This window comes from Henckelia pumila, chromosome 1 (genome assembly GCF_033568475.1).
Source record: "Henckelia pumila isolate YLH828 chromosome 1, ASM3356847v2, whole genome shotgun sequence".
NCBI lineage: Eukaryota > Viridiplantae > Streptophyta > Magnoliopsida > Lamiales > Gesneriaceae > Henckelia > Henckelia pumila.
Genome location: NC_133120.1, coordinates 45,924,762 through 45,996,850, shown reverse-complemented (window position 1 = coordinate 45,996,850; position 72,089 = coordinate 45,924,762). Strand labels below are relative to the sequence as shown.

At 40.9% G+C, this 72,089-nt stretch overlaps 3 protein-coding genes across 3 annotated transcripts; all 3 read left to right on the top strand.

The window, feature by feature from the left end:
- The first annotated feature begins 37,621 nt into the window (after nt 1-37,621).
- On the top strand, nt 37,622-38,989 carry LOC140861976 (uncharacterized). The gene is made up of 3 exons (XM_073264979.1): nt 37,622-37,778; nt 38,346-38,425; nt 38,495-38,989. Exons 1-3 carry the CDS (start codon nt 37,622-37,624, stop codon nt 38,987-38,989), a joined length of 732 nt encoding a protein of 243 aa, XP_073121080.1.
- A 998-nt stretch (nt 38,990-39,987) lies between these two features.
- LOC140861969 (uncharacterized) lies at nt 39,988-40,604 on the top strand. The gene is made up of 2 exons (XM_073264971.1): nt 39,988-40,419; nt 40,530-40,604. The coding sequence occupies exons 1-2, from the start codon at nt 39,988-39,990 to the stop codon at nt 40,602-40,604; spliced, it is 507 nt and encodes a 168-aa protein (XP_073121072.1).
- Nucleotides 40,605-41,052: 448 nt separating this feature from the next.
- On the top strand, nt 41,053-41,685 carry LOC140861962 (uncharacterized). Its single transcript, XM_073264964.1, has one exon. The coding sequence runs from the start codon at nt 41,053-41,055 to the stop codon at nt 41,683-41,685; it is 633 nt and encodes a 210-aa protein (XP_073121065.1).
- The last annotated feature ends 30,404 nt before the right edge of the window (nt 41,686-72,089 follow it).

Below are 72,089 nucleotides of genomic sequence, written 5' to 3'. Positions count from 1 at the left end.
AGAAAAACCAGCTATCACTCCCCTCCGGATGAAAGCGTACTAATCTTTGATAGCAGTCCACTGAAGCTCGATAGGTAGTCAACATGTCTATTCCAAGAATGCAATCAAAGTCGTCCATCGCAAGAACCATGATATTCGCTAACAGAATGTTCCCCTCGAACTCTAAAGGGCAACCCATCACTAGACGCTTAGCCAAAGCAGATTGGCCCGTCGGAGTAGAAACAGACATCACTACGTCTAGTGCAATGCATGGTAACTTATGCCTCTTAACAAAACGTGCAGAAATGAAGGAATGAGATGCACCAGTGTCAATAAGTACAAGAGCATGTATACCATAAAGCAAAAATGTACCTGCGATGACTTTCTCATTCTCCTCCACTGCCTGATCATGTCTCAGGGCAAATACCTGGCCAGAAGCTCGTGGCTTCAACTGAGAACTCCCAGCAGGCTGTCCCTGCGACCTCTGCTGAACGGTGGCCTGAGAACCAGATCCTGAACCAGAACCAGAACCGCCTCCCCCAGATAGTGGACAATCCCTCCGGATATGACCAGTCTCTCCACAATGGAAACAAGCTCTCGAAGCTCTATGGCAACGGTCGGATGGATGGTTCTTCTCACAGTGATCACACTTGTCCTTCCTTCCGAAACGGACAACACCAGCAGAGCCAGAGGAAGAAGAAGTAGATCCAGACTTCTTGAAAGATTGGGCACGTGGACCCAAAGAACTAGCAGGTCTCGACTGAGAGAAAGACCTGTTCCGCCGAATGCTGTACTCCGCCTGGTGACAACGGCTCACCAAACCCTCGTAGAACATGTCGTCACCAACCGCCACACGATCATGGATCTCAGGGTTAAGGCCCTGAAGGAACATATTATACTTCATCCCATAGCTGTCAGCAATCTCGGGGCAATAGGATAGCAGATCAAAGAACTTCTGCTGATACTCATCAACAGACATGGCTCCCTGTCGCAGACTCAGTAGCTTGCCCGCCTTCGACTGACGGAGTGCAGGAGGAAAATACAGCTTCTGAAAAGCTGTGCGGAACTCGGCCCAGGTGGCCACTCCTCTCGCTGCAACAAAAGGTGCAGAAGTAAACCTCCACCACCTGCGCGCACGTCCATCCAGAAGATAACCAAGGGTCTCCATCTTCTGCTCCTCGGTGCATTGGAAAGTCTGAAAAGTCGTCTCCATACGATCTAACCAGTTCTCCGCATCCTCCGGAGACTCACCTCCAACCAAGGGCTTAGGCCCTGTCTGCAAGAATTGATGTACACTGAAACGGTCCTCATCTCGATGACGATGGCGGCGTTCCCGACGAGGCTCCCGGTCGGCATCACGCCAACGCCAACCAATACTGCCATGAGAACTCTGGTCGTCACGATCTGCCATCTACAAAATTAACCTAACGGTTATCTTATGTAGAATCTAAATCCCAAGAATACTTTTGCATGCTCTGATACCATAAATGTAGTGACCCTTACACGGATCACCTACTAAATAGAACTTAGGCATGTAATTAACTTAATAAACAAATATCAGAATAAACTGCGGAAACATTACTAAAATTACAATCCCAAGGCAAGGAATCTGTAAATATCCAAAATAGATTATACAATCAAATCGAAATCTGTATCAACCCAAAACAACATAAATAAACCTAGACGAAGCTCCAGCTGGCCAACCACTGCCTAGCCCCTCTTGGAACCACCCGCCTCGTCCAATCGCAAACCTAACCCATGGAATAGGGTGTCCAGAAACACAGAGTACGAGACATGAGCATAAAACGCTCAGCACGAGAGTATGATTATACATGCATGCAAAGTAAACTCTCTATAAACTCGAGGTCAAGGATCAGATAACAGAGACAAACAGGGCCCTGGTATGTAGCACGTTGTGCCGTCGCTTTAGGAGGTGGCTCCCATACCATAATACAAGTGGATATGCTGGACCCAAATCGATGGAAGTCCAACCACTAACAGGATAGGGAAAAACCCTACTAACAGACATCTCGAAGGAGATAGCTCAGTATGCAAATGAATGCAGCATAAATCAATGACATATAAACCATGCAGTCACATAATACATGCATACTCAGTCAGGATATCTCGAACAGTACTTCCGTACCTCAAATCAGTGCAAGCTCTACCAACTCTAGGTCCACGCCTATAGTCTGCTCTACACTACCAAATGATACTACTATCATTAAAGTGCTCTAAAAGCCTTAACTAAGCTATTGCATACTCCTAAATATTTATAGGAAGCAAAAGCTATACCTTTGTCCGTCGTTAGCCCTTTGATGTCGATACCTCCAAAACTTGGGCACAACTCCGCTACGACTATCGAACGCCTTGATGACTCCCGGGTCAAGCCTAGGAAGGCTAGAACAACTCGAATACAACTAGAGTAGAGAGAAAATCCGGAATTGGCAATTGAAAGTGAATTCTCGGCCTTCTATTTATAGACAACGATCGGAATGTCCGAACCTCGATCGGAACGTCCGATCCTACCATCGGAGCTTCCAAAGATCCTGATCTGCCACGTGTCAAAATATCACTTGTTGACTTCGGATAGGGGTGATCGGAGCTTCCGATCCTGATCGGAGCTTCCGATCCAACCACACGTCATGGATGACGTAATTCCATCGGAGCTTCCGATCGCTCCTTCGGAGCTTTCGATCCTGTTCGGAGCTTCCGAACTCACCTTCGGAGCTTTCGTTCCTGTTCGGAGCTTCCGAACTCACCTTCGGAGCTTTCGATCTCTTCTCAAGAAATTATGATTAATTCCTTAATCACTGATTTTGGTTATGGGCTACTACACTACGTCCATTAGGAATGAGCAGTGTACGCAGGGTTTGCTCCCCGGGTTGTACCACTCATGTCCTAGGTGCCATTACTGAGCAGTTGTATATAGTTATCCCAGATATGGATAACCTGTCATTTGCATGCATCATATTTGTATGTTTTACCCGTGCTTTCGTATTGAGCTTAGAGCTCACATCCAATCTTTTCTGTGTATCTAGACACCCCATTTGACGGGACAGGTGTAGGTGCAGGATTGAGCACCAGGAGCATGGTGTACCCACTGACCAGTGAAGATAACAGGATTAGCTGTAGGTTTTTGCCTTTAGGCTTATTTATTCGATTGGGTTGTATAATTGAATTTGTTTAACAGGTTGTATTCTGCTGGTCTGTTTTTATTTAAGTCTTCCACAGCGATTTATTTAATGCATGCTTAATTATGCTCTTAACTCTGATTAGGTAGTGGATTCGGGTTGGGTCGCTACAATTATTGGTATCAGAGCGCATGCATGCAAGAGACTTGGGATTTAGTAATGAGACTTTGAGTTATCCTTATAGGATTGATGAGACCTTGGAAGAGGTGATGATGCGGTGATTAGGTTACCCGAAGGCTATCATCATCGGCAGGATTTCTAAAGATTTGGCTTATGGGATTCCAGCAAGTGTGGACAGGAGCGATGGATCGTGTCCGAGATTTCAAGATTTCTACTCATGTGGATCCTAGTTTTGGATCGAGTACCGGATGCCAGAGGCAGTGGCAGAGGATTGGTGGGGACTTAATTGATGTTTGCATCTATACAGTCCGTACCATGATGACACTACTCTGAAGATTCTTCAGTCGTAGTTGGAGAGATTGTCAGATAGACCTTTACCAGGGAATGCCTCGAGTGCCTAAGGCATGACAGGTTTCGAGCGTAAGGTCATTAAACTCATGCAGAACGTGGTTTTGCCGGTACGCCTGTAAAAATGCTTTCGGTAGGCATACGGGAAACTTCATGTTCAAAAGCATGATTTGGTTACAAGAAGAAAGCTGACGGTAGATCGTGAGCAAAATAGGTCGACTGACATGCACTGACGCAGAGCATAGCTGGTTAGCTATCATGTTCCATTTCTCCGGAGTTTTTCGCGAGAGGACATGTAGAGAGACTTGGTCGGGAGTATGCTTGTATCGATGCGTGTGTCGATTAGAAGCTTCATGCTCAAGAAATGAAGACTAGTGTGATGATTTAAATACTTTATTGTTGTAATTTTAAACAGTATTTCAATTGTAATGAATCATCATACTTTGGTTGTATCATTTCAAGTTCGTTTGTAAATTTCATAGTATTTTCGGAATACTGTAATTATATTACATGGGATTGTAATAAAGAGAATTGTACATAACTTGAAGCAATGATACATGTTTTATTTATCCAGCAAATCATGAATGATTGCATGATTGTGCGAAAGGATGGCTTGGTTCTAGTTGATTCGTGTTCAACTATTTTAGCTCATGGGATTTGAGTGGGTCGACTGTGACTGTTTGACTTGCTGTTAGTCTAGTCGTTTTCCTAGGATTGGCCTAGTTAGTCAGTGGACTAAGTTAGTGCCAGTGATGAGGTGATTCATCTGGAGGCATGGAAATATTGTTCGGTTTAGAACATTGTGCTTTGTTCTAGGTTGTTTCCTTAGAACAGTAGGCTGTCTGACCTTTGATAGGTTTAGACTTGTGATGATGGGTTTTCATCGTGATACCAGGTCCAGTATATGCCGAGAGTTGTGGACTATGACCATGACTAGACGTGATGGGGCGCGACCCTATGCAAGTGTTACTCTGGGAGTCCTTGTACTTCAGAGGTTACATGGGAGCCTTTGTGCTTCAGGAGATGGCGGTGGGAAGACTACTCAGTCTAGGGATTTGGTGGCAGTCACAACAGGGTATGAACTTGGATTAGATATCAGGTTTGATATCGATGCTTCGATATCGTCTGGTGTGCTAGAGATATAGGTGGAGTATTCTGCTGTGGAAACCAGTTTTGGAGGAATTTTCTTGACGAGTGTGTATTCTGAGCAGATAGGTTTTAACCTTTGTGTTACTGCTAGACGTGTGGATCTAGTAGGTGGATGGATTTCTATCAGCGATGACTAGGGGTTGTCATCAGAGTGCGGTTAGATTTTTCCTGTGATAGAAGTTATCCAAGAACTTGGATGGGATGTTGTTTCGAGACTTCAACTCGAATGCGAGGACTAATCCATGATGATTGATTTCATCTGTTATGGATTATATCAGATGTTAAGGATTGTACATGACTAATTGAGATGAGGGGGAAGCATGGCCTATGCTCATGAAACCTTGGTGATTGTCCAGGTGGGTTATCATGGTAAGCTACCTCAATCTTGAATTGTTGCACAGTCTTAACGAGGGATAAAATCAGGAGCGTGTCCGAAGATTGTGAAAATCTTTGGGATTCGTTAGTTATGATTTCTGAACTTGACGAGCCGTGATGTTCATCCTGAATGAACGAGGCAAGGATAGTGAGTCCAGTGTTTGCGCTACAGTACTGTCTGATATTTTCAGAGGTTGAGCGTAGAATTTTCCATGAGATGAGAATGGTCTAGGTTGATAGATCGCGAGCGAATCTTGGGCTTAGTTCATCTTGATGTTTGCCTTTGGTGAACAAGACAACGATTGGTAATGCTAAGGTGGCACAGAAATTGTGCTAATGACTACTAGTGGCATTTGGCTAACTCTGTCAGAGTTAGGTTGATTAAGTTCAGTATACGAGGCATCTGTCAGTAGTAAGGCACGAGATTGTTTCGATAGGCTACTAATAGCCATTTTCTGGTTATCAATTATGGGTGTGTTGAAATCAGAGCGATTTGGGTATTCCAAGTGTTTGGAAATAGTTCTTCGTGGCAGCTGAGTCTTGGTTATTGATTGAGCCACGTATGATGGATGATCAGTGGTGGTCTGATCGGATGAGTGCAAGCATCAGTAGTTCGACGAGATCGATAGGGTAAATCCAATCAGTGATGATTTGGATATAGAAATCAAGAAATACTTGGGATAGTATTTTGTCGCTTAGTGCTTAGGAGATGAGTACTTGGTACAGTCTCGGAGCAGGTGATGCTTTGAAGTCTCTAGGTCTGCCAGAGACAAATCTACTGAAAGATTACAATTGACTTGTATGGTCAAGTTAGGTATTAACTTAAGAGGGGAAACAAGCGAAGGAATTGGTAGCTCACCGGATAGTGTTCTTGTGATGATGTCTTAGTATACCATTGGGTTTGAGATTCAATGAGAATTATGTACTCATATGAACATCAGTTGTCTGATCGTGAGGTGTGACATTAGCTGAGATCTAGTTCTCGAGATCCAGTAGAGTGTGTCACTAATTTCCAACGTGTAGTGCATGAGGTCATTGAGATGATCGAGGCAGTCATTGATCGACTTAGTGGCCAACAAGATTGTTGTGGGAATTGAAGACTTCGCAAGGTAGCGATGAAGAAAATTAGTTCTTTCCAATCAGTGAGTCACATCCGTGCATACTATTTGTCAAGGATATTGCGTTTTAGCAATGGACAATGGTCGGATGCGTGATAGGTAGCTAATGATGATGGTGTCATCAGAGACTCTGAGGTGAGTTATACCAGGTGCAATGACTGTCGAGTTTCGAGACAGAATAGGAAGCGTTTCCATATGTCTGTGCATTGTGGAATGTCCCAGTCGAGCATATTAATGGGAGTTTGCCTTAGTCTTGCGAGTATGTATAACTATCAGGAGGATGTCAACGATCGAATTCATGGGTAATAACCTATGGTCGAGACGATGTAGATCAGCAGAGGAGTGATGATTTCCATTGAGTATATGCGTTGCTTTGCAGGCCAATGGCTAGGAGATGACTTAGCGTCATTATTGACGAGCGATGATAGTTTTCATCAGGGCACAGTGCTGAGTTATACTAAGAAACATGAACTGTGATTGGTACTAGACTGGATGGTTTGAGTTCCCAGTGATTTCTTGGGAAGCTCGTTTGCTTCGGAAGGGCATGGGAAGGATGAAAAGTCTGGGAATTGTGAAAAGCAGTTATGTTGAAGTATGACTTTGTGGCAACTAGATTCTCTTGGGGAGAAATTCGGGCTTTGTTGTGTAGTGTTGGGAATGGTGTTTCCTGACTAGAGGTGTTAAGCACAGAGAACTTTTGGAACCATTAGATGGTTAGATTCGATTAGTGATTCGACGAATGTCGTAAGCTAGTCAGGTTTAGACTTGGTCTTCATCAATCTAAGATTTCCTTTGGGACGATGATCTCGATCAAGTGGGTGTGTGTATCCTTCGTGATAAGGGAGATCGTGGTCAGAATAGAAGATGTACTAGTGTTGTGATACGCTAGTGCCAGAGAAGTTTGAATGTCAACCAGTAGCCCAGTAATATTCAGCTGGGATAAGGTTAATGCTGTTCAGCATTAATTGATCTTGCAAGGAATTCGACAAGAGACTGAGTGTGTCGGAAGCTATTTCGACCAGACACTCGAGCAAGGGTTTTTAGTATGTTCTCGAGGCCCCCAAGATTTTGAGGACAACATATTTTAAGGGGGGGGGGGGAGAATGTAGTGACCCGTATCCGTAATTGACTTCAGGAATGGATTCAGAATGATCGGAAATGGCCCGAAGGGTGACCAGGAACGGAAGCAACGTTCATGATCGGAAGAAATGTTCTGGCCTACTGATGTCATCCGTGATGTCATCAAGATGATGTCATTGCTTATGCACGGGATGGGACATCGGAAGCAACAAAGAGGAACTGACGCAACGTTCGGCAGAACGGACGCAATGATGGAGAACGGACGTTCCGTGTCTATAAATATAGGGTCCGAGAACTCATTTCTCGCACCTCTTTCCTCTCTTATCTCTCGATTCCTAGGACTTCTAACTCAGATGAGTTCTAGCCATCCTATGGGGAATCCGAAAGTGGCATAGCGATCCACGCGTCGTAGCAGAGCTGTGGCCTAGTTTTGAGGCAATTGCCATCAGCGGGCTGACGACGGACGCAGGTATAGCTATGCTCTCCTTAATTTATTTAGGAGTATGCAATATCTTAGTTAAGGCTTTTAGAGCTTAATTAATGATGCATGGGTGATTTCATTGTAGAGTTGATGATAGGCTTGGAACCTAGAGTGGGACTGCTAGGAACTACCTGTAGAAAGGTACGTAAGTACTGACTGAGATAGACAGCGGGTTTTGCATGATTATATGTTGTATTTGTGTGTCATATTATTATGCAGCATGTGCATATCATATTGTGCCTTTCCATCTTTTGAGATGAGCCATGTAGGGCCGCTCAGCCCTGTTCGGACGGTTGATGTCGAGCGCCCCACGATCGACGGGTTAGCCGGCACTGGCATCTGGAAGACACGGTCTACGTTCATTAGGAATGAGCAATGTACGCAGGGTTTGCTCCCCGAGTTGTACCACTCATGTCCTAGGTGCCATTACTGAGCAGTTGTATACAATTATCCCAGATATGGATACCCTGTCATTTGCATGCATCATATTTGTATGTTTTACCCGTGCTTTCGTATTGAGCTTAGAGCTCACGTCCAGTCTTTTTTGTGTATCTGGACATCCCATACGACGGGGAACGTGTAGGTGCAGGATTGAGCACCAGGAGCATGGAGTAGCCAGTGACCAGTGAAGACAGCAAGATTAGCTGTAGGTTTTTGCCTTTAGGCTTATTTATTCGATTGATTTGTATAATCGAATTTGTTTAACCGGTTGTATTATGCCGATCTGCTTTTATTTAAGTCTTCCGCAGCGATTTATTTAATGCATGCTTAATTATGCTCTTAACTCTGATTAGGTAGTGGATCCGGGTTGGGTCGCTACAAGAGTCCACAGGCATCCTCGTAGGCGCATTCATTCCATTGTAAAACCACTCAATTTGCTCCCAATCTGCAAAATTATGGTTAAAAAAAAGTCTAAGTAAATCCTTTTACCTTTCCCACGCCTCGTATAGCTGTTCAAAGTCCATCTGCCGGAAGATACTGATCTCGATCTTTAGTTGGGTGGATTTGGCAGGTGGAAGATACTGTTCTAAGTAAATCCTTTGAGATCTTCGCATGAATTGCAAGTAAGAAGAATTAAAATTAATTAGCACTTAAAAATAAAATAAAGAAAAACTCTAAATTAAAATTTAGACTAATTGGTAACAAGACTAAAATAATGTAGTGATCCGTATCCAGAATTAGCGATTAATGAGTATATTAATCATGTAATCATGTTTAAATTAAGTAAAAACATGATTAAGGAAATTCGAAATAGGTTAACGGGGTTCATAAATGGATCCAGGACACTCGAAAATGGCTTAAAAGGCCCCAAGACTAGAGTGGGTTCATAAATGGATCCAGTATCGGAGCTTCCGATCTTGGTGACATCGGAACCAAATCGGAACCACATCGGAAGCAGGGAGATCGGAACGTCCGATCAGCAATCGGAGCTTCCGATGGTTGTCGGTGACAGGTGTGTGGTTGCATGTGGTTAGGTTTGACATGTGGCATTGGAGCTTCCGATCGGAGGAACGGAGCTTCCGATCTACACGTTCGGAGCTTCCGATCAGGAACGGAGCTTCCGATCGTTGTCTATAAATATAGGTGCGAGGGCTTCATTTCAAAGCGCACCGAATTCCTCTCCTTCGACCTCGTGGCTCTATTTTAGGGCTTTGGGTACTCTTATTTTAGAGTTGGAGTAAGGAACATATTTTAGTATAGTCGGACAGTGTCTGACATAGTAACGGAGCAGTGCTCGTGTAGCGGAGCAGTGCTCGAGGCTGTGGAGCTGCAGCAGGGGTTACCCCTAGTTGCAAGGTAGTCGCCATCAGCGGGCTGACGACGGACGCAGGTATAGCTATGGTCTCCTTAAATTATTTAGGAGTATGCAATAGCTTAGTTAAGGCTTTTAGAGCTTAATTATTGATGCATGGGTATTTGCATTGTAGAGCTGATATAGGCTTGGAACCTAGAGTGGGACTGCTAGGAACTGCCTGTAGTAAGGTACGCAAGTACAGACTGAGATTGACAGCGGGTTTGCATGCTTATATGTGCATTTTGTATGTCATTTATTATGCAGCATGTGCATATCATATTGTGCCTGTCTATCTTGTGAGATGAGCCACGTAGGGCCGCTCAGCCCTGTCTGGACGGTTGATGTCTAGGGCCCATTGACTGACGGGTCACGGGTGGCTAGCATCGGGGGACACGGTCCACGTCCTGTAGGAATGAGCAGTGTACGCAGGGTTTGCTCCCCGGGTTGTACCACTCATGTCCTAGGCGCCATTACTGAGCAGTTATATACAGTTATCCCAGATATGGATACCCTATCATTTGCATGCATCATATTTGTATATTTTACCCAGAGATTTCGTATTGAGCTTAGAGCTCACGTCCAGTCTTTTTTTGTGTATCTGGACACCCCATTCGATGGGGCAGGTGTAGGTGCAGGATTGAGCACCAGGAGCTTGGAGTAGCCAGTGACCAAGTGAAGACAGCAGGATTAGCTGTAGGTTTTGCCTTTAGGCTATTTATTCGATTTGGTTGTATAAATCGAATTTATTTAACCGGTTGTATTCTGCTGATCTGTTTTTATTTAAGTCTTCCGCAGCGATTTATTTAATGCATGTTTAATTATGCTCTTAACTCTGATTAGGTAGCGGATCCGGGTAGGGTCGCTACATTTATTGGTATCAGAGCATATGCATGCAAGAGACTTGAGATATAGTATTAAGACTTTGGGTTATCCTTATAGGATTGATGAGACCTTGAAGGAGGTGATGATGCGGCAATTAGTTTGCCCAGAGACTATCATCATCGGCAGGATTTCTAAAGATTTGGCTTATGGGATTCCAGCAAGTGCGGACAGGAGTGATGGATCATGTCCAAGTTTTCAATACTTCTACTCATGTGGATCTTAGCTTTGGATCGAGTACCGGATGCCAGAGGATTGGTGGGGACTTACTTGATGCTTGCATCTGTACAGTCATTACCATGATGACACTACTCTGAAGATTCTCCAGTCATAGTTGGAGAGATTGTCAGATAGACCTTCACCAAATAATGCCTCGAGTGCCTAAAGCATGACAGGTTTTGAGAGTGAGGTCTTTAACCTCATGTAGAACATGGTTTTGCCGGTATGCTAATATCGATACGTTCGGTAGGCACACGGAAAACTTCATGTTCAAAAGCATGATATGAATACAAGAAGAACGCTGATGGTAGATCGTGAGCAGGAGGGGTTGACTGACATGCACTGACGCAGGGAATAGCTGATTAGCTATCACGAGCCATTTCTCCGGAGTTCTTTGTAGGAGGACGTGTAAAGAGACTTGGTCGGGAGTATGCTTGTATCGATGCGTGTGTCGATTAGAAGCTTCATGCTCAAGAAATGAAGACGTGTACGATGATTTAAATACTGTATTGATGTAGTTGTAAACAGTATTTCAGTTGTAACGAATCATCATACTTTGGTTGTACATTTCATTGTATTTTGAATACTGTATGTATTACAAGGGATTGTAATTGAGAAATTGTACATAAATGGAAGCAATGATACATGTTTTATTTATCCAGCAATTCGTGAATGATTGCAAGTGATTTTGCTAGGATTGGCATTGTTTTAGTTGATTAGCGTTCAACTATTGCAGCTCATGGGATTTGAGTGGGCCGACTGCGATAGTTTGACTTGTGGTTAGTCTAGGCGTTTTCCTTGGATTGACCTAGTTAGTCGGTGGACTAAGTTAGTGCCAGTGATGAGTGGACTCATCTGGAGGCATTAAGGGTATTGTTCGATTTAGAACGTTGGGCTTCATTCTAAGTTGTTTCCTTAGAATAGTAGGCTGTCTGACCTTCGTTAGGTTGAGACTTGTGATGATGGGTTTTCATCAGGGATACCAGGTCCAGTATATGCCAAGAGTTGTGGACTATGACCAGGACTAGACGTGATGGGGCGCGACCCTATGCCAGTATTACTCTGGGAGTCTTTGTACTTCAGAGGTTACCTGGGAGCCTTTGTGCTTCAGGAGATGGCGGTGGGAAGGCTACACAGTCTAGGGATTTGGTAGCAGTCACGACGAGGTATGACCTTGGATTAGATATCAGGTTTGACATCAATGGTTCGATATCGTCTGGTGTGCCAGAGATATTGTTTATGTTCTGCTGTGGGAACCAGTCATGGAGGGATTTTCTTGACAAGTGTGTACTCTGAGCAGATAGGTCTTAACCTTTGGGTTACTGCTAGACGTGTGGATCTAGTAGGTGGACGGATTTTTACCAACGATGACTAGGGGTTGTCATCAGAGTTGTGGTTAGAATTTCCTTGTGATAGGAATTATCCAAGATAATGGATGGAATGTTGTTTTAAAACTTCGAATTGAATACGAGGACTACTCCTTGATGATTGACTTCATCTGTGATAGATTATGTCAGATGTTGAGGATTGTACATGACTATTTAAGATGTGAGGGAAGCATGGCCTATGACCGTGAAACCTTGGTGATTGTCCAGGTGGGTTATCGTGATAAGCTACCTCAGTCTTAATTTGTTACACAATCCTAGCGAGGGATATAATCAGGAGCATGTCCGGGAATGTTGGGAATCTTTGGGATTCTTTAGTTATTCTTCTTGGACTTGACGAGCCATGATGTTCATTCTGAATGAACGAGGTAAGGACAGTGAGTCCAGTGGTTGCGCTAAGTACTGCCTGATATTTTCAGAGATTGAGCGTAGGATTTTCCATGGGATGGAAATGGGCTTAGTTTATCTTGATGTTTGACTTGGGTGAACAAGACAACGATTAGTAGTGCTAAGGTGGCACGGGATCTGTGCTAGTGACTACTAGTGGTTATTGGGTAACTCTGTCAGAGTTAGGATGATTAAGTTCAGAATACAAAGCAGCGGTTAGTAGTGCTGAAAAGGCGCAGGACTTGTGTCAAGTAGACTACTTATGTACTGTGATCTGACACTGTTTGGAAATGGTTCCTTGTGGCAGCTAAGCCATGGTTATTGACCGAGCCATGTAGGTTGGATGATTAGTGGTGGTCTGATCTGATAAGTGCGAGCTTAAGTAGATCGAAAAATTCGATTGGTTGAGCCAATCAGGGTTGATCAGGATGTAGCAATTAAGAAATACTTGGGATAGTATTTTATTGCTTAGTGCTTATGAGATGAGTACTGGATACCATCTCAGAGCGTTTGACAATTCGGATGATTTATGATCTCTAGGTTTTCCAGAGACGAATCTATCGAAAGATTGCAATTGACTTGTATGGTCAAGTTAGGTGCTAACTTGACAGTGGAGGCAAGCAAAGGAGTTGGTAGTTTCCAAGGATTATGCATTCTTGTTAAGAAGGAAGCTGATATTGATCAAATCAATTGCTTAGTGATAGCAATAGGTCAGGAATGGATCATGTTGTTATTTCATGTGAGAGTTTTCCATTAAACAACAATAGTGAAGATTGTTGACCGGACATTTCGGTTAAGTGAGGGCATCTATGTGTACCATTGTGGTTGGATCCGACGAGTAGTTGGAAATGCTAATGGACATTAGCAAGGGAACTTAGTTGTCTAATCGTGTGGTATGACATTAGCTGAGATCTAATTCTCGAGATCTAGCAGGATGTGTCACTAATCTTTTAGCGTGTGATGAACGATGTCTCTGAAATGACAGAGATAGTCAAGGGTCGACTTAGTAGCCAACGAGGTTTGACTTTGGGGTCGAAGATTTTGCAAGATCGTGACGGATCGAAATTTTTCTTTCGAGTTAGTGAGTCACATCTATACAGACTGTTGGTCAAAGAATATTGCGTTGTGTCAATAAACGACAATCAGAGACGCATTGTGTGGAAAGTTACTTTGAGCACAAGTGTTTCCCAGGATTAACTAGGGAATCGACGAGTTAGATCGTTCAGTGCTGAGACTGATGCGTTCGGCAAAGGAGCGATTTGACTATTGAGAATCCGTTGGGATTTAGTTCCAGGATCAGTATGTTCAACCTTGGGAGGTTGGTATGAGCTGATGGTATTATCAGAGACTCTGAGTTAAGTTATACCAGGCGCAATGACTGTCGAGTTTCGAGATGGAATAGGAAGCGTTTCCATATGTCTATGCACCGTGGAGTGTCCCAGTCAAACATATTGGTGGGAGCTTGCCTTAGTCTTGATGAGCGCACGGTGATTGCGGGTATGTATAACTATCAGGAGGATGTTTATCGATCAAAAATTCATGACGTGAATAATCTATGATCGAGATGATGTAGATCATCATAGGTGTAATAACTTCTATTGCAATGTATGCGTGACTTCGCAGGCCAATGGCTAGGAGATGACGTAGCGTCATAAATTGCAAGTGATGATAGTTATCATCAGGGCACAATGTTGAATGTTATATTAAGAAACGTGGACAGCAGAATGTACTAGACATGATGGTTTAAGTTCCCAGTATTCCTTGGGAAGCCGGTTATGCTTCAGGGAGAGTGGGAAGAATAACCAGTCTAGGGAACATTAAGAGCAGTTACGTTGGAGTATAGACTTGAGCAACTAGATTCTCTTGAGGGGAATTTGGGCTTTGTTGTGTCGGCACAGTGTTGGGAAAAGTGTTTTCTAACTAGAGGTGTTGAGCACCGAGAACTTTTGGAACCATTAGGTGGTTAGTCTTGATTAGTGATTCGACAAATGCAGTAAAACCAGTCAGGTTATGACTTGGTCTTCGTCAGTATAAGATTTCCTTTGAGACGATAATCTTGATCAAGCGGGTATTGTATCCCAGTATTGTATCCTTCGTGGTCAGGAAGATCGTGGTCCGAGCGAAGAATGTATCAGTGTTACGATACGCCATCGCTAAGGAAATTCGATTGTCGACCAGTAGAGCAGTAATTTTCAGCTGGGAAAATGTTAATGCGGTTCAGCATTAATAGAGCTTATATGGAAATTCAACGAGAGTCTGAGAGTGTCGGAGGATATTTCGATCAGACACTCGAGCAAAGGTTTCTTGTACGTTCTCGAGGTTCTACCTTAGATTTCGAGGATGAAATATTTTAAGGGGGGGAGAATGTAGTGATCCGTATCCAGAATTAGCGATTAATGAGTATGTTAATCATGTAATCATGTTTAAATTAAGTAAAAACATGATTAAGAAAATTCCAAATAGGTTAACGGGGTTCATAAATGGATCCAGGACACTCGAAAATGGCTTAAAAGGTCCCAAGACTAGAGTGGGATCGGAACCACCGATCCAGGATCGGAGCTTCCGATCTTGGTGACATCGGAACCAAATCGGAACCACATCGGAAGCAGGGAGATTGGAACGTCAGATCAGCAATCGGAGCTTCCGATGGTTGTCGGTGACAGGTGTGTGGTTGCATGTGGTTGGGTTTGACATGTGGCATCGGAGCTTCCGATCGGAGGAACGGAGCTTTCGATCTACACGTTCGGAGCTTCCGATCATTGTCTATAAATATAGGTGCAAGGGCTTCATTTCAAAGCGCACCGAATTCCTCTCCTTCGCCCTCGTGGCTCTATTTTAGGGCTTTGGGTACTCTTATTTTAGAGTTGGAGTAAGGAACATATTTTAGTATAGTCGGACAATGTCTGACATAGTAGCGGAGCAGTGCTCGAGGCTGTGGAGCTGCAGCAGGGGTGTACCCCTAGTTGCAAGGTAGTCGCCATCAGCGGGCTGACGACGGACGCAGGTATAGCTATGGTCTCCTTAAATTATTTAGGAGTATGCAATAGCTTAGTTAAGGCTTTTAGAGCTTAATTATTGATGCATGGGTATTTGCATTGTAGAGCTGATATAGGCTTGGAACCTAGAGTGGGACTGCTAGGAACTGCCTGTAGTAAGGTACGCAAGTACAGACTGAGATTGCCAGCGGGTTTGCATGCTTATATGTGCATTTTGTATGTCATTTATTATGCAGCATGTGAATATCATATTGTGTCTGTCCATCTTGTGAGATGAGCCACGTAGGGCCGCTCAGCCCTGTCTGGACGGTTGATGTCTAGGGCCCATTGACTGACGGGTCACGGGTGGCTAGCATCGGGGGACACGGTCCACGTCCTGTAGGAATGAGCAGTGTACGCAGGATTTGCTCCCCGGGTTGTACCACTCATGTCCTAGGCGCCATTACTGAGCAGCTATATACAGTTATCCCAGATATGGATACCCTATCATTTGCATGCATCATATTTGTATGTTTTACCCAGTGCTTTCTTATTGAGCTTAGAGCTCACGTCCAGTCTTTTTTTGTGTATCTGGACACCCCATTCGACGGGGCAGGTGTAGGTGCAGGATTGAGCACCAGGAGCTTGGAGTAGCCAGTGACCAAGTGAAGACAGCAGGATTAGCTGTAGGTTTTGCCTTTAGGCTATTTATTCGATTTGGTTGTATAAATCGAATTTATTTAACCGGTTGTATTCTGTCGGTCTATTTTTATTTAAGTCTTTCGCAGCGAGTTATTTAATGCATGTTTAATTATACTCTTAACTCTGATTAGGTAGCGGATCTGGGTAGGGTCGCTACAAATAAAATCAAAATTTACTCCCCGGAAACGGCGCCAAAAACATGTTGCAAAATTTATGCTCGCACGCACGATTGTCAAGTTTTAATATAGTGATAAATAGAGTTTCGATCCCATGAGGAGTAAAGTGAAAATATTCAGTACTTGTAATTAAAATAGTCCTAATTTTATCTAAAAAAATTAATCTTCAGAAGATTTGCAGAAAAATAAAAATAAGCAATGGATTTTTATTTCACGCACACAATTTTCAGAGAAATATCAATCAGATGAAAAATAGTCTAGATGTTTAGATTTCAAATTATGTCTAAGCAAGAATCCCACTTCTCAGATCATACCTATCACACTAGCATGCATCTCAAGCACTAGGTCAAGTCTCGGGTGACACTACTAATCCAAAATATATAGTCCAGAAACAACATGACAACCAGGGAAAAAAATAAAAATGGTACCACAACTTGCTTAATCTAATTGCTTGTTTATCTCGACTTTTAGAATCCTCTCTACTCAAACCAATGCTTCTCTAACATTCTAGCTTATATCCTAATTCACCACACTTAATTATTTTCTTCTCATACTATACAAACAATCTTAACAACGCCAGAACACAGTCACCATTTACAACCAAAGACCTGAATCCTCGGTCGACTCAACTTATTGACAAAATAACTCACTCCAAACAACCCATACATAACTTGTAATATTCTCAACACAGCAGAAACAACCATCAAAACAAGATCAAGAAAAATAAACAATTTCCATCAACGTCAAACAATGCAAAAATGGGAATAAAAAATATAAAAAAATGTTTAAAAATTATTTAAAACTTGATTTTTCCATACACGCAAATCATCAATACCAAAGCTACGACCTCCAGATGTAGTACAAAAAGGTAGAAACATGCATTTTTAAATAGGTATGAAGCTATCAATTAGAGCTATAATTGTATTCTAAACCCTTCACTTTAATTCTAGCGCGCAACATTCCTCAATTCGATGTTCACACAAAAATTGCAATGATACTTTAAGTTTATCCCAAGTCCTCGCACGAGTTTCGATTCATTAATTTAATTAACAAAACTTATATCTTTCAATATCTAAACAATATATTCACTTAGTTGTATATGACCAAAATCCATTATAAGGAAATAACTTACAATAGTAACACCACAATTCATATCTCATCGTGCCCAAGTTAACATTCTTCGACAAACTCCTACTTCCTCATCAAGATCGATAACACCACTAATCAATGCAAATAAAATCTACGTCCTGACTACAACTGGAAGGAATATATTTGTATACCAATTCCACTTAATATTTAAATAGTACACTTTAAACTACTAAAAAAATATTGTTTTTAAAACAAAAACAAACACTAACTACACATTTAAATAATTTAAACATCTAACTTTGAAAAAAAAATATATATTTTAAATGGGTGACATAAAAATATTTAAAGTAGTAATTCAAATACGTCTAACATATAAAATTCATTAAAACTTACAGACTTTGAGGCGAAACTTCTCGAGCTTCTTGCAACTGACAGTAGGCACAAACCCAAACCAAGACCATGCTCTGATACCAACTGAAACGCCCCTCTAACTTAACCTCTAATATTTAAATAGATATTAAAATAATGCAAAATTTTTAAAAAAATTTTGGCATGACCTTTTTAAAACATTAACGAACAACCTGTCTCAAACAACACACAAAATTTTTAACTTAACAAGTCAACAATGAAACCAAAGAACGATCAAGGAATTGAAAGGAAAAAATTCAAATTTGCTAACAAACCAAAGGTTTGACGATTAATTATTTAACATGCCACAAAAATGAGCTAGATCTAACCGATATACAAAATAAAATACATCAAAACTATACATTTAAATAACATCTATGCAAGACTAGCATAGGTCGGATGGATGTGCCAAGCCCGCATCACATTCCACTCAAGATTCATGCCCCTCGATCTCAATGTAAGTCTAACATGCACCAAGCAAAGTAGTGAGTCTAAAGACTCAACAAGTATAAAACATGTAATATCGAGGGATACATAATACATGCACACGTCCTTTAAAATAACTATACCCAAAATACTTTGAAACTTTCCTCGGAAAATTCTTAAAGTTAAAATTAAACAAGACTTAGAACTTTAAAAAAATCGCATACAATGAACTCACCCAACTTTAAATCAAACTCACACTTGAACTTTTAACTTTACTCATGCCTGTAAGCATAAACTTTCATAAACTTTAAATTTAAACTTTCTTCTGTGAATCTAGAACCTCGATTGTGACCCTCTTTTGTTTGATCGATCATTGGCTACAGTACTATGCCGGCAAGGAAGCCAAGATTTCTCTCGGCCCCACATTTCCCCTCTGTTAGTAAGGTAAGCCAAGATTTCTCCCAACCCGTCCATAACCGTCTGTTGGTAAGGGAATCTAAGATTACTCCCGGCCCGTCCATACCCATCTATTGGTAAGGAAAGCCAAGATTTATCCCGGCCCGTCCATACCCGTCTATTGGTAAGAGAAACCAAGATTTCTCCCGGCCCTTCCATACCCGTATATTGGTAAGGGAAGCCATGATTTCTCCCAGCTCGTCCATATCCGTTTATTTTTCACAATCAACTTTTCTCATTCAAAACTTTTTTTTTCTTTCTCATCTTGCGTAAAATTTAACTCTTCTTGAAAAAAAAGTCTTCTTTGAAAATGACTCACTTAAATACTCAACTTTAGAGGATGAAAACATGATTTAAATCAAGGAAAAATAATGGTTAAGTGGTTGCCCCTAGGCTAAGTTAATCAACTAAAACTCCCCTTTCACCTCAACCAAGGCTTACCACGAGCGTTCAAGCCGAAAAACCCATAACTCGACCATTCCTTAACCGAATGGGCTTCCGCTTGAACCGAAATCTTCTACACACCCTAAACTAACCCAAGAACCAGATTCTAACCTCTGGAGTAAATCCGAGAAGCCTGTTCCAATAGGCTTCCCGGACAGCTCTTAAACTCCACCGAAAATCTGCACTGACCACCTTAACTTAATTCACCCTTAACCTATCAAAAACTTAACCGAATGGCTCCCAAATTGAACCAAAATGACCATCACATCCTAGGCTCAACCTAGGACAAGCCCACAGCAATTTCATGCAGCCCGTACCACTCTCTTGAAACGTGCAACTAAAGGCCCTGCGCGAGGGCACTAAAATTCTGCACAAGTCCTCAACTATCTTAGCCACTTACGAACGCTTTACCGAACTAATTTCCAAAATTCCAGCCTACCTTCTAACCTCATCACCAACCCTTAGATCTCGCCAAACTCCAAAATCAAGTACTTACAACCAAATCTAGCTCAAATACCCAACCAATTACCGACTCACTCCTTCCACGCTTCCAACACTACATGGCCTCACTTTCAAACGCCTAAAAGAAATCATTTTCAGCCCCTCTAACCTTCTCATACCTCATCCAAGACACCATCTAGACTCCAATTCAACTAGCCTAGGCAGCCCTTAAGCATCATTCAATCCAAAATTCAGAAATGAGCTCAAACAACCCATGACTAGTGACTGAAAATTTCGAAATGCTCAAGAAACATCAAGAATCATCCAACACCCATAACATAGCCATTTCAACACCAATTATGCATATAATTTTTGATATTTGAGCATAAACCCTACTGAAGTTTTCTGAAATTTCGAAATGCCCAAGTGCCAATTCACAAAACACAAAATACTTGAAGAAAACATGGCACACAAAATAATATCTTCACTTGGTGGTAAAAAAAATGTTTATACTTTCCTTTAACCCAAGAAAATCAAGAAAAAGTAGGCTAGAAAACGAGAGTGGAGGCGCCTTTAACCTCCTAAGCTCGAGATCCTGCAGGTGGAGGGTGGTGACAGCGGCGGCGGCGGCTATGGGCGGAGGAGATGGTGGTGGCCGAAATATTGGGGAGAAATGGGGGAGGGTAGCGGCTAGGTTAGAGAAGTGGGAGGGAAATTGATTTATCTAGTGTAGGGTAGTTAGGTATGATAAATGTGTGTATATATATGTGTGTGTATAGTAGTTGCTAGTGTAGATTTAAGTAAAGTTGCTACTATACTAATAAAAGTGCTAATATATATATCACAACTCTTACACAACTCACAAAATCCCTTAAATTCCCTATGTTTGAAAAGTTAATAAGTGGAGGAATTTAAATTTCGTTTGCCCGGGTTTTAAAATGCTAAATTTGAAAAATTCTAAAATAAACTCTAAAATATCGTAAAATAATTATGGTCACCCGAAAAATCTTAAACTAGTTATCTATTTTCCTTTTTCATAAATCTCAAATCTGCGAAAATAAGAGTTACCGCCAAGAATCCACCGTCTCCTCACGCCGGGCCTGGAACCACTGTACTTAGAAAATTAAGAATTATTTTAATTCAATACTTAAAAATTTGATGTCACAACAATATAATAAACATTTAAATAATAAAAAATGCGATTAAAATAATTTAAATAAAATATATAAACATTTAAAAGTCATTTAAATAAATACACAGTTGGAATTAATAATCTTTAAAACAATTTGGACAATCAAAAATATTTAAATAAATAAGCTAGACATTTAAAATAAGTTAAATAACTAAACGATAAACTTAATTTATTTTAAATGAATAAGCTAAATAATTAAATTTATTTAAATACGCAAGCTTAAACCTTTAAAACCATTAAAACAATTAAGTTGTATAGTAAAATAATTTAAATAAGTAAAATTAAATAATTAAAAGCATTAACTAAATAGTTAGTACAATAAAATCATTTAAATAAATAATTAATATTTTGTTAACACATAACTCAGATAATGAATTTAAATCAATTAAACTTAAAAAAAATAATAATTATAATATTTATTTAATTTTATGCACGCGAATTAGTAGATTGGATTTTAGGCCCTACACTATATATATATATATATATATATATATATATATATATATATGTATATATATATATATATATCTTGCAACAGATTTACTCAAAACATGCTATGACTGAGCCCCAACTATGGTTAATTAAATCAAATTGTTCAACTACAAAAATATGACCATACTGATCTGTTCATCTTACAGCAAATCAGAGTCAACATTATTTATGTCAACAATTCCATGTGAATCTAAATATCCTTTTGAGATATTATCATCATCTACATGTCCTAAGCACGAAAAGAAAATACCTCGAGATTCATAATATTCCCTTACCGATCTTCAAGTTGATACTCATCAGACTTAATGGGTATCATCTGTTGGTATTCATCCTCTAAGACTTGTACTAAGCCAAAAAAGATCAATCAAGTTGGGCAACCACTAATCAATTCTCGATCACTTAGAACTTACATTGCTGATTAACAAATTTTGATCTCTGAATTATAAATTCTAATGAAGTCATCTAATCCCAAAGCACTTGAATTCACAAGATTCCAAATTCTGAGTTCATTTAATCTATCTCTACCGAAGTCAGACGATAACCAATAGCGATTACTGACACCTATCATGTACCAATTTGAATCTATTACCAAAACTGTTCCTGTCCAATTCGAAAACAAACACTAGATTGCGCACTGAGTTCCTGGATTAATTCTAATCAAAGAGTCATTAACTATCTTGGACAATTATTCACAAGAATACATCATTCTATATTTTTTACAAATTCAGATAATAATCTAAATGATCACTGGTGTGAATTTGTCCACGTACTAGAAATATACATCTAGTTAAATAACAAATGCATAGCTTATCTGTTCAGAACAATCACTCGTCAAGGAATATCAATTACCAGACTATTCTGTCAACAGAAAATCTCAAACTGCATCTTTGACGAAGTAATACGATATGATACTTATTCCTTACAAAAGAATCCAACTGAAAAAATTCTCATGTGTGGCACAAGTAACAAAATTTCAACCTCAAACATGTTTATCTAGATCCTGAATTCAATGCACGCTCTGATACGAATAAATATGGTGACCCGACCTTGAATCACTAATTAACCAAAGCTTAAAGCATGCAAATCAACTTAAAAGCAGTAATCAAAAAATTCGGCGGAAACTTAATTAAAAATGACTAAAGCCTACCGGCAGAATACAATCGGTCCAAACAATGACAATAATAACCAATACTATTTTACAACCCCATCGAAGGTAAAACTAAAATCCCAAATCCAACAGAAACATGGTATAGTACAAATACACCCTGTTGTTGCTCAACGACCGCTACCACCGGATCCGTCCAACCTGAGACCTGCCCCATGGAATGGGGTGTCAAAAACAAAACCGAGGATGTGAGCATAAAAATCTCAGTACGAAAGCATGAGTGTAGTGACCCTTACCCGGATCACCTACTAAACAGAACTTAGGCATGCAATTAACTTAAATAAACAGATATCAGAATAAAACTGCGGAATCCATAACCAAAATATACAATCCCAAATAAAGGAATCTGTAATTTATCCAATAATATACAACCAAATCGAATAGCTGTATAAACCCAAACAATAGTAATAAAACCTAAGCGAAGCTCCAGCTGGCCAACCACTGACTAGCCCCTCCTGGATCCACCCTCCTCGTCCAATCGCAAACCTGCCCCATGGAATAGGGTGTCCAGAAAATACAGAGTACGAGACGTGAGCATAAAACGCTCAGTGCGAGAGTATGAGTATACATGCATGCAAAGTGAACTCCCTATAGACTCGAGGTCAAGGATCAGATAACAGAGACAGACCGGGCCCTGGTATGTAGCATGCTGTGCCGTTGCTTCAGGAGGTGGCTCCCATACCGAGATAACCGTGGATACGCCAGACCCAAATCGATGGAAGTCCATCCACTAACAGGATAGGGTACAACCCTACTAACAGACATCTCGAAAGAGATACAGCAAGATGCAAATGAATGCAGCATAATATCATGGCATATAAATCATGCAGTCACATAATACATGCATACTCAGTCAGGATATCTCGAACAGTACTTTCGTACCTCAATACAGTGCAAGCTCTACCGACTCTAGGTCCACGCCTATAGTCTGCTCTACACTACCAAATGATACTACTATCATTAAAGTGCTCTAAAAGCCTTAACTAAACTATTGCATACTCCTAAATATTTATAGGAAGCAAAAGCTATACCTTTGTCCGTCGTTAGCCCTTTGATGTCGATGCCTCCAGAACTTGGGCACAACTCCGCTACGACTACCAAACGCCTCGCCGACCTCCGGACCAAGCCTAAGAAGACTAGAACAGCTCCAAAAGGACTAGAAAGGAAAGGAGAACTCGGAATTGGCAAATGAAAGTGAAGTCTCGGCCTTCTATTTATAGACAACGATCGGAACTTCCAATCCTTGATCGGAACATCCGAACCTCGATCGGAACGTCCGATCCTGCCATCGGAGCTTCCGAAGATCCTGATCTGCCACGTGTCAAAATATCACTTGTTGACTCCGGATAAGGGTGATCGGAGCTTCCGGTCCTAATCGGAGCTTCCGATCTAGCCACACGTCATGAATGACGTAATATGATCGGAGCTTCCAATCCTGCATCGGAGCTTCCGATCCTGATCGGAGCTTCCGATCTCACCTTCGGAGCTTCCGAACTCTACCCAAGTAATTATGATTAATTCCTTAATTACTGATTTTGGTTACGGGCTACTACATTCTCCCCCACTTAAGATATTTCGTCCTCGAAATCAGATCTTATGTACCGAATGCAAAATACAAAAATCAGAAACATTCTTTATTCAAATCAAACGTTTACAGAGTTTGCAACTGAATACAACTTAAAAAATGAAATCAAAACAACTCAGGATGGTCTTTACGCATCCTGTCCTCAAGCTCCCAAGTAGCTTCCTCAGTGCCTCGGCGCTGCCACTGAACTAAAACCAAAGGAATGACTTTGTTCCGTAAGACCTTATCCTTATAATCCAGGATACGAAGAGGTTTCTCAACATAAGTCAAATCCTTGTCTACCTGAACCTCAGACCGCTGCAGAATATGAGATTCATCCGCCACATACCGTCGCAACAGAGATACGTGGAACACGTCGTTAATGCTGGATAGATGCGGTGGCAAAGCTAATCGATAAGCCAAATCGCCAATGCTCTCCAAGATCTCAAACGGACCGATAAATCTGGGAGACAACTTGCCCTTAAGGCCAAATCTGAGAATCTTGCGGAAAGGTGACACTCTCAGAAACACTTTCTTCCCGACCTCAAACTGCAAAGGCCTACGCTTGATATTAGCATAGCTGGCCTGACGATCCTGTGCAGTCTTAATCTGTTTCTTGATTTGATCAACAATATCTATCGCCTGTTGGATAAACTCCGGTCCCTCAGCCTGTCTCTCCCCCACTTCTTTCCAGAAGAGTGGAGTACGACAACGTCGCCCATACAACGCCTCAAAAGGTGCCATCCCAATACTAGTATGATAGCTGTTGTTGTAAGCGAACTCGATCAACGGCAAATGATCCTGCCAGGCTGAACCAAAATCCATGACGCATGCTCTAAGCATATCCTCTAGGGTACGGATAGTGCGCTCTGACTGACCATCAGTCTCCGGATGATAGGCTGTACTCAAACTGAGAGTAGTACCCATCGCACGCTGAACACTCCCCCAGAATCTAGAAGTAAACCTGGGGTCCCGATCACTGACAATGCTCACAGGCACTCCATGAAGTCGGACGATCTCCTGAATGTACATCCGTGCCATGCGATCCACAGAGTACTCTCGGCTGTAGGCAATGAAATGCGCTGACTTGGTGAGTCGGTCTACCATAACCCAAATAGCATCACAGTTCCTCGGGGATACCGGCAAATGGGTCACAAAGTCCATAGTGATAAACTCCCATTTCCATTCACGAATAGGGAGACTGTGAAGCAATCCTCCAGGTCGTCGGTGCTCTGCCTTGACCTGTTGACACACCAAACATCTCGAAACAAACTGATAAACACTGCGTTTCATTCCCTTCCACCAGAAACGAGTACGTAGATCCTTGTACATCTTGTTGCTCCCAGGATGAATACTCAACTTAGTGCGATGCGCCTGAGACAAAATCTCCTCTCGCAACTCTTCATCCTGCGGAATCACAAGCCTACCAGACAAACACAGAAAACCATCTGACTGATAATGAAATCCAGACGAGCTACCCTCGTTAGCTAGACGAGCTAAACGCTGGGTCTTCGAATCAGACATCTGAGCCTCTCGGATCCGCGAATACAAGGCTGGCTCAGATAATATCGCAAACATCTGGATACTCTGCATACCTTTCTTGTGCTTGAAGGTATAACCTGAAGTACAACAGTCACTGATCGCACTAGACTTCGAACAAGCCTGAAGTGCGGATAATCGCACCTTGCGACTCAAAGCATCAGCGGTGAGATTAGCAGCTCCTGGATGGTACTTAATCTCGCAATCATAGTCTTTAAGCAAATTCATCCAACGTCTCTGCCTCATGTTCAACTCCGCCTGAGTGAACAAATACTTGAGACTCTTATGGTCGGTGAAGATCTCAAATTTCTCGCCATACAGATAATGTCGCCAGATCTTCAAAGCGAACACAATGGCTGCTAACTCCAAATCATGGACTGGGTAGTTGTCCTCGTGAAGCTTCAGCTGTCTAGAAGCGTATGCGATCACATGCCCATTCTGAGTCAGGACACAACCTAACCCCTGAAGAGAAGCATCCGTGTAAACTACATACCCTCCAGATCCTGACGGTAATGCCAACACCGGTGCAGAAGTCAACCGCCGTCGAAGCTCACGGAAATTATCCTCACACTCGGAGGACCACTCAAAATCCACACCCTTGCGGGTAAGCTGCGTCAACGATCGAGCTAACTGAGAGAAGTTCAGAATGAAGCGACGATAATACCCTGCTAGACCCAGAAAACTACGGATCTCAGCAACTGTCGTCGGACGCGACCAATTAAGTACCGCTTCAATCTTGCTTGGATCAACAGAAATCCCTTCCCTGGATATGATGTGGCCAAGAAAGACCACTCTATCCATCCAGAACTCACACTTGCTCAGCTTGGCGTACAACTGCTCATCTCGAAGAGTCTGCAGTACCAACCGCAAGTGAGAAACATGCTCTTCCGTATTACGCGAATACACCAAGATGTCGTCAATGAAGACCACGACAAACTTGTCCAAATACTCCCTGAAGACACGGTTCATCAAATCCATGAATATAGCCGGTGCATTAGTCAAACCAAATGGCATCACTAGGAACTCGTAATGCCCATAGGGAGTACGGAATGCAGTCTTGGCTACGTCCTGATCACGGACTCTCAACTGATGATACCCAGACCTCAAGTCAATCTTGGAGTAAACTGACGTGCCCTGCAGCTGGTCAAACAAGTCATCAATACGAGGCAACGGATACTTGTTCTTCACAGTGACTCGATTCAGCTGCCGATAGTCAATGCACAGCCGCATCGACCCATCCTTCTTCTTCACGAAGAGAACAGGAGCTCCCCAAGGAGATACACTAGGACGAATGTACCCCTTGTCCAAAAGATCCTGTAGCTGATTCTTTAACTCACGCATCTCTGACGGAGCCAGACGATACGGTGCTCTAGAAATAGGCGAAGTACCCGGCATCAACTCTATGCCAAACTCGACTTTCCTAGCAGGAGGAAAACCCGGAATCTCATCAGGAAACACATCTGGAAATTCATCCACAACAGGAATGCTCTCTATCCCAATACTCTCAGCGGACAAATCAACTGCATAGATAAGGTAGCCTTCCCCGCCAGACTCTAGAGCTCGACAGGCTCTCAAAGCTGATAGCAAAGGCATCGGGGGTCGCGCTCCCTCACCATAGAAAAACCAGCTCTCACTCCCCTCCGGATGAAAGCGTACTAATCTTTGATAGCAGTCCACTGAAGCTCGATAGGTAGTCAACACATCTATTCCCAGAATGCAATCAAAGTCGTCCATCGCCAGGACCATGAGATTCGCTAACAGAATGTTCCCTTCGAACTCTAAAGGGCAACCCATAACTAGACGCTTAGCCAAAGAAGATTGGCCCGTCGGAGTAGAAACAGACATCACTACGTCTAGTGCAATGCATGGTAACTTATGCCTCTTAACAAAACGTGTAGAAATGAAGGAATGAGATGCACCAGTGTCAATAAGTACAAAAGCAGGTATACCATAAAACAGAAATGTACCTGCGATGACTTTCTCATTCTCCTCCACTGCCTGATCATGTCTCAGGGCAAACACCTGGCCGGAAGCTCGTGGCCTAAAATGAGAACTTCCAGCAGACTGTCCCTGCGACCTCTGCTGTACGGTAGCCTGAGAACCCGATCCTGAACCAGAACCAGAACCGCCTCCCCCAGACAGTGGACAATCTCTCCGGATATGACCAGTCTCTCCACAACGGAAACAAGCTCCAGAAGCTCTACGACACTTGTCGGATGGATGGTTCTTCCCACAGTGATCACACTTGTCCTTCTTATCGTAACGAACCACACCTCCAGAACCAGAGGAAGAAGAAGATCCAGACTTCTTGAAAGTTTGGGCACGGGGACCCAAAGAACTAGCAGGCCTCGACTGAGGAAAAGACCTGTTCCGCCGAATGCTGTCCTCCGCTTGGTGACAACGGCTCACCAAACCCTCGTAGGACATGTCGTCGCCAACCGCCACACGGTCATGGATCTCAGGGTTAAGGCCCTGAAGGAACAGATTATACTTCATCTCTGAGCTATCAGCAATCTCGGGGCAATAGGATAGCAGATCAAAGAACCTCTGCTGATACTCGTCGATAGACAAGGCTCCCTGTCGCAGACTCAGTAGCTCGCCTGCCTTCGACTGACGGAGTGCAGGAGGAAAATATCGCTTTTGGAAAGCTGTGCGGAACTCGGACCAGGTGGCCACTCCTCTCGCCACAACAAAAGGTGCAGAAGTAAACCTCCACCACCTGCGCGCACGCCCATCCAGAAGATAGCAAAGGGTCTCCACCTTCTGCTCCTCGGTGCATTGAAAAGTCTGAAAAGTCGTCTCCATGCGGTCTAACCAGTTCTTCGCATCCTCCGGAGACTCACCTCCAACTAAGGGCTTAGGACCCATAGCCAAGAATCGACGCACAGTGAAACGCTCGTCGTCATGGTGACGATGACGCCGTTCTCGACGAGGCTCCCGATCGGCATCACCCCAACGCCCACCAACACTGCCATGAGAACTCTGGTCGTCACGATTTGACATCTACAAAATACCTCAAGATGAGACTAAATCCCAAGAATTCTTTTGCATGCTCTGATACCATAAATGTAGTGACCCTTACCCGGATCACCTACTAAACAGAACTTAGGCATGCAATTAACTTAAATAAACAGATATCAGAATAAAACTGCGGAATCCATAACCAAAATATACAATCCCAAATAAAGGAATCTGTAATTTATCCAATAATATACAACCAAATCGAATAGCTGTATAAACCCAAACAACAGTAATAAAACCTAAGCAAAGCTCCAGCTGGCCAACCACTGACTAGCCCCTCCTGGATCCACCCTCCTCGTCCAATCGCAAACCTGCCCCATGGAATAGGGTGTCCAGAAAATACAGAGTACGAGACGTGAGCATAAAACGCTCAGTGCGAGAGTATGAGTATACATGCATGCAAAGTGAACTCCCTATAGACTCGAGGTCAAGGATCAGATAACAGAGACAGACCGGGCCCTGGTATGTAGCACGATGTGCCGTCGCTTCAGGAGGTGGCTCCCATACCGAGATAACCGTGGATACGCCGGACCCAAATCGATGGAAGTCCATCCACTAACAGGATAGGGTACAACCCTACTAACAGACATCTCGAAAGAGATACAGCAAGATGCAAATGAATGCAGCATAATATCATGGCATATAAATCATGCAGTCACATAATACATGCATACTCAGTCAGGATATCTCGAACAGTACTTTCGTACCTCAATACAGTGCAAGCTCTACCGACTCTAGGTCCACGCCTATAGTCTGCTCTACACTCCCAAATGATACTACTATCATTAAAGTGCTCTAAAAGCCTTAACTAAACTATTGCATACTCCTAAATATTTATAGGAAGCAAAAGCTATACCTTCGTCCGTCGTTAGCCCTTTGATGTCGATGCCTCCAGAACTTGGGCACAACTCCGCTACGACTACCAAACGCCTCGCCGACCTCCGGACCAAGCCTAAGAAGACTAGAACAGCTCCAAAAGGACTAGAAAGGAAAGGAGAACTCGGAATTGGCAAATGAAAGTGAAGTCTTGGCCTTCTATTTATAGACAACGATCGGAACTTCCGATCCTTGATCGGAACTTCCGATCCTTGATCGGAACATCCGAACCTCGATCGGAACGTCCGATCCTGCCATCGGAGCTTCCGAAGATCCTGATCTGCCACGTGTCAAAATATCACTTGTTGACTCCAGATAGGGGTGATCGGAGCTTCCGGTCCTAATCGGAGCTTCCGATCTAGCCACACGTCATGGATGACGTAATATGATCGGAGCTTCCGATCCTGCATCGGAGCTTCCGATCCTGATCGGAGCTTCCGATCTCACCTTCGGAGCTTCCGAACTCTACCCAAGTAATTATGATTAATTCCTTAATTACTGATTTTGGTTACGGGCTACTACAATGAGTATACAAGTGCTATGAATGCTAATGCAAGTGAAGGGTATAGAAAACCTATTATCGATAGAATACTGCTCAGTCAAAGGTTCCATGGTGTGTAGCATGTTGGGCCGTTGCATCAAAAGGTGGCTCCCATACCATAAATCGTGGACATATCCGGATCCAAAACCATGGTATCCATCCCCAAATACAATGGGGCTGAGCGACCCTTCAACTGGTTATATCAATAATACAGGCTCAACATGTAATGTATGCAACAATAATATCCGTGAAATAATATATATACACATATCAATAATGCCACATAAACACGCAAACATTGAACAAGCATACTCAACCAGAGTATCTCGGATAGTACATCCGTACCTCAAAGTAAGCAAACTAGAGATACAAGTCCTCTAGTCCAAGCCTATACGCAGACAATCATTGTATCACTATTTATTTTCTAAAAGCCTTAACTAGACTAATATATACTCACTTCGACTAATCTAAGTCTAGTACTATACCTGCATCGGTCGTCCTCCCACTAATGGCAATAGCCCAAAACTTAAGCACAACTCCGCTACAACTGTGCATTTGAAAATGGGGTTCTCGGACCCTATTTATAGACATAGATCAGATGGTCCGATTTCTGAGATCGGATCATCCGATCTCCCCCAAGCAACCCCCTCCAAACATGTGTCCCCTTATCAATAGCTGACTACTAACAAAGTTTGGATCATCCGATCCCCACCTTCGGATCGTCCGATCTCTTGGTCTAGTCAAATCAAAGCCCATACTCCTTATCTGAACGCGATCGGATCGTCCGATCCTACCTTTGGATCGTTCAATCTCTTCGGAGCTTCCGAACTCCCAATCTTGCTTCCAAAGTGTTCGGATGGTTCGATCTCTTGGCTTGTCCAGTTTGGATCGTCCATACTCCCTGAACAACAAAACCCTCCCAAGCCAGTTTGAATGTCCTGAATTCGATTTTAAGCTCCTTTAACCCATTAAAGAACTCCTAATCATGTTTTAGAAAATGTATTAGTTAAAATTAGTAGTCGGGCTACTACAATGACCAATTGCATGCGTTTGTTTTGTAGCATTTTCTCTTTCCTACCGGTGATCCTGAGAGGTCTTTCCACGTATGACAGATCTTGATCTAGCTGAACCTCAGTCGGGTGCAAGACATGCGACTTTTCAGCTACATACTGCTGCAAAAAGTAAACGTGGAATACATCGTGAATGCTAGAGAGATAGGGCGGTAAATCCAAACGGTAGGCTACATCCCCAACTTTCTCAAGAATCTCAAACGGTCCAATCAACCTCGGTGATAAAATACCATTAAGCCCAAATCTCATAACCTTTCAGAAAGGTGATACCTTTAGAAGAACATGCTCTCCAGGATGAGATTGTAAGTGTCTGCGCTACGTGTTGGCATAACTATCTTGTCGATCTTAAGCATCTTTGACTCTCTATCTGATCAATTCCACTTTGTCAAAGATTTTTTGGGCTAACTCCGGTCCCTCAACTTCACGTTCACCAATATCATCCCAAAAAAGAGGTGTAAGACAACGACGTCCATACAAGGCCTCAAAAGGTTCAATGCCAATATTGCGATGGTAACTGTTACTATAAGCAAACTCAATTAAGCGCAAATTATCTTGCGGTGCTGGTCCAAATCCTTCACAGAAGCCTTGATAATGTCCTCAAGAATTCAGATCGTCCTCTCTGACTGGCCGTCAGTCTTCGGGTGATAAGCAGTACTCAGACTCAAAGTAGTGCCCAAAACACGCTGGAAGCTACCCCAAAACCTGGAAGTAAATCTTGGATCTCGATCACTAACGATGATCAACGAAATTTCATGGAGTCTAACAATCTCTTGGATTTACAACCATGCCATACGATCAAATGTAAAATCCCGGTTATACAGAAGGAAGTGTGCAGACTTAGACAATCTATCTACTACAACCCAGATCACATCACTGTTCCTGGAAGACAATGGTAAGTGTGTGATAAAGTCCATAGTCACGTGCTCCAACTTTGACTCAAGAATATCTAAATTTTGAAGAAACCCTGTGGGTTGTCTGTACTCTGCCTTGACCTACTGACACACCAAGAATCACGACACAAATTGATAAACACTGCCCTTCAAACCCTTCTACCAAAATCTCGTGTGCAAATCCTTGTACATATTCATGCTGCCATGGTGCACAGAAAATTTGCTACGGTGAACTTGAGACAAGATACTGTCTCGAAAATATGATTAATCGAGAACTACTACTCGACCAGATAGACACAACAAACCATATGTCTGAAGATGAAAACCAAAAGTGCTATCACCCTGAGCCAACTAGGCTATCCTCTGAGTTTTCGAATCTGAAAGATGAGCTTCCCTGATCTTCGAGTACAAGGCTAGTTCTATAAGTACGGAATAGACTCGAATCCCCTCCTGTTCCTTCTTGTGACGGAAGGTAAAAACCAAGGAACAACACTCATGCACCATTCTAGAAATTGCACTGGCACGAAGGGAACTTACGTTCACTTTTCTAAGTGCATCAACTACTGAGTTAGAAGAACCTGTATGCTACTTGATCTCACAGTCGTAATTCTTCAACAGATCCATCCAATGACTCTACCTCATATTAAACTCTGCCTGAGTGAATTGATACTTTAAACTCTTGTGGTCTGAAAAGATCTCGAACCTCTCTCCGTACAAGTAATTCCGCCAAATCTTCAAGGCAAAGCCAATGGCTGCCAGCTCTAAATCATGCACGGGGTAATTATTTTCATGAGTCTTCAGTTGTCTAGAGGCATAGGTGATTACGTGCCCATTCTGAGTTAGAAAGCATCCCAAACACCGAAGAGATGCGTCATTGTAGACCAGAAAGCCACCAGATCCATTCGACAATTCTAAAACAGGGCTATCGTTAAACGACGTCGTAATTCGCAAAAACTATCCTCACACTAGGTGGATCAAATTAAGGGAGCATCTTTCTTTGTCAATTGGGTCAACAGTCTAGATATCTGTGAGAAATTCTTGATAAAGCAACGATAACAACCCTCCAGTCCTAAGAAACTATCTCTGAAAATCTCGAAGGTCTTGACCAATTCAGAATTGATTCCGTCTTACTGGGATCAACTGAAAATCCATTTGTAGAGATCACATGACAAAGGAAGACAACTCAGTCAATCCAGAACTTACACTTGCTGAGTTTGGCATACAAATGCTTCTCTCGACAAATCTGTAGATCTGTACGGAGATGGTAGACATGCTCGTCAATGCTGTGTGAGTAGATCAAGATGTCATAGATGAACACTACCACGAACTTATCCAAGTAATCTCGAAAAACCCTGTTCATCAAATTCATAAAGATAGCAGGAGCATTCGTCAGACCAAAATGTATCACTAAAAACTCATAGTGACCGTACCTCGTGTAGTGACCCAACCCAGAATCACTAATTAATCAGAGATTAAGCATGAAATTAAGTCTTAAATTGAAATTAATAAAAACCCAGTGAAAACTTACACCATAAATACAACATACACCGGCAGAACAACTGAGCTAAATAAAATATTATACGACCCCATCGAACAAAAGGTACTAAAAGTCCAATATAACAACATGAACAGAAATAGAATCACCACGCAACCATTGCAGCTCAATGACCACTGTCACCGGGTCCGTCCAAACTAAGTCCTACCCCATCGAATAGGGTGTCCAAGACAAAACACTTGGTTATGAGCATAAAAATCTTGGTACAGAAACACGAATATACATATACCATGCATGCACATGCAATATGAAGGTTGCTGAAAAACCTATCCAGAAGACTGCTCAGTCCAAGCGCCATGGTATGTAGCACGCTGGGCCGGTAGATCCGAACTGTGTCAGCAGTAGTGTGTTGTCCAATCAGAGACACGCGTTTAGTAGGGGGACTTTGGAAGGACGATCGGTAATTCCAAAGTGCATTTGAAAGCTCCGAAATAGGGATCAGACGTTTCGATCGTGGTGTATAAATAGGGGCCGAGAGCTCATTCTTCATTGCTCATTTCCCTTTCTTCCCTCTCATTTTCGGCTTGTTTCCAGTGGGTTTTTGGCATTGTTTTAGAGGCTAGTCTATAGGGAGGCGCTATCGGGATCGTAGCAAAGTTTTGCCTAGGTTTTGAGGCCATCGTCATCAAAGGGATGACTACGGACGCAGGTATATCACTAAACTTTGATTAGCTCTAATGAGTTGCTATTAGTATTGTAGCACCTAAAATTCAATCTACTAAATCGCATGAATTAAATTACATAAATATTATGATTATTATTCTTAAGTTTAACTGATACAAAATTCTTTATCTGAATTATTTGTTAATAAAATATTAATTATTTATTCACATGATTTTTGTTGTTCAACTTAATTATTTTAAATATTTTAAAGGCTTAAGCTTGCTTAATTAAATGATTTTAATTATTTAGTTTATTCATTTAAATGATCTTAACTGCTCCGTTTATTTATTTAAATAAATTGAGTTTATTGGATAATTATTTAAATAATTTTAACTATTAAGATTATTTATTGAAATATTTTTGTATTGTCCAACTTATTTATTTTAAATAACTCAAGTTTAGCGATTAGTTATTTTAAATCATTTTAAATACATAGATTATTTATTTAAATGCTTTCAATTGTCCAAGTTGTTTTAAAATTTTTTATTTCGCTTGTGTATTTATTTAGATGACTTTTAAACAATCATTTAGTTTATTGAAACTATTTTAACCGCTCTACTTATTATTCAAATATTTTATTTATTATTGTGACATCAAAATATTTAATGCATTGATTTTAATTTCTAAGTTAGTGTTTAAATTCATTCAATGATTATTTTTTTTGTGACGCCAAAGTTCCATAATTTAAGTTACATATCTAAATTAATTTTGATATTTAAATTTCTAAAATTTATGGTGATTTAAATGCTTTAAATTTTCTAAGGATTTAATTGTTCAAATATTTAATTTATTTACTTGAGATACTTGAAATTAGCGATCTTCGGTTCGGGCACGTGGTAAAGGTGGACACGGCGGGAATACCTCATATTCTAAATTTTGATGACCTAAAATTCTTGAGAGTTGAAGAAAATAAAAAGAAAATTTTATTTTAAATTTTCGGGTAAAGAAAATCGTGTAAGCACATTCTTGCGCGATATTTCTTAAAATTAGCCTTTTTGGATCCGAACTAGTGAAATTCAATTATTAATATTTAAATTATAGATTTTTGACTTAGAAAATTAAAAATAAAAATGAGTGACCTAAAGTTGTAATATTCAAAATAGCACTTTTATAAGTGTAATAGCACTTTTGTGCATATCCTACACTCACACGCTAACACCTATACATACACCACACTTAATTGTATTACACATGACACAAAATAACCCTAACCTCCTGACCAAAAGAGCCGCCTCTCTTTCCTTTCTCCCCCATCTTCTCACGCCTCTTCTCCCCTTAGCCACCTACAACCTCACGCCTTCCTCCATTCCCCTTCCCATCACCTCGGCCGCCCATCCAACCACTGATACACCACTTTGCCGCCCCGAAGACCACCTTGGGAAGGTGAAAATTTGCTGGTCGTGGTTAGGGAGTGCCAAGACGTCCCCTTATTTCTTGTTCTTTAAGTTGAGGCAAGAAATTCCTTCATATTTTTAAAACCCAAGCATAGATTATATGTTTTCTTGGCCCCAGTAGTGACCCGTACCCAAATTGAGTGATTAAGCGTTAATCACTAAGTCATTATCAAGTAAACGGGATTAAGAAAGCTTCAGATGAGTCTACGAACTACAGAAACAAACTCAGAACGATCAGAAATGGCCCGGAGGGTTGAGTAGAATGGAAGCAACGTTTGAGAACGGACGCAACATTCTGTTCAATTGATGTCATCTGTGACGTCAGCAAGATGACATCATTGATTTTTGCACGTGATGGGACAATCGGACGCAACGATCGCGGAACGGATGCAACATTCGAGAACAGACGCAACATTCCCCGAACGGACGTTCCGTTCTTTGTTTATAAATAGAGGATCCGAGATTCATTTCTAGGTGCACCAAGCTCCTCTCTTCTCTCGATTCCTTAGCCTTATAACTTAGATCTAGGGAATTCTATGAGTCCTTTTGGGAATCCGAAAGTGGCATAGCGATCCCGGTATCGTAGCTGAGCTGTGGCCTAGTTTTGAGGCAAGCGACAGCAAAGGGCTGACGACGGACGCAGGTATAGCTTTGGCTTTCTAAAAATATTTAGGAGTACAGAATAGTTTAATTAAGGCTTTTAGAGCTTATTTCAATAATGCATGGGTATTTGCATTGTAGACGCCATATTGTGGACTTGTAGGCATGGGATCTAGACCAGTGGTGCTAGGATTTGCCTGCAGTGTTAGAGGTATGTTAGTACTGACCAAGATAGCCGACATGATATATATGCTTATATGTTGCATGAGTATGTGCTATGTGTTTTACCATGTTTTACGGCTTTAGCACATGCTTGTTTTTACGGTAGACTGCATTTGGTATGATGTGAGTTATGACAGTTTCCATCGGTGAGGGGTTACTCCTTATGGATTCGTGTCGGGAGAGGGGACTCTCAGCCCCTGGCTTTGCTATCACTAAGAGCGGCAACGACGATGGGTTTTGATGCTATAGTTGATAGGAAAATATACGAGTACCCTGTGGAGTCGCTCTCTTACCACGGTACTATATATTCATGGCGACCTGAGTAGACTGTTTTAACCAGTATTTTAAAAGTCATTGTTTACTGCATATTAGTTTATATATCATTGCTTTTGTATTGAGCGTTGTCGCTCACTCCCCTGTGTTTGGTATTTTGGATACCTTGTGGCAGGGCAGGTTTGAGGCTGGACGGTCCACGTGACTCGCAGCAGGGTTGAGTTCATTACCTATTGCAGTGAGAGTTTAGCGGTAGGGTTTGTGACCCTAAGACTTTTGATTTGGTTGTATAAGAGTATTTATACACTTTTGTTATCGTCAGTTGTATTCTGCCGATTGGATTTGTTGTACTTTAAATTATCCGCTTTTTACACCTTAAGTATTTATTGTATGCGCTAATTAGCTCTGATTAGGTAGTGGATCCGGGTTGGGTCACTACATTTATTAGTATCATAGCGCATTGAAACTGGAAATTAGCAAAGCGGATTAATACATTATATGCTATTAATTGACAGATGGCAGATTACGATGAGAGCCACGATAGTGGAGATGATGTTCATTGGGACGGAGGAGACAGTCGTCGACATCGCCTTGGGCACCGTGAGGATCGAAGGAGAGTCAGCATGCATAGATTTATGCAAGTGAGCCCTAAGCCATTAGCAGGAGGCAAGACCCCAGAGTCTGTTGAGGACTGGCTAGAGATGATGGAGCATTGCGTCAGGGAGTTCCTTTTCACAGATGCGGAAAAGAAGGAGACTCTTGGTTTCTTGCTAGAGGGACGAGCGAGGAAGTGGTGGAGATCTACTTCCGCACCTTTTATAGCAGCGAGAGGAGCAGCTACTTGGGCTGAGTTTCTTATCGCTTTCCAGAGATTGTATTTTCCTCCAGCCCTTCGTCAAGAGAAAGCTAGTGAGTTGCTTGGACTGCGATAGGGGACGATGTCTATCGAGGAGTATCAGCAGAAGTTCTTTGATCTTTTACCTTATTTCTCGCATATAACTGAGAATTATTTGGCCAAGTATGATCATTTCCTTCAGGGTCTGAACCCTGAGATTCATCAGATGGTAGCTTTCAGGAGTGACATGACCTATGAGGGTTTGTTGGACCGTAGTCACCAGGCAGAGGACAGTCTTCGGAGGAACCGGTCTATGATTCCTTCCTTTTCATCTAGACCGACTAGTTCTTTGGGTCCGAGATCCTAGTCTTTCAAGAAACAAAGTGGTACTTATTCTTCTTCTTTCGGATCTGGCAGAGTGCAGCGTTTCGGTAGCCAGAGGATGAGCCGGTGTCGTCAGTGCAAGGAGAGACATCCTGCAGGACCATTCCCTATTTCAGCCAGCGCATGTTTCCAGTGTGGTCTGGAGGGACACATGAAGAGGGACTGCCCAATGTTGATCGGAGCGGATAGTGGTTCCAGAGGTTCTCAAGCGTCAGTACAGGAGCCGCAACAGTAGTATCAACAATAGCCTTCTCATCAGCAGCGCCAGCAGTCGCATCCATCACCGCGACAAACTTTTTCTCGAGGTCATTCTTCCTTACGGCAACGTGTTCAGGGGCAGGTATTTGCACTGAACCAGGAGCAGGAGGAGGCAGACAGTGACCATATTATTTCAGGTACCTGTAGTTTATGTGGTTTTCCTGCGTATGTTTTGATTGATACAGGTGCGTCACACTTATTCATCTCAGCACGTTTTTCTAAGAGATATAGATTGTCGTTTGTTCCTTTAGACGTGTTGTTAGTGGTTTCTACTCCGATGGGTAGCGAGGTTTTAGCTAAGCGTCTAGTGGTTGGTTGCACTTTGGATTTTTAGGGGCATCAGCTTAGTGCTAACATGATGGTTATAGCCATAGATGATTACGACCGTATTATTGGGATTGATCTCCTGACTACCTACAGAGCCATAGTTGATTGCTATCAGAGGTTTGTTCAGTTTCGTCCTGAGGATGGGGAGGCATGGTATTTCTATGGTGAGGGAGCACGACCTCCAACGCCAGTGATTTATGCTCTGAAAGCCCGACATACTTTAGAGTCTGGCGGGGAAGGCTACCTTATCTACGTCATCAATGCATCCTTGGAGGTACCAGACATCCAGAAGACACTCGTAGTTCGTGAATTTCTTGATGTGTTTCCGGAGGAGATTCCAGGCTTACCACAAGTGAGGGAGATCGAGTTTGACATTGAGTTAATGCCAGTTACAGCACCGATTTCTAGAGCTCCGTATCGATTAGCACCCACTGAGATGAGAGAGCTTCAGAAGCAACTTCAAGATCTTCTTGATAAGGGCTACATTCGGCCGAGTGTTTAGCCATGGGAAGCCCCAGTCCTTTTTGCATAGACTATCGACAGCTTAACCAAGCGACAGTGAAGAATAAGTATCCTCTTCCGGGGACAGATGATCTGTTTGATCAGTTACAGGGTACTTATGTTTACTCGAAGATTGATCTGCGGTTGGGATATCATCAATTGAGGGTTAGAGAGGAGTATATCTCTAAGACAACATTTCGTACGCGGTATGGTCACTACGATTTATTAGTAATGCCATTTGGTTTGATGAATGCTCCAGCAGTCTTCATGGATTTGATGAACAGAGTATGTCGTGACTTCCTGGATAAGTTTGTGGTGGTGTTCATTGACGATATCCTTGTGTATTCTTGCAGTGTTGACGAGCATGTTTTTCATATCCGCACAGTATTGCAGATACTGAGAGAGAGGCAGTTGTATGCTAAGCTGAGACTGTGTTGTTTTCTGGATTGACTGTGTTGTTTTCCTCGGTCATGTGATTTCACAAGACGGTGTTTCCGTTGATCCTGGTAAGATGGAAGCCATTTTGAATTGGCCGCATCCGACGACAGTTTCAGAGATTCGTAGTTTTTTTGGGATGGTAGGCTACTACCGAAGATTTGTGGAGAACTTTTCTCAGATCGCTAAGACTTTGACGCAGCTGACTAGGAAGGATGTTCCTTTATTTTGGACGTCAGAGTGCGAGGAGAGTTTTCACGAGTTGCGACGCCGTCTGACTAAAGCCCCAGTGTTGGCTCTACCATCTGGATCAGGTGGCTTTGTAGTTCACACTGATGCTTCTCTCCAGGGTTTGGGATGTGTGTTATCGCAGAGAGGTCATGTGATTGCCTATGCCTCTAGGCAATTGAAGACTCATGAGGAGAACTACCCCGTACACAATTGGAGCTTGCGGCCATTGTCTTTTCTCTTAAGATATGGCGTCATTATTTGTATGGTGAGAGGTTCGAGATCTTCACTGACCATAAGAGTTTGAAGTATTTGTTCACTCAGGCTGAGTGGAACATGAGGCAGCGTCGTTGGATGGATTTGGTGAAGGACAACGATTGTGAGATCAAGTACCATCCAGGTTATTCTAATCCAGTTGCGGATGCTCTTAGCCGCAAAGTGTATGTAAGTTCGCTTCGTACCAACTCAGTTGCGCGAGTGGTAGAGGAGTATTATTCCTTGGGTTTCACTTTTCGACACAAGAAGGAACAACAGGGAATTCGCGTTTCATCTATACTTGCCGAACCAGCGCTGTATACTCGTATACATGAGTCGCAGACCATTGATACGAAGACGCAAAAGCTAGCCCGATTGGCTCAAGATGAGAATACTTCTGGTTTTCATTTGCAGAATAATGGTGTATTGTGTCTCTCTGAATGCGTGGTAGTTCCTGATGATTCCACATTACGAGAGAAGATTCTGTCACAGGCTCACTGTAGTAGATTTTTTGTACATCCAGGCAGTATGAAAATGTACAAGGATCTACGTACTAGGTTCTTGTGGAAAGGAATGAAGTGCATTGTTTATTAGTTTGTGTCACGATGCCTGTGTGTCAGCAGGTTAAGGCAGAATTTCGACGATCCAGTGGATTGCTCCAGAGTTTAGAGATTCATGAGTGGAAGTGGGACATGTGACGATGGATTTTTTCACCCACTTGCCGATTTCTTCTAGGAATTGTGATGCTATTTGGATTGTTGTTGATCGATTGTCAAAGTCCGCGCATTTCTTGCCTTACAATCGGGACTTTACTTTCGACAGAATGACACGTCTATATGTGCAAGAGGTTGTTCGTCTGCACGGGATTCCGTTGAGTATTGTCAGCGATAGAGATCCGAGGTTTACCTCTAGGTTTTGGGGTAGCTTACAGCGAGCTCTTGGCACTACTCTGAGTTTGAGTACAGCTTACCACCCGGAGACCGATGGGCAGAGTGAGAGGACTGTTCGTACTCTAGAGGACATGATTCGAGCGACAGTGATGGATTTTGGACCAGCGTGGAATGACCATTTGGCGTTGGTGGAGTTTGCTTATAACAAAAGTTACCGCAACATCATTGGCATGACACCATTCGAGGCTTTATACGGATGCCGTTGTGTACGCCTTTGTTTTGGGATGAATTTGGCGAATGTCAAGTCGAAGGTCCACAGATGATTCAGCAGATGACCTATGCAGTGGAGATGATCCATAAGAGGATTAAGGCAGCCCAGGATCGACAGGCTAGCTATGCTAACACTCACCACAGACCGCAACATTTTGAGGTAGGAGAGCATGTGTTCCTGCGAGTGTCACCTTTTTGGAAGGTGATGAGATTTGGACTCAAAGTCAAGTTGTCACTGATATTTATTGGTCCTTTCAAGATTCTCAAAAAGGTTGAAGACGTGGCTTACCGTCTAGCTTTGCCACCATATATTTTCAGTATCCACGATGTGTTTCAAGTGTCCTTGTTGAGGGAGTACATGGCGGATAAGTCGCATATCTTGCATCCAATTGAGGTGAGATTAAATCAGGATTTGTTCTATGTGAAGAGACCCTTCAGGATTCTTGACAGGAAGGACAAGGTGCTTCTCAACAAGCGCATACCTCTAGTGATGGTGCTGTGGCAGCGTAGAGGAACTGAAGAAGCAACTTGGGAGCTGGAGAGCCGGATGCGAGCTGAGGATCTAGAGTTGTTTTTATGTTTTTCACTTTTCTTTGCAAGAAAGATTTGTAATTTGTAATGTTCAGTTGTAATAAAGAATATTTGCTTGATTTTTCCGTGTTTTCTTCTAGACTTAAATTTTGAGAACGAAATTTCTTAAGTAGGGGAGAATGTAGTGAATCGTATCCAAATTGAGTGATTAAGTGTTAATCACTAAGTCATTATCAATTAAATGGAATTAAGTAAGCTTCAGATGAGTCTACAAACTACAGAAACGAACTTAGAATGACCAGAAATGTGCCGGAGGGTTGGGTAGAACAGAAGCAACGTTTGAGAACGGACGCAACGTTCTGGTCAACTGGTGTCATCCGTGATGTCAGCAAGATGATGTCATTGCTTACGCACGTCATGGGACAATCGGACACAACAATTGCGAAACGGACGCAACGTTCCCCGAACGGACGTTCCGTTCTCTGTCTATAAATAGAGGAGCCAAGATTCATTTTTAGGTGCACCAAAATCCTCTCTTCTCTCGATTCCTTAGCCTTATAAATTATATCTAGGGAATTCTAGGCGTCCTTTTGGGAATCCGGAAGTGGCATAGCGATCCCGGCGTCGCTGTGGTCTATTTTTGAGACAAGCGACAGCAAAGGGCTGACGATGGACACAAGTATAGCTTTGGCTTCCTAAAAATATTTAGGAGTATAGAATAGCTTAATTAAGGCTGTTAGAGCTTATTTAATAATGCATGAGTATTTGCATTGTAGATGCCATAGTGTGGACTTGTAGGCATGGGATCTAGACCAGTGGTGCTAGGATTTTCCTGCAGTGTTAGAGGTACGTTAGTACTGACCGAGATAGACAGCATGATATATATGCATATATGTTGCATGATTATGTGCTATGTGCTATGAGTTGACTTCAAAACCACTTCTATGCTAGTTCCGAAGTTTAAATTTTATGAATGCATGGAAAAATGAAAAGTTAAATGTGAAAAGTTGAAAGATGAAAAGTTAAATGTAAAAAAAAGGTTATACTAAATGAAAAGATAATGAATGAGGTGAATTGGTTGTGACATAGACGTGCAAAGATGGGTCGGGAGATGCCCTGGCAAAATTTAGACATGTAGTACGGTGTTTAACGGGAGACATCCCGGCATCCCTACCAAATTCATACGTGTAGTACGGTGTTTAACGGGAGAAATCTCGACATCCCTACCAAATTAAGAGGGGCAATGTGGTGTTTAACGGGAGAAATCTCGGCTTCCTTGCCGGCATAGTACTGTAGCCATTGATCGATCAAAACCATAGTAACAATCGAGGATCTAAATTCAAAGGAATGTTAAAGGTAAAGTTTAAGAAAGTTAAAGTTAAAGTGTGAGTAAAGTTCATAATTGTCATGTTTAAATTGCATATTACAATGATTCTACTTCGGACATGTGTTGTGTTCCTTTCGCGAGAGTTCATCATATAATTATTATTATTTTTAGTATGATGCATGTATTTTTAACCCTCGTTATTTCTAGTACAATCTTGTTGGGCCTTTAGGCTCACTACTATGTTTGGTGCAAGTTAGACTTTCGTTGAGATTGAGGGGCATGACTCTCGAGAGGACTGTGATGCGGGCACGACACATCTCTCGGACCTATGACAGTCTTCCGCAGAGTTTACTCGAATTTAAATGTTATGAAGCAGTTATTTTGTTTATTTGGCAAATGCAAATGTAATGATTTTTAAGATTTGTTCTTCGTATGTAAGGATTAAATTGTTAAATTATGGATGTTTGTGATGTTGAAATTTTTCCCTTAGTTTCTCTTTCATTTTTTTCGGTCTATTTTATCTATGATGTCGGTTGTAATTTTAGTTTTTGTCTGTGACAGACGGGTTTTAATAAAAACAGAATTTCATGTCAAATTTTTTTTGAAAAATCCATATTTTATGTAATTATTAATTATAGTAGAGTTAGTGGTAGTTTCAGTTGGTATCAAAGCATGGTTCTGGTTGGGTTGTGCCTACTTCCGGTTGCAAGAAGCTCGAGAAATCTCGCCTCAAAGTCTGTAAGTTTCAAGGAATTTTATATGTTAGGCGCATTTGAGTTATTACTTCAAACATTTTTATGTCATCCTTTTTAAAATATTTTCAAAAGTAGATGTTTAATTTATTTAAGTGTGTATTTCAGTGTTTATTTTTTGGTTAAAATTTCTTTTAATAGTTTAAAGTGTACCATTCAAATGTTAATTTTTTTTAGCATGCGACTTCAAGTTAAGCGGAGTTGGTGTACCAATATTCTTTCTAATTCAGATAGTACCTGGAAGTTATTTGAGTTATTAGATAGAGTTAACAATTTTGATGAGATGGTAGGAGTTTGTCGAAAAATATTAAAATTGTGTATTAGGAGATATTAATTGTGTGTTACTATTATAAGTTATTTTCTTATATTGGATTTTAATCGGATACAACTTAGTGCATAGTTTTTTTAGAAATTGATAGATGCATATTTTGTCAGTTAAGTTTATTAATCAAAACTCATGCGAAGACTTGAGATACATACCTTGTATTACATCATAGATAGTTTGAGTTTTAGTCTTGTTAAGGAGACAAATATGATTTTGGATAATAGTAAATCGGTTACGAATGAGCCTTTCGATTATGTGAACTATTATTCCGATCATTATTACCTTATTCTTCATTTGTTCTTGTATCCATTGCAACATCTACTTTCGAGTATCCAAAATCACTTTGCACTTCCTTTGTGCATTTATGAGTTTCGTATGATATCAATCCACTTTGTACTCTACTACTTTGAAATTGGATGAACTTTTAAATAAGACCTTGTTCGTATTTTACACTTCTTGAATTTTTCTTTGGTTCTAGAGCCACGTGTTGATGTAAGTGAGTTTCACTTTATATTTTATTGGTGATCTACTTATAATTGTGTGGTTTGAGTCTGAATACGTCTTTGGACCATTGTGTGGACTTCTCTCGATTGAAGTCATACTGATTGCTCTTAATTGTGCTTTGATTGTTGAGCATGATTTCATTACCATGGATGTGTGATCACCATATTTATTATCTTGTTGGCTCATATTCATTGTTATTAGAGCCTAAATTATTATGCACTCACCCCTAGAATTTAATTATGAGTGAGTTAATTTAACTTATCTAGATTTTTATCTCCACTTCATTTGCATTATTTCATTTCATATTAAGCAGCATTACTTGCATGTTTGTTTCATTTCATATTCCATCATGATGAGAATTTGGGTGGATTATAGTTCCAACTGTCATTTTGATTTTTTGTGTAGAGATTTGGCTCGTAACCGCATAGTAAGTGTTTATGGCATTTGATGTCGTGCTCCCTCTCCGTAGAATAACCAGCTATCATCACCAACCAGATGAAATTTTACCAACCTCTTGTAATAATCCACTGAAGCTCGGTATGAAGTCAACACATCAATTCCCAGAATGCAATCGAAATCTTCCATTGCTAATATCATGAGATTCACCATCAAAACATTCTCTTCAAACTCTAAAGGGCAACCCAACACTAGACCCTTATCCGACGCAGACTGAACCATCGGAGTAGATACAACAACCACTGTGTCTAGTGAGATGTAAGGCAACTTATGTCTCTTAACAAAGCGTGCAGAAATGAAATAATGAGATGCACCAGTATCAATGAGTGCAAAAACAGGTATATCAAATAACAGGAATGTACCCGCCATAACTTTCTCGTTCTCATCCACTGTCTGATCATGCCTCAGGGCAAACACTTGGCTGGAAGCACGAGGTTTCAGATTAGAACCCCCTGTTGACTGTCCCTGTGGTCTCTACTGCACTGAAGCCTGAGAGCCAGAACCTGAGCCAGAACCAGCTCCCTCGGCCTGTGGACAATCCTTCTTCAGGTGGCCAATCTCTCCGCATCGGAAACATGCACCGGAAACCTTTTGGCCCCTGTTAGCAGGATGATTCCCACCACAATGTATGCAAGGGCGCAGATTCTTTCTACCAAAGTGCATCACATCTCCGTATCCTGAGGAAGAAGAAGTAGAACCAGACTTCTTGAACGACTGAGCATGGGGACCCAAAGAACTCACGGGTCTAGAGGAAAGGAAGGATATGTTACGGCGAATACATTCCTCGGCCTGTTGACATCAAGTCACTAGTCCCTTGTAAGTCATGCCGTCTCCCACAGCAACTCGATCATGGATCTCCAGATTAAGGCCCTGGAGAAACAGATTATAATTTGCAACGTGCTATCAGCAATCTGGGGACAATAAGGCAACAAATCGAAAAACTTCAACTGATACTTATCGATCGACATTGATCCTTGCCACAAACCCAACAACTCTCTTGCTTTCTCCTGTCGGAGAGCAGGAGGAAAATACAGCTTGTGGAAAGTTGTGCGGAACTCTTCCCAGGTAGCAACTTCTCGGGCTGCAATAAAAGGTGCAGATGCAGATATCCACCATCTCTGTGCTCGTCCTTCCACGAGGAAATCAAGATTCTTCATCTCTGCTCCTCAGTACATCGGAACTCAGGAAACAAACCACCTATGCCGTATCCAGTTCTCAGCATCCTCTCATGATTCTCCTCCGACTAAAGGTTTCGGACCCATCTGCATAAACCTATACATACGTATCCAACCATTCACAAACTCGTAGGGTGAGCGCCTTACTATAGGATACCTCTAAGGTAAAGGCTCAATATGCTCACGTATGAAACATACAGTCATGACATGCTGTATATAAAGGCATATAAAACATGCAATCACATAATCCATGAAAAAACACATAATGCATGCATACTCAATCTGGATATCTCGAATAACACTTCCGTACTTTTCTAAGGCAGATCCTAGAACTCCTCCTTTAGGTCCAAGCCTACCATGCAGCACTATAATGCATAAAATAACCATGCATTACCTATAATGCCAAAATCACCTAATAGGCTAAAAAATTCTTAATTAAACTATAGCCTACTCCCTATTTACTATAGGGAACCAAAGCCATACCTTCGTCCATCGTCAGCCCGCTGATGACGCTTGCCCCAGAACTTGGGCATAGCCTTACTATGACCCATGGACACTTCGCCAGAGCTTCGCTGCCTTGCTACATCCATGGACACCTTACCAGATCTTCGCCGCCTGGCCACTAATACGTACACTGTCCGTAATAAAAACTAATACCTACTAAAACTCTTAAAATAAGAGCACCCAATAGCTCTTAAAATCGAGATAACATGGGCCTAGGAGAGGTGTGGAATGTGTCAAAATGAGGCCCTCTCGACCCCTATTTATAGGCATCAATCAGACGGTCCGATCTATGCATGGTTTCTATGTCGCCCTGCATGCAACTTTGGACTGTTTGATCTCCTCTTCGGATCGTCCGATCCCAATCATCCGAGACACTTGTAAAATTCCTTTTGACACTTGTTCAAGATACACTTCGGACAGTCCGATCCTGCTCTTTGGATCGTTCGATCCAGCCCTGTGATGTCAGAAACGACGTCACCTCATACCCAAGATTTGGACACTTGTCCCGGTCTAAGTTCGTATCGTCCAAACTCCTAGCTCCCTAAATTATTTCAGAGCCTACGAAGTTCATTGGGTTCGGACCCTCCAAACCTAGTTCATATCCTCCGATCTTTTCGAGCCTAATAAGCCCATTAATAATTTTTCGGGCATTTTGGACTCAATTTCTTGGTCCATTTGGTCATATTAAAATCCCATAATCATGTATTATTAAATCTAAACATGATTAGCAATTTAATCTTGTAAAATAGAACCGGGCTATTACAAGCAGAGGATTGGTTGGAGCGCATGAGATTCTCATGTTCATTCCCATTTGACCTGGGAAGACTTCTCTGAAGATTCTTCACAAGCAGTTGGAGAGATTTTCATAGAGAGATCCTGTCTCATCTACAAGATAAGGAACCCAACAATATTGAATAGATCTGGTAGATTGATGAGATCTTTTATATTAGTGTGGAACAGTTCTATTAGCATGCTTGTATCGATGCTTTCGGTTGACAGACGGAAAATTGCACGTTCAAGATTAGTAGACGGGATGAAAGAGTTTTGCCTATACTTGGGGTTTTAAATATTGCATTAAGATTTGATGTAAACATTATTTCAATTGTAAGTATTTGATTCATATGTATTAATGATCCCAAACAATTGTTGTATCAGTTAAGGTTACCATTGTACATCTTCCTCTGTAATTGGATTTAATTCTTTATTACTTAGATTGTAATGACAATTGTATAGAATCTGGATTATTGATTCAAATGAATTTATCTTTGGGTTTTCTTGATTTTGATTCCACTATTTAGTTAACAAGTATTCAACTACAGTGAGTTGGTTGATATCTGCATAATCGGGATAGAGTTATGCATGTTTTCTGTTGACTAGTTCTAGGTGTTTTCCTATACTCATCCAGTGAGTTGTTGACTTTGGGATAGTGCCAGGAATGACATGTTTCATCAGTGACCTTAGTCATACCAGTTTTTTGTCTGTGCGGTTTTTCTAGACCAGTTGATTGGATTTGACCTTGTTAGGTTATTTCCATGTGATGATAGATTTTCATCAGGGCTTAGAGGTGAGTTATGCCCAGATTTGTGGACTGTGATCAAGAATATACAATGAGGATGCGCAACCCTATGGAAGTCTTGCTCTGGAAGACTTTCGTGCTTCAGAGGTTGTATGGGGGGATGAAACCTCAGTCTGGTGGTTCTTGCAGCAGTCACAAGATGGTATAACCATAGGACCAACCAGATTTAATTTTGATACCTGATTTAATATCAAAGGAGACTAATTATCGTTTGAATCCGTCAGAGATAAGTTGAATGTTATTCCATATGGGAATTTCTTGATTCCGAGTGTTTTGGAATTTGATCACTTTTGGAAATTTATACCTCTAAGACCAGCATTGTAAGATCTGAGTGATCAAATTATGGTAAGTGGGTGCTTAACATTGATTGATCCTTTTAGGCTAAGTGTGAGCAAAAATGGATCAAATTAGTAGATGTTTCGATTAAGACTGATCTAAGTATCGACCAATGATTTGATCTTAGGATTTTGTTGACTAGAAGGTACGTGAGATAGTTATGTAAGTCAGTATTCTTAAGGGCTTAACCATTATTGTGATATATTCAGAATTACTTCAGCGTTTGGGAATTTCCAGGAATGTTTTATTCCAGTTTTGGGTTTTCTTCTATTTTATAAGAGTAGTTGAGCTTTAGCATTGGTGATTCCGATCCAGTCGGTTAATGTTGCTAAAATTTGTCTGTGATAGATAAAGATGTTGGAGATTAGTAACAACTGGTATTGGTTTTTCCCTGTGGAAATGATAGAATTGTGTTGGTGCATTTCTTGGTACTAGCAGTTGCTTAATCGGTCTTTGGAGACTAGGATAAGTAAGATGTTTCAGATTTGTCATAAAATATTAGTTTTTGGGAAACTGATAAGAGCCAGTAGGATACTCGTGTGTTTTCAGCAGTAGTTTTGGGATTTTGTCGTTATTATTTTATCTAGAAAGTGTATAGATTTCAATGGGTTCTAGCAGGAGAGCATCAAGTGGTTTCAACATGGGAAAAGGACAGTAGTTGAGACCTACAGTTTCCAGGTCTAGCAGGATTATTGTCATTGATTTTTCCTAGGATTTCTTTTGGATGCGCTAGGCCATTGATATGACTATTTTGACAGAGTTGATACAAGAGTTAGCTAGATTGCAACAGTACTAAGGACTTTGCGAATTTGAAGTGAACCAGTTTTGTTCATCCAGTAGAGCAAGTCAAGTTTCCATAAGTACTCATTGTTATCCGCGGTAGGGTAAACAGTTTCGTTGTTTCGGAAGTGATCTCGAGTAGTGAGACATATGTATCTATATGATACAGATTATTAGTAACGAGAATTGTACTAATCGAACTAAGTTTTTAGTAGATAGGTGATTGTACTTCCAAGATGGAAACCTGAAGATTCAGAAAGGCAAGGTAGTTATGGACAACGTTGTTGTCACTAGGCGAGTGAGTTGGCAAGAGTATTAGCCATTCTTTGCAGTTGGTAGTACTATCCTTTCAGACATAAGGATTTAAACTACAGTGATAAGATTATTTTTTTATGGTGTTCTGAGGAGGGATTCCTTAGAGATTTAACTTTGGAATCCGATTTTTTATTTTGGCAATTTACACTCTCATTGGGAATGCAGATTAGTGATACATTATTGATGTATCTTATCCTTTTCTTGAATGATAAGAAGATATTAAGAGTATTAGTGTGTACTCAGATTTAGTTATTGACCAGTTGCAGTGATTAGCAGAGGTGTCATGACTCAAATTCGTAGTCAGTCATTGCTCTTCCAGACATAAATTTTATCCAGCTAAGAGGAATAAAATTTTATATTGATGATACTACTTGACGACGAGACTAGCTGTAGTCTGATAGGGTATATCAAGGTAATTGTTCAGTTCAATAAATAAGATTCCTATTGCGTTTGTGCAATATATTGTACCAAGTTGATATTCGGATGGAATATTAGATAGATCTTGTATTGGTCGGATAGTAGCTATTATGTTAACCAATGACTCATGGAAGTCTGTTGGGAGTAATAGATTTTCATTCGAAGCTTACCTAATGCTTAGAGGTTTTGATGATTGTGAGGTTAGCAATGTTTTCTAACTTGTACCTTGAAAGTTATCAAGATTCAGTATCAGTCTTGGGATGTGTTAGTTAAATGTCAATGAAAGAATGATTTTGCTCTTGTCGAAGAAGATTCCTTGTAATCGGTGGTCAGGCATGATATTTTTTTATAGTTGTGCTGCTTAAGATTCCAGTGGAATGAGGAATTTCAGTCAGTAGACAGTCGTAAGGATATTGATTCCGATGCTAGCTTGGGTTTTGGATAACAGCGTGTGGAGTTAGAACCGAGGTTAGGTTCCAAGCTTGTCATTTGAGCTTTGATGTGATGCAGTGAGGGACAAACCATGCAGGTTTTGATGAGGTCTGGATTTTCAAAAGCTGTTCGACCATACGTTTGGTCAAAACTTTCGGTGAATTTGTTAAGTTAGGTGTGTATGACATTCTCAAGATTCACCTAGATTTTGATGACAAAATCATTTTAAGGAGGGAGAATGTAGTAACCCAAGTCCAGAAAAATTGTAATTAATTATGTAATCGTGTTTAGAGTGAGTAAAAACATGATTAAGGAATCTCCATTGTTTTCTGTGTTGTCTGGACATCCCATTCGATGAGACAGTTGCAGGTAATTCACTCAGAGACTCGGAGTAGTCGGTGGCCAGGCCGTGGCAGCAGGGATAGCTGTTAGGTTTTATTTTAATTAAGATTAATTCGATTAGGTCGAATTTATTGGATTTTTTTAACCGGTTGTAATTTTTCGGTCCAGTATTTATTTGTTTTTTTGCTAGTACATCTCTGATTATGTTTATTGCATGATTAATTAGGCACTAATATTTTATTAGTAGGTGATCCGGGTAAAGGTCACTACAAGAAAACTGTCCGTTGCTTATAGTCTATGGTGGACTCATGCTGAGACAACTAATCCATCCCAAAGATTACGTCGAAATCTGCAATATCCAAAACAATGAAATTTGCACACAAATCATGACCCTACATTTTAATTTACAATTCCTGAAGACACTGTTACTTTTCAATTATTTTCCTAAAGGCAACGAAACACTAAACCCCAAAATCGAATTATCTGGTACTCCTCCTAATTTAGTCATGAATTTCACAGACATGAAAGAATGTGTATCTCAAGCACCTATAAAAATATGAGCAGAAAAATTGGCAAAACTAATCATACCTGTGACAATAGCAAAGTCTGGATCCATTTTATCCTGAGTCATCGCAAAAACTCTTCCTTTTTCTGGCTCCTTAGACCGGGGGCAGTCCTTCAGATAGTGACCCAACATCTTGCAGAGAAAGCAAACATTAAATCCCAATATACACTGAACTAGGTAAAACTTCCCACACTTCTAGCAGGCTGCTCCTGCTCCATTCACAGCTTTTGGAGCATCATTCGCCATTGGTCACGAGCCTTGTGGTCGTGGCTGCACTTGCTGTTGTTGTCTGCCTTGAGATGGTGCCTGATACGGTTTCTTCCAAATAGGCCTGTGACTTGGTAGCTCGTCCACATTGCCTGCAATTTTTTAATGATATCCTTCTCAGACAGCATGGACTGGTCCACCGCCTCCCTGTATGCGGCAGCACCACTAAGCCCGACATCTCGAGGGATGGAGGCATTCAAGTAGTAATCCAATCCCATTTATAAGATTAAGTGATTTAAAAATGTTTAGAATGGTTAAAACATGATTAAGAAAATTCCAATTCGGTTATTGGAGTGGAAAATTGGATTCAGGATGTTCAAAACTGGTCCGGAGGGGTCCAAACATTCGGGTAGTTTGGAAGGTCCGAACGTGAGTCATGGTAAGGATTGGAACGCCCGAAGTGATTGGAACAAATGATGTAGTTGAGAATCTGAGGGTGAGTTCGAAACCCCGGAACGTGAGATCCGAACTTCCGATCGAGTTAGGCCATGCGCACTAGTGACATGTCGTCAGCGTTTTGACACGCAATCGCATTTATGGGATTGGAACTTCCGAAGTAGGGATCGGTCCTATCGATCAAGATAGTTCGAAACGTGGCGAGCATGCAGAGATCGGAACGTCCGATCGGGAGTTCGGAACATCCGATCTCCGCCTATAAATAGGGCATCCGAGATTCAGAATCTTGCACCAATTCACTTGATTCTCTCTCGTTTCTTTAGTATTTTTAGTGGTTTTCAGCCTTCTCTGGCGAGGGGAGGGTCTTGGAGAGGCATCTCCAGAATCGTAGCGGAGTTTTGCCCAAGTTCTGGGGCCATCGACAACAAAAGGCTAACGACGAACGGTGGTATATCCGAGTTACTATAAATATTTTGGGAGTATCTATTCGCTTAATTAATAATTTTTAGATATTGATTAGTGATATAGTAATCTCATGATTATATGCTTAAACAGTAGAGCTGGAGTAGCTAGACTGATGTATTTGAGGTACGAAAGTATTGTTTGAGATACCCTGACTGAGTATGCATTTCCTATGTGTTGCATTATTATATGGCATGATCTTATCTACATATCTTATGTCACGATATTATACTTCATGCATTATCATATTGAGCTTTTATCCTTGAGATAGTCTATAGTAGGGTACCACCTTAAGTATTAGTGGATGGTTGGACATGTGGACTCGTGATCAGGTCAACAATATCCACTGTTGGGTATGTGATCCACCTATTGGTGGGATGGCGCAGAGTGCTACATAACTTGGCGTGGAGTCTGTTTTGAGCAATGTTCTTGACCTTGAGTCTTGGTAACCCAGTACACTCTCATTCATGCTCATATAGTACTTGTATACTCATACTCTCGTGCTGAGCGTAGTTTGTTCACATCCATGTTTTTTGTGTTTCTTAAACACCCCATTCCACGGGACAGGTCTTAGGTGGGATGGAGCAGGAGGCTCAAGGAGGACATAGTTGCAGGTTTTGACAGCTAGTGGGAGTTTGTTTCAACAGGGCTTTTTGACTATGTTTGCTGGTTGGTTTGGGTACTGAGAATTTTATTCAATATGGTTGTAATAATTGCAAATTCAGTACTTTGGGTTTGTATAACTGTTTGAGTTTCCGCTGTGATTTATTTGATTTTTTTTAATTAAGTTATTTCAGGCTTAAGCTTTTGATTAGTATGTGAGCACGGAGCGGGTCACTACAATTCAGTCCTTCCATGAAATGTTTTAGCTCCTCAGCGGGGTTCTCCGCAATCAAGGGTACGAAATACCGACCACTTGCGAATTTCCTGACGTATTCATCAATTCTCATGCTTCCCTGACGAAGCTCCATAAACTCTCTTGCTAGTTTGTTCCTCGTTCTCACAGTAAAATACTTCCCATAAATCACCTCTTTGAACCCATTCCATGTCAGTGTTGTCATGTTCACCGTCAAACGTTCCCCTTGCCACTACACGGAATATTCCCAAAATATGAATATAGCACACCTCACTCGATCAGCATCAGTGAGTTGCATGAACTCCAAAATGGTCTCTAAGGACCGAATCCATTCTTCCGCCATAATAGGATCGGCTGACCCCTTGAACTCGCTGGGACACAAGCCCTTAAACTGCTTATAGATAGGACTGGTGACTCTTGCAGGGTGGTTATTCCCACCATTGACCACTTGAGCCTGCAACAAGTTTTGAATCTGCTCCCCCAGAGCACGACTTTATTCCTGCAATAATGTGTCTAGTCCCGCCAAAAACTGCTTGTTCTGGTTATTCTGATTGTTCTGATGATTGCCATCATTGTTGTTCTAACCTCTCCTTGTAGCCATATTCTTGATGTCTAACATCATCCACAACACTCAGTCACGACTTTGACGTAGAAAACATAACCTTTAACATGCATACATCATAACTTCAACATTCTATCTAACATTTTATCATTGAAACTTTAAAACATACATACATGAAGACGAAGCATTCGATTCGTTTGGCGAGAATGCATGCACGCGCTGTCTTACATAACAAATCTCTCTGATACCAAGCTGTAACATCCCATAACTCAAGTACACTACTAAAAATACATTCTTTTAAAAATTCGGGAAAAATTTGCGAAAACAAAAGATTTATTTAAATAGGTAAATGTGCACCATCATTTTGAATGAAATAAAACTCCCATCGTTTGCCAACATAAACCAACAGTAAAATAAATAAAAATTTGTTTTCCTTCCAAATAAACTAAAATGTGCACAACATAACAGTTCTTCTAACAACACGCTCATGCATATTTTTCCTGCCTGACCGTTTGTTCCACTTCAAGTCAAACTCCATACTCATCAATATAATCATCTAGAGCATCATTACCTGCACCTTCAAGTATAGTGAGTCTAAAGACTCAGCAAAAATATACGTACATAAATCGTGTATAAACATGAAACTTAATGTAATGGCATACATAAACATATCATAAAAACTTGTCGTTAAAGGTTGATTAGAAACAAGAAATTGTGGCAACCATCATTATGAGAACATCATTGGTTTCTCGTGATCACGGATTCGTTGTACAACAAACATATGTTCAGGACCATTTAAAATTTCATTCTTTGGAAAGGTCCTCCCAGGAGCTCATCCCAAGGCACCAGTCTTATCATTCTATCTCATGAGCACGTCATTTAGAAAGGCTATCTGGAGCTCATCCCGAAGTACCAGTCCCGTCTTGCCACCACAAAAACACTTACAACATGGAAATATTTTTCACGCATCATCAACATCATAACTTTGTCATACTTCTCATAACTTCATCATATCATGCTCTTTAAACTTTCGTGATAAAAGATCATGCATGCTAAAACTGGTGTAATTCAACATCCACCTAACTTTTCATAAGATTTCATGCATTAAATAATGAACATAGCTTTCCTGAAAAAATATAACATATACATGCTGTGGGGACCTCGGGTTGCTAATCTTATCTTAGGACAATTAATGAACAATTAACGTTCATTAAACATCAAGTAAGAAACCAAGAGCAAGGTAAAGCAAAAAATTTTTTTTGTTTTAAAAAAAAAATCAGTGTCTCGCTCGATCGGTGAAAATCACCCGATCGAGCGAGCACAAATGCTCTGCTCACTGTTCGATAATATTTTGGCCTCGCTCGATCGGGCAACTTCCGCCGATCGAGCGGGCCAAAATATCCAATTCTCTGTTTTGCAAAAATGATGGCCGCGCTCGATCCTGGCTTTTCACAGGATCGAGCGTGCCCTCTGTTTCCATAAAAATCAGCAATTCATTTTGCTGTCAAGCTTGATTCCATCTATTTTAAATCAACAAAACATGATATATCAAATCCAAGTTTTTCATATAATCATAAACAACCTCTTAAGCATCTATACATGCATTTGATACATCAAACAAGTCGATAAACAAACGATAGACGACATAACTATCTCAAGTTCATACATGTATTCTAAAACCAACAGATTCTAAAGTTCTTGACGCTTCTAGTTCACAAGACTTCATCTACAACCCGAGTCCTCACGTGCTAGACTCTCTCCAAGCTGTAAATGACGTCGATGACTAACTCCTGCCCCATCTGTTGTCATGCACACATACAAAACAAGACAACAGCCGGATAAACTCCGGTGAAAAACGATTCTCAGTATAACCAACATATAGAAAGCGTTAAATAAATCATATCGACTCTATTTAAACTCGACTCAACAAATAGAGTAAATAACGCTTCGACTAAGAATTGATTCATATAACTTCGTGCCATCAAGATTCGTAAACGATCTTGACATGGATATCCATCTAACGAGTTCGTAAACGACTCGCAAATAAGGTTAACCGCAACCTTGGCATAGAATCGATTCAATATAGCATCATATCAACTCGAATATAAAGATCCACTACATGAGATGGATCGAAAACATAACAATCAAATCAAAAACATAAACAAGTATGTGGTTTTTGCGGGCCAACTCAAGATTAGTCGTTCTTGAGTTTCAAAGTCCCTACTTCGCGATGTCGTCATTATACCTTCGTTTATCTCGATTCTGAACTCTTCAAATCTAAAAGATACAATCATAACACATATATCAAACTTCATTTCAATCTCTTGTATCAAAAACAAGTCGAAAACATCATAAGATCGTCAATCAATCGCATTTCAAACCTCAATCCACTTTCTTCGGTTCAAAGTCGTTGTCTCGAGTCGTTGGCCTTCCAAACTCAACTGAAACTGAAGAATAAAATTCTATAACATTCATAATATCTAGATAACAACTTCAACTCAGATATAGGCTATCAAAACGATCCAAAAACTTGAATCGACGGCGTAGCGATTCAAAATCGGTAACCGACGTAATCCCGAAACCATTTCTAACTTCAAAACCCAATCATACGTATATTCAAGTCAATAACCAGCTGATAAATAATTCAAATCCTCATCTAAATAGCTATAAAAATCGATTAACATGCTGGAATCAAGATTGGATACATGTAATACAAACTTCTCAATCCAGTTTCGACATAGAATCGCATATACGTTGATAAACATAATCAAGAACTCAAAATCTGATATCTGCTCCATACTGATTTCTAAATCCAAATAACATAACATAAAACTTACACAAGATCGAAGCCCTCGTTGTAAGGATTCCAGAACACTTTACGAAATCGAAATCGGATAACCGGTTCAAAAGTTACGGCAAATTAAAACTCAAAGTTGTAAAGGAAAAAGGAAATGGAACGAGACTCTGCTCTTGGTTTCGAAAGTTTCTGAACAAAATATCATTCTTACACGTTGCACATGCAAAATAATCTGATAACTTTCAATCCAATTGCACTTTAGTCCCTCAACTTTTCAATATTTGCAATTTGGTCCTCGACCTCTATTTTAATTCAATTTCAATCCTAAATAATTTAAGAATGTTAGAATTTAAATCGAAACTCTAAATATTCCCAAATTAAATATACTCGGAATAAAATCAAATTAAATTCGGATTAATTTCTAATTAATCACGGGCCTTACATTTCTCCCCCACTAAGACATGAGTTCGTCCTCGAATTCATGAACAGTATAGATATACAGACTGCATGCTCATAAGAATAAAGAATAACTGAAAACTGAATAAGAACTCACATCAGTGGAATAGATAAGGAAATCGTTGCTTCATATCATCTTCAACTTCCCACGTCGCTTCTTCAACTCCATGCCGACTCCATTGAATCTTCACCAATGGAATGGTCTTTAATCGGAGTTGTTTTGTCTTCCTATCAAGAATCTGAATAGGTCGCTCAAAGTAGCAAAGAGTATCATCCAACTCAGCTTCATCAGATCGAATCACATGAGACGCATCAGATATATACTTCCTCAACATTGATACTTGAAAGACATCCTGTATCCCAGATAAAGACATAGGAAGAGCGAGTCGATAAGCTAGATTGCCTATCTTCTCAAGAATCTCATACGGCCCAATATACCTCGGAGATAACTTTCCTCATTTGCCAAATCGAACTGTGCCCCTGAACGGTGAAATCTTCAGAAACACTCTATCTCCCTGATCAAAAGATAATGGCCATCGTCGTACATTTGCATATCTAGTCTGTCTATGCTGCGCTGTTCTCATTCTCTGCTGTATCAATTTCACCTTCTCAGTCATCTGTCTGATCATATCTGGCCCTAACTCAGGTACTTCAGAAACATCATCCCAATACAAAGGCGATCGACATTTCTTCCCATATAAGGCTTCAAATGGTGTCATCTCTATACTCGTCTGATAACTGTTGTTATAAGAAAATTCCACAAGTGGTATAGAGTTTTGCCATGTAACGCCAAAATCAAGTACTACAGCTCTGAGCACATCCTCAAGCGTCTGAATAGTTCGTTCAGATTGACCGTCAGTTTGAGGATGATAAGCAGTACTCAAATGTAAACGCGTACCTAGAGCTTCCTGTAGGCTATGCCAAAAGTGCGAAGTAAACCTCGGATCTCGGTCAGATACTATCGACTTTGGCACACCGTGTAGTCTTACCACTTCTCAAATATAGAGATCCGCCATTTGATCATGATGATAAGTCATTCGATAAGGAATAAAGCACGCAGATTTCGTCAATCTGTCGATGATCACCCAAACAGCATCGCATCCTTGAGATGATCGTGGTAACTTCGTTACAAAGTCCATGGAAATGTGGTCCCATTTTCATTCAGGAATCGATAAACTCTGTAAGAAGCCACCTGGTTTCTTTCTTTCAGCTTTCACCTGTTGGCAATTCAAACATTTAGATACAAATTTAGTCACATCAGACTTCATTTGTTTCCACCAGTACTGACTCTTCAAGTCGTTGTACATCTTTCTGCCTCCAGGGTGAACACTATAGCGACTGCAATGGGCTTTTTTCAGAATATTCTGTCTCAAATCTGCAATATTGGGAACAACTATTCGGTCATTCACATACAAGATATCATCGTCACTAACCTTGTACTCAGACTGATGTCTTGATCGGATCATTTCAATCGATTTCTGCACATTTTGATAAGCTTTCTGTGCTTCTTTGATACGAATTAGCAATTCTGGCTCAGCACTAATTGCATACACTCTCATCGGCCTTCTATCTGTCTCAAATACATACCCCAAAATACAAAAATCTTCAATCAAATTAGATACACCTATCGTAGACAAGGATAAAGCACATACCTTTCTACTTCGGGCATCCGCTGCTGCATTAGATTTTCCCGGATAGTATTTGATTTCACAATCAAAATCTTTCAACAAATCAAGCCATCGTCGTTGTCTCATATTCAATTCAGATTGTGAGAACAGATACTTCAGACTTTTGTGATCAGAAAAGATTTCAAACTTCTCGCCATATAAGTAATGTCTCCAGATTTTCAATGCAAAGACAATTGCAGCCAATTCAAGATCATGAATCGGATACCTGACTTCATGTGGTTTCAGTTGTCGAGAAGTAGAAGCGACAACATGTCCTTTCTGCATTAAAATACATCCCAAACCCTGGTGAGAAGCATCACAATAAACAACAAAATCACCAGTACTTGTAGGGATTATCAAAACCGGCGCTGTAGTCAATCTCTTCTTAAGTTCGATAAAACTCCTTTCACATGCTTCAGACCAAATAAATGGTGCATTCTTCTGTGTAAGCTGTGTAATAGGCTTCGCTATCGAGGAAAAATATCGAATGAATCGACGGTAATAACCTGCCAAGCCCATAAAACTTCGAATTTCTGGCACAGATGTCGGTCTCTGCCAACTGATCACAACTTCAACCTTACTCGGATCCACTGAAATACCATCTCCTGAAATTATATTACCAAGAAAAACAACTCGCTGCAACCAAAACTCACATTTGGATAACTTGGCATACAATTTCTCTTCTCTTATTGTTCTCAATACAATTCGGAGATGATCAGCATGTTCACACAGACTCTTAGAGTATATCAAAATATCATCGATAAAGATAATCACAAAATCATCTAAATATCTTTGAAATACTCTATTCATCAATCCCATAAAAATTGTCGGTGCATTCGTTAGACCAAAAGGCATGACTATGAATTCGTAATGGCCATACCTTGTTCTAAATGCAGTTTTAGAAATATCCTCGTCTCTAACTCTCAACTGATGATATCCGAATCGGAGATCAATCTTCGAATATACCGACGAACCCTGCAATTGATCAAATAAATCATCGATACGAGATAAAGGATAGCGATTCTTTACCGTTGCCTTGTTCAATTGCCGGTAGTCAATACATAATCTCATCGATCCGTCCTTCTTTCTAACAAATAATACCGGAGAACCCCATGGGGATACAGTCGGTGTAGTAGCCCGTAACCAAAATCAGTAATTAAGGAATTAATCATAATTACTTGGGTAGAGTTCGGAAGCTCCGAACAGGATCGGAAGCTCCGATCGATATTACGTCAGGCATGACGTGTTGCAAGATTGGAAGCTCCGATCTGGACCGGAAGCTCCGATCACCCCTATCCGGAATCAACAAGTGATATTTTGACACGTGGCAGATCAGGATCTTCGGAAGCTCCGATGGCAGGATCGGACGTTCCGATCGAGGTTCGGACGTTCCGATCAAGGATCGGAAGTTCCGATCGTTGTCTATAAATAGAAGGCCGAGGCTTCACTTTCATTTGCCAATTCCGAGTTCTCCTTTCCTTTCTAGTCCTTTTGGAGCTGTTTTAGTCTTCTTAGGCTTGGTCCGGAGGTCGGCGAGGCGTTCGGTAGTCGTAGAGGAGTTGTGCCCAAGTTCTGGAGGCATCGACATCAAAGGGCTAACGACGGACGAAGGTATAGCTTTTGCTTCCTATAAATATTTAGGAGTATGCAATAGCTTAGTTAAGGTTTTTAGAGCACTTTTATGATAGTAGTATCATTTGGCAGTGTAGAGCAAACTATAGGCGTGGACCTAGAGTTGGTAGAGCTTGCACTGTATTGAGGTACGAAAGTACTGTTCGAGATATCCTGACTGAGTATGCATGTATTATGTGACTGCATGATTTATATGCCATGATATTATGTTGCATTCATTTGCATCTTGCTGTATCTCTTTCGAGATGTCTGTTAGTAGGGTTGTACCCTATCCTGTTAGTGGATGGACTTCCATCGATTTGGGTCTGGCGTATCCACGGTTATCTCGGTATGGGAGCCACCTCCTGAAGCGACGGCACAGCGTGCTACATACCAGGGCCCGGTCTATCTCTGTTATCTGATCCTTGACCTCGAGTCTATAGGGAGTTCACTTTGCATGCATGTATACTCATACTCTCGCACTGAGCGTTTTATGCTCACGTCTCGTACTCTGTATTTTTTCTGGACACCCTATTCCATGGGGCAGGTTTGCGATTGGACGAGGAGGGTGGATCCAGGAGGGGCTAGTCAGTGGTTGGCCAGCTGGAGCTTCGCTTAGGTTTTATTACTGTTGTTTTGGGCTTATACAGCTATTCGATTTAGTTGTATATTATTGGATAAATTACAGATTCTTTTACTTGGGGTTGTAAATTATTTGTGGTTTCCGCAGTTTTATTCTGATATCTGTTTAATTAAGTTAATTGCATGCCTAAGTTCTGTTTAGTAGGTGATCCGGGTAAGGGTCACTACATTTATGGTATCAGAGCATGCAAAAGAATTCTTGGGATTTAGTCTCATCTTGAGATATTTTTGTAGATGTCAAATCGTGACGACCAGAGTTCTCATGTCAGTGTTGGTGGGTGTTGGGGTGATGCCGACCGGGAGCCTTGTCGAGAACGGCGTCATCATCACCATGACGACGAACGTTTCACTGTGCGTCGATTCTTAGCTATGGGTCCTAAGCCCTTAGTTGGAGGTGAGTCTCCGGAGGATGCGGAGAACTGGTTAGACCGCATGGAGACGACTTTTCAGACTTTCCAATGCACCGAGGAGCAGAAGGTGGAGACTCTTGGCTATCTTTTGGATGGGCGTGCGCACAGGTGGTGGAGGTTTACTTCTGCACCTTTTGTTGCGGCGAGAGGAGTGGCCACCTGGGCCGAGTTCCGCACAGCTTTCCAAAAGCGGTATTTTCCTCCTGCACTCCATCAGTCAAAGGCAGGCGAGCTACTGAGTCTGCGACAGGGAGCCATGTCTATCGATGAGTATCAGCAGAGGTTCTTTGATCTGCTATCCTATTGCCCCGAGATTGCTGATAGCTCAGAGATGAAGTATAATCTGTTCCTTCAGGGCCTTAACCCTGAGATCCATGACCGTGTGGCGGTTGGCGACGATATGTCCTACGAAGGTTTGGTGAGCCGTTTTCACCAGGCAGAGGACAGTATTCGGCAGAACAGGTCTTTCCCTCAATCGAGGCCAGCTAGTTCTTTGGGTCCCCGTTCCCAAACTTTCAAGAAGTCTGGATCTTCTTCTTCCTCTAGTTCTGGAGGTGTTGTCTGTTACGGTAAGAAGGACAAGTGTGATCACTGTGGGAAGAACCATCCATCCGACAAGTGCTGCAGAGCTTCTGGAGCTTGTTTCCGTTGTGGAGAGACTGGTCATATCCGGAGAGATTGTCCACTGTCTGGGGGAGGTGGTTCTGGTTCTGGTTCAGGATCGGGTTCTCAGGCCACCGTTCAGCAGAGGTCGCAGGGACAGTCTGCTGGGATTTCTCATTTGTGGCCACGAGCTTCTGGCCAGGTGTTTGCCCTGAGACATGATCAGGCTGTGGAGGAGAATGAGAAAGTCATCGCAGGTACATTTCTGCTTTATGGTATACCTGCTCTTGTACTTATTGACACTGGTGCATCTCATTCCTTCATTTCTGCACGTTTTGTTAAGAGGCATAAGTTACCATGCATTGCACTAGACGTAGTGATGTCTGTTTCTACTCCGACGGGCCAATCTGCTTTGGCTAAGCGTCTAGTGATGGGTTGCCCTTTAGAGTTCGAAGGGAACATTCTGTTAGAGAATCTCATGGTCCTCGCGATGGACGACTTTGATTGCATTCTGGGAATAGATATGTTGACTACCTATCGAGCTTCAGTGGACTGCTATCAGAGATTAGTACGCTTTCATCCGGAGGGGAGTGAGAGCTGGTTTTTCTATGGTGAGGGAGCGCGACCCCCGATGCCTTTGGTATCAGCTTTGAGAGCCTGTAGAGCTCTAGAGTCTGGCGGGGAAGGCTACCTTATCTATGCAGTTGATTTGTCCGCTGAGAGTATTGGGATAGAGAGCATTCCTGTTGTGGATGAATTTCCAGATGTGTTTCCTGATGAGATTCCGGGTTTTCCTCCTGCTAGGGAAGTCGAGTTTGGCATAGAGTTGATGCCGGGTACTTCGCCTATTTCTAGAGCACCGTATCGTCTGGCTCCGTCAGAGATGCGTGAATTGAAGAATCAGCTACAGGATCTTTTGGACAAGGGGTACATTCGTCCTAGTGTATCTCCTTGGGGAGCTCCTGTTCTCTTCGTAAAGAAGAAGGATGGGTCGATGCGGCTGTGCATTGACTATCGGCAGCTGAATCGAGTCACTGTGTAGAACAAGTATCCGTTGCCTCGTATTGATCACTTGTTTGACCAACTGCAGGGCACGTCAGTTTACTCCAAGATTGACTTGAGATCTGGGTATCATCAGTTGAGAGTCCGTGATTAGGACGTAGCCAAGACTGCATTCCGTACTCGCTATGGGCATTACGAGTTCCTAGTGATGCCATTTGGTTTGACTAATGCGCCGGCTATATTCATGGATCTGATGAACCGTGTCTTCAGGGAGTATTTGGACAAGTTTGTCGTGGTTTTCATTGATGACATCTTGGTGTATTCATGTAATACGGAAGAGCATGTTTCTCACTTGCGGTTGGTACTGCAGACTCTTCGAGATGAGCAGTTGTACGCTAAGCTGAGTAAGTGTGAGTTCTTGATGGATAGAGTGGTCTTTCTTGGCCATATCATATCCAGGGAGGGGATTTCTGTTGATCCAAGCAAGATTGAAGCAGTACTTAATTGGTCGCGTCCGACGACAGTTGCTGAGATCCGTAGTTTTCTGGGTCTAGCAGGGTATTATCGTCGCTTCATTCTGAATTAGCTCAACCGTTGACGCAGCTTACCCGCAAGGGTGTGGATTTTGAGTGGTCCTCCGAGTGTGAGGAGAATTTCTGTGAGCTTCAAAGGCGGTTAACTTATGCGCCGGTGTTGGCATTACCGTCAGGATCTGGAGGGTATGTGGTATACACTGATGCTTCTCTTCAGGGGTTAGGTTGTGTCCTGACTCAAAATGGGCATGTGATTGCATACGCTTCTAGACAGCTGAAGCTTCACGAGGACAACTACCCAGTCCATGATTTGGAATTGGCAGCCATTGTGTTCGCTTTGAAGATCTGGCGTCATTATCTGTATGGCGAAAAATTTGAGATCTTCACTGACCATAAAAGTCTCAAGTATTTGTTCACTCAGGCGGAGTTGAACATGAGGCAGAGACGTTGGATGGACTTGCTTAAGGACTATGATTGCGAGATTAAGTACCATCCGGGAGCTGCTAATCTCACCGCTGATGCTTTAAGTCGCAAGGTGCGACTATCCGCACTTCAGACTTGTTCGATGTCTAGTGCGATCAGTGACTGTTGTACTTCAGGTTTTACCTTCAAGCATAAGAAAGGTATGCAGAGTATCCAGATGTTTGCGATATTATCTGAGCCAGCCTTGTATTCGCGGATCCGAGATGCTCAGATGTCTGATTCAAAGACCCAGCGTTTAGCTCGTCTAGCTAACGAAGGTAGCTCGTCTGGATTTCATTATCAGTCAGATGGCTTTCTGTGTTTGTCTGGTAGGCTTGTGATTTCGCAGGATGAAGAGTTGCGAGAGGAGATTTTGTCTCAGGCGCATCGCACTAAGTTGAGTATTCATCTTGGGAGCAACAAGATGTACAAGGATCTACGTACTCGTTTCTGGTGGAAGGGAATGAAACACAGTGTTTATCAGTTTGTTTCGAGATGTTTGGTGTGTCAACAGGTCAAGGAAGAGCACCGACGACCTGGAGGATTGCTTCACAGTCTGCCTATTCCTGAATGGAAATGGGAGTTTATCACAATGGACTTTGTGACCCATTTGCCGGTATCCCCGAAGAACTGTGATGCTATCTGGGTTGTGGTGGACCGACTCACCAAGTCAGCGCATTTCATTGCCTATAGCCGAGAGTACTCTGTGGATCGCATGGCACAGATGTACATTCAGGAGATCGTTCGACATCATGGAGTGCCTGTGAGCATTGTCAGTGATCGAGACCCCAGGTTTACTTCTAGATTCTGGGGGAGTGTTCAGCGTGCGATGGGTACTACTCTCAGTTTGAGTACAGCCTATCATCCGGAGACTGATGGTCAGTCAGAGCGCACTATCCGTACGTTAGAGGATATGCTTAGAGCGTGCGTCATGGATTTTGGTTCAGCCTGGCAGGATCATTTGCCGTTGATCGAGTTCGCTTACAACAACAGCTATCATACTAGTATTGGGATGGCACCTTTTGAGGCGTTGTACGGGCGACGTTGTTGTACTCCACTCTTTTGGGAAGAAGTGGGGGAGAGACAGGCTGAGGGACCGGAGTTTATCCAGCAGGCGATAGACATTGTTGATCAAATCAAGAAACGGATTAAGATTGCACAGGATCGTCAGGCCAGCTATGCTAATATCAAGCGTAGGCCTTTGCAGTTCGAGGTCGGGGAGAAAGTGTTTCTGAGAGTGTCACCTTTCCGCAAGATTCTCAGATTTGGCCTTAAGGGCAAGTTGTCTCCCAGATTTATCGGTCCGTTTGAGATCTTGGAAAGCATTGGCGATTTGGCTTATCGACTAGCTTTGCCACCGCATCTATCCAGTATTCACGACGTGTTCCACGTATCTCTGTTGCGACGGTATGTGGCGGATGAATCTCATATTCTGCAGCGGTCTGAGGTTCAGGTAGACAAGGATTTGACTTATGTTGAGAAACCTCTTCGTATCCTGGATTATAAGGATAAGGTTTTACGAAACAAAGTCATTCCTTTGGTTTTAGTTCAGTGGCAGCACCGAGGCACTGAGGAAGCTACTTGGAAGTTTGAGGACAGGATGCGTAAAGACCATCTTGAGTTGTTTTGATTTCATTCTTTAGGTTGTATTCAGTTGCAAACTCTGTAAATGTTTGATTTGAATAAAGAATGTTTCTGATTTTTTTATTTTGCATTCGGTACTTAAGATCTGATTTGGAGGACGAAATATCTTAAGTGGGGGAGAATGTAGTAGCCCGTAACCAAAATCAGTAATTAAGGAATTAATCATTATTACTTGGGTAGAGTTCGGAAGCTCCGATCAGGATCGGAAGCTCCGAACAGGATCGGAAGCTCCGATCGATATTACGTCAGGCATGACGTGTTGCAAGATCGGAAGCTCCGATCCGGACCGGAAGCTCCGATCACCCCTATCCGGAATCAACAAGTGATATTTTGACACGTGGCAGATCAGGATCTTCGGAAGCTCCGATGGCAGGATCGGACGTTCCGATCGAGGTTCGGACGTTCCGATCAAGGATCGGAAGTTCCGATCGTTGTCTATAAATAGAAGGCCGAGGCTTCACTTTCATTTGCCAATTCCGAGTTCTCCTTTCCTTTCTAGTCCTTTTGGAGCTGTTTTAGTCTTCTTAGGCTTGGTCAGGAGGTCGGCGAGGCGTTCGGTAGTCATAGCGGAGTTGTGCCCAAGTTCTGGAGGCATCGACATCAAAGGGCTAATGACGGACGAAGGTATAGCTTTTGCTTCCTATAAATATTTAGGAGTATGCAATAGCTTAGTTAAGGTTTTTAGAGCACTTTTATGATAGTAGTATCATTTGGCAGTGTAGAGAAGACTATAGGCGTGGACCTAGAGTTGGTAGAGCTTGCACTGTATTGAGGTACGAAAGTACTGTTCGAGATATCCTGACTGAGTATGCATGTATTATGTGACTGCATGATTTATATGCCATGATATTATGTTGCATTCATTTGCATCTTGTTGTATCTCTTTCGAGATGTCTGTTAGTAGGGTTGTACCCTATCCTGTTAGTGGATGGACTTCCATCGATTTGGGTCCGGCGTATCCATGGTTATCTCGGTATGGGAGCCACCTCCTGAAGCGACGGCACATCGTGCTATATACCAGGGCCCGGTCTGTCTCTGTTATCTGATCCTTGACCTCGAGTCTATAGGGAGTTCACTTTGCATGCATGTATACTTATACTCTCGCACTGAGCGTTTTATGCTCACGTCTCGTACTCTGTATTTTTTCTGGACACCCTATTCCATGGGGCAGGTTTGCGATTGGACGAGGAGGGTGGATCCAGGAGGGGCTAGTCAGTGGTTGGCCAGCTGGAGCTTCGCTTAGGTTTTATTACTGTTGTTTTGGGATTATACAGCTATTCGATTTGGTTGTATATTATTGGATAAATTACAGATTCCTTTACTTGGGGTTGTAAATTATTTGTGGTTTCCGCAGTTTTATTCTGATATCTGTTTAATTAAGTTAATTGCATGCCTAAGTTCTGTTTAGTAGGTGATCCGGGTAAGGGTCACTACAGTCGGTCTGATATATCCTTTGGCCAACAAATCTTCAGGTTGTTCTTTCAGTTCTTTCAGTTCAATCGGTGCCATTCGGTAAGGTGCTTTCTATATCGGTTGTGTACCTGGCATCAAGTCAATACCGTAGTCTACCTCTCTATACGGTGGTAATCCTAGAATCTCATCAGGGAATACATCTGCAAACTCACTCACCACTGGTATATCAGTCAATTTCGGACTAGACTTCAGCATATCAACTGCATAGTCATTCTTGAGTTTCACATTCCCTGACTCGCGATGTCATCATTATACCTTTCATTCTTGAGTTGACGATGTTCCACATCTGGATAGGAAGTACCACAACTCATAGCAAATCTGCTCATTCAAATAACATTCGATCTTCAAAGTAGAACAACTTCAACTATCATCATTTCTTCTTCGGTTTCAAGTTGAGGTTCTTGAGTCAATAGTATCCTATTAAACTCTGAAACATATCATCAAAACATGCATATCAAACCTCATTCTATTCAATCATTTCAGAATTGAATTAAAATCATCAATATAGATTCAATCAACATCATTACTTCAACTTCTTCTTATTCGATATAACTCGGAGTCGTGAATCGTTAGCCTTCGAAACTCAACTGAAATCGAGAAATAAAAATGCCATAACATTCATAACATCTAAAAAACTATCTCAACTCAGTTATAGGCTATCAAAACGAAGTCAAAACATCAACCGGCGGCGTAGCGATTGAAAATCGGGAACCGACTCGGTATCGAATTCATTTCTAACAACTCAATCATTCGTATCACTTATATCAGCTGAATTCATCATTCAATTCATCATATCAGCAGCTATAATCACCTGTTAACAAGTCAAAAACATGCTGAAACCATGACAAGTTCGTTTCTTAATTCATTTCCAATCCGACTGCGATATCGAACGGCATACGAACTCAAAAATACAACATAGTTTCATAATCTGATCTCTGCCATATTTCGTTCTTCAAAACATACCGAGAGAACAAAATACTTACATCAAATCGAAGCCCTCATCACAAGGATTCCAGAACATCTTTCGGAATTGAAATCGGACGAGGAAAACAAAAGTTACGGCGATTTGAAACTCAAAACGAAAAAGGAATAAGAGGGGTTCGGCTTCCTCTTTCGAATTTTCTGAATAATTCTGAATACACAAAACATATACACGTAGCATGCTGATAATCTGATTCATAATCTGATATGTATTGCATAATTTTCAATTTAGTCCCTCAAGTCTTTAGTAATTGCAATTCAGTCCTCGGCCTTCGTTTTAATTCAATTTCAATCCAAAATAATTTAAGAATATTAGAATTAAAATCGAAACTCTAAATATTTCCAAATTAAATATACTCGGATTAAAATTAAATAAATTTGGATTAAATCAATAATCCAGGCCTTTTGCATTTTAGCTCTCGAATCTTCGATATTCTCCAATCAACCCCTGATCGGGTTTCATCTTCAAAATACATCTTCTTTAATTTCCAAAATATGGAATTTAATCTCAAATTTCATAAATATTCAAATCAAATATTTATTCTTTTAATTTAAGAATTCTCGGAATTTAATTCTCAAAATCCGTACATTCTCAAATTAAATATTTTCGGTTCGGAAATTAAATCTATCATTTCCATAACTTCTCAAATCAATATTAGCCCATAATATGAAATTTAATTCTAAAATCTCATAATTAATAATTTAATATTTTCGGGCCTTACAATTCCTCCCCTCTAAGAAATGATTTCGTCCTCGAAATCGTATTCATCCAGAATATCAAATCTAATAGACTGAATGATTATCTGAAGTGATTCTCACTTCAATAATCCACTCTTCATTTCATATCTCACTTCATCTTTCAATCTCTTGTCAGATTATTACTTCGAATCTGCTTCTATTCGCTTGTAATCCGTATCTATTCAGTTGTACTTTAAGTCATTGAAACGACTTTGTTCTGAGCTGTTTCTTTCTTCAATCAAGGATTTTTTGAATAATAGACTTAACTCAGAATCTCGTCAATATCTATCTCATCTGAATAAAGTACATATGAAGAATCTACTGATACTTCTTTCACTTAGATACTGAACTTATTCAGCTGAAAAGAATATATTCGTTCAATACAATCATCAATTCCTTCTGATATGTCATTCAATGCAATTCAGCTTTGGTGACGACTTGATTCTTTCTCTATATCATTCTATACAGAGTATAGAACATAACTCAAGTCTACACTGTTATTCTATTCATCGCTTCAAAATCAGTATTCACATTCATATTCTGAATCTGTATCTCAACTTCGTTCTTTCTCAATTCTGAATCGAATGATGTTCAGGAATAACTTTTACGCTTAACAAGTCAATTTCAGCTTCAAAAGTTATATCTATCATTCAATTACTAATTCTAATTCTTCTTCTCTGTTTTCATTTCATACAGATTCATCTTCAACATCTTTGTGTCTCTCAAATCAAATCTGATCTAATATCAACAAATCATGTCTGATCTTATGTCATATACTTCAGTAGTATCATTTCAACACAAAGAAATCGGATTTATTTTCATAATATCATCATAACATTATCTCAAAATCGATTCATTAGCTATTACAGGAATTATAATCATCAAGTGGCAATACATCAAGTCAAGTAATACCGAATCAGGTATTAAAGTTCTGAGAATATTCTCAATATCCAGAAAATCAACTCAGATAATCCATCAATCGACAATTGGTATAATGCAATCACATATAACCAACTCTCAGAACATCAATAAATCAATCGATGCCACATTCTATCGAATAAATCTAAAGTCTTAATCCTGACAATAGATTTTTATGATTCCTGTAATTCATCATATCTCTATCTTCTTCACAGATCTGAATAGATAACTGTTATTCACATCTCATACAGTGTATTTCACAAATCTGATTAGTCTATTCGGATTATTTCGTAATCAGAGTTTATGTTGTAGTCACAGAGTTCAACGTATTCAGAACTATTGATAATCGGTATCATGTTAGATAAAAATTCATTCTCAAAATTTAATTCATCTTTTTTAATTATTCTTCCACTTCAAGGATAACATGTTGCACCTTTACCTCAAAAAGTACTCAAATTCTTCGAATCCTCTGTATTACAATGTAATAGTAAACCCAATTTTTCAATCTGAAACATTATTTCTTGGCTTACTGTTCGTCTTGCAATGAATCTAGTCACAATTCAATGATTTGATCATACAGACAGATTATCGTATCCAGTAATTTCCATCAATATGTTCATAACTACCACCTATTTACTTCATCTATACTATTTCATCATGGTAGTTTCGCAAAATATTCTTTCAAATCACAATCTCGTAACAATTCTGGAGTTTCTAAACTATCACTGAACTCATCTGGTCAACTATTTTCAACTTAATCAGAAACTCTCTGTACGTTTAACTTCAAAAACGTACTAATTCGGTTACTTCTATTTGCTTTATCTTCTGAGAAAACAATTATTTGATGAATATTGAATTCATTATTGTGCAATTCTTCAAATTCTGATATCTCTTTCCGAAAATATCAAGCACAATCAAATAATCAATCATAATAGAATTCATTCATTCTGATCTGATGCTTCAATTCATATCTCTATATATCATTCTGTACTGAATTCTCATCACTTCAGTTACTTTCTGTGTTTCTTTCATCTTCTAAACAGTTCTAGATTGCTTTCAATCAAAAATCATTTTGATTGGTCATATATTCATCTGAATATTCAAACCAAAATACACAAAATCTGAAATCAATTGATCGAATGCCTGTTTCATTCTTTATTTTTATTTCTCAATTGAATTCTAATAACTTGATCTCGTTTCAATGTGCTTTAATCCTTCCAAATCAATTCTCACTTAATTTGGATTACAGCAATTTGGACTGTTTTAGTATCTATCTCGATACTTCAAGCACATAAATTCAAAAGATCAATCAATCACACATTCATCTCTTCTCTCCGTTCTATTTCCCAAATCTCAATTGGAAATTCTATCAGTTATGAGTCATAAATATTATAATATACTGAATGTATACATCAACCAATCAGTAACTTTTGAAATTCATAATCAGAAAAACTCACTTAAGTCAAGGTCATCCACAGAACAATAATATGAATGACAATATGCTAAGTGAAAATAACTCACTAGCATCTCAACTCAAGACAAGTAAATCAATTCAGACCCTAACAAAGAATAAGAGTCCATCAAAATCGATTGAGGTCGGTACCAAAACCTCGAAATCAATATCAAGAATTTCAAAAATCATGATTTTATGATGTAATAATTTCAGTAAAATCAAATAAAGACTCATTTGTAACTGATTTTCATATCATCATTTATTTTGTAAACCTCAAAAGCATTAGTCAATTCACAAACTCCTCAATTTTCTGATAAATTCCAGTTCACAACTTAAACTAAAGTCAAGAATCTTACTGAAATATATCTGCCATCTCTACTCATCGGCATATCTTCCAATTCTGGTTTAGATCATGAACATATCTAGTGCATTGAATATACTGATTTTAGAATATTTCTGTAATCAAACATCATATAGCAAATCGAAATCACAGAATCTTAATTCGAGATTCTATATCATCATATTCAATTGCACATTATGTTCTTACTGATCTAATTTAATCGCTTCTTATCATCAATTCTTCTATTAATCTGTATTCGAATATTGCATCATCATCTATCATGCAACATAAACAGATATTTCAATACGAACTAAATCATCTTCAGTTTCAATTCATTGAAGCAATAATTCCATTCTTCAGTTCAATTCACACAATCTCTTTTCTGATACAGAGGTGATCATATAATAAGCTTC

Bases quoted from the DNA above. Each gene is read 5' to 3' on its own strand.
- LOC140861969 (XM_073264971.1), top strand. From the start codon at position 39,988: ATGAGGCAGCGTCGTTGGATGGATTTGGTGAAGGACAACGATTGTGAG. The intron at 40,420-40,529 runs GTACATCCAGGC...GTGTGTCAGCAG, and splicing joins CTCACTGTAGTAGATTTTTT to GTTAAGGCAGAATTTCGACG.
- LOC140861962 (XM_073264964.1), top strand. From the start codon at position 41,053: ATGCCGTTGTGTACGCCTTTGTTTTGGGATGAATTTGGCGAATGTCAA.
- LOC140861976 (XM_073264979.1), top strand. From the start codon at position 37,622: ATGTCTATCGAGGAGTATCAGCAGAAGTTCTTTGATCTTTTACCTTAT. The intron at 37,779-38,345 runs GTTTGTTGGACC...TGATTGATACAG, and splicing joins GAGTGACATGACCTATGAGG to GTGCGTCACACTTATTCATC. The intron at 38,426-38,494 runs GTTTCTACTCCG...TTGGATTTTTAG, and splicing joins CTTTAGACGTGTTGTTAGTG to GGGCATCAGCTTAGTGCTAA.